Below are 70,940 nucleotides of genomic sequence, written 5' to 3'. Positions count from 1 at the left end.
GAAATTGTCCTGCTGTTGGGATTGTATGCAATTTGGCGGTCTCGCACGGATCACGTCCTTTGTTTGGAGGTAGCAAAGTCCGCGTGGACGCATTTTTGTGACGCGTTTGCCTACACCAGCTCTCTGTTAAAAAGTGCAGACGACGAGCTATCCAGCAAGTGGAAAGTAATAGAGGCGCAATTGCACAGACGCGTCCATCCGTGATTTCAAGATGAACCAGTGTATCTGTGTGTTGCACTTCGCTGAGTGTACTCTGTTATGGCAACGGTCTCTGATGTATAAAGGCAAAGACTGCCTTTTTACTATGTACATAGCACCCTATTTTAAATAAAGCTTAAAAAAAAAAAAAAAAAAAAAAGCGTCGGTGGTATAGTGGTTAGCATAGCTGCCTTCCAAGCAGTTGACCCGGGTTCGATTCCCGGCCGACGCATTTCTTTTTTTGAGTGTGACTGTTCTTCTAGTGTCGTGAGCCTTCGAGCTTTGATGCTGTGCCCACCATTGTTTCAGTTCACGGTCTTTCCTGCAGCAAAACGCTACTGCGCAGTCGTTTCTTTCAGTTTCGCTGTTCGTCTTATGATTGTCTTGTCTACCCTCCATGTATATTTTTATATGCTGCTGGTCTCATATGTGAACAATACTACGCACTTGTTCGAGGCGTTTGATGAAGAAAACGCGAATTCGGAGACGTCTAGGCCGCACATTTGAATTAAATAAGTTAAACTGTTTCTACTAAAGATGTCTAGTTGCAGTAGGTCTTTTTCGTTAGTCCAAAGCAAGGAGGCGACCAAGTGGCTTCCAGAACAAGTCTCCAAGTTTCGTTTTGAACACGTCCGAGCTTGCCAACTCGGTCTCGTTCGTGTCGAACCATTTGCGTGCAGGGCTTTCGTCTTTAGGGTAAAAGATGACATTCGCCAGCATGACGGTGGGATCCCACCTGTTGTGAGCGCTGACATGCTCGAAGAGACTGAGCCAGTCGCCCACATCAACGTCGTCTGTCCCGGTGAAGAGGCCAGGTTCCCGGGGATGAGACAGGATGACGAGGGGTGTCGTCGACGTGGTCACTCCATCACCACACATCATTGCACAAGGAAGGGTGCGTCCACTACGAAGCTCCGTAATGAGAGGTACGGGATAAGGTTTTGACACCAAGCCAGCAACCTCCACCAAGAATGTTACAAGGCGACGCAGCGACGTCGTGTGACGAAGTAGATGTATTTCCTAAGGGTGAAGCGATGCGAGTTAGTGTCGCAGCAAAAGGCTGGCCCAACCGAGCACCCAGTGTTCTCTCTGTTGTCGTTTACGAGCGAACACCGCACGCGCTCCCAGGTTTTTTGTTCTCGTAGTCTGCGATTCTTCCTCCAAACGCGTATCCTACAGTATGAAGTGTTGATTATGCGTCGTCATAGCAGCCTGTACGTTGTGGAACGCCATAGACGACACAGTTGCTTTTTAATTAATAAAATTCATGGGCGGCACTCAAAGCTCAAAAATAGGTAGGCTTTTTTGTAAGGAAACTGAACGATGCGATGGCCGTGCAGAAGGTTTTTGACGCCATGTTGTCTGTTCGGCCTGTGTACAATACTGTCTCCCAAACTGCCGAAGTTTATGCATAATAAAAGCGTTTTAGATGCGTTTTATTTAGTGTAGTTTACCTTAGAATATTTCAAATATGTTTAATGTGTTCTTCTTGTTTGCAATTTCTGTTTTAGGTCAGATTTTGAAGTACAACATTAACTCCAGGAATCCCCACACAAACCAATCATATAACAAGCTGCTACTGGGACGAGGCGAAAATTGAGGAGGAACATCTGCTCGCGAAAGGATTGTTTCGTTGCTTGCACTTAAGGCCAAGTGTAGTTATGTAGGACTGAACTGATGTGAGCTAAGGTTCTGGCGCGGCGTTTTTGCTTGTTGCGAGCATCGCGGAAACGCAACGGCGGTTGCATGGGTCGGTGAACTGCAAAGTAGAATTCTTCAATCAAGGTATTGTATCAGCGCAACCGCAACGTCCCATCTGAAACTTTTCAGAATGCTAGGTGTTAAGAACTCTAACTCGAGAATCGTATGTCCTTGAATGGAATCATTGTTTTCTGCATGACCTCTAGAAAAAGACTGCACTTCGTCTTGAAATCGAATTGGTTTATGTCAGTCGTTATGCCGATCAGTAGAGTTAGCAAATCAGTACCAATGTGCATTAGAAAATGCGCGTTCATACAGAATGAGATTTCCAAATGGCTTACAACTGGAGATGTGACCACAAATTTGTGATGAGAACACTGTCATTTGTATATAGAACTTCAAATTGCGCCTAAAAGCGGTAAGTAGTTTTGTACTGTCGATGTAATCAGAAATGTGAGTTCCAATAGTTCGGCAGAGTTAGAATGTGGAGTTTCAATTGGGCGCAAATGGCTTTCCATCAATATAAAAAAAAAAACAAGATAAAAACTCGCGTGTCTTTTACTGCAAAAATCTATGGTCCTAACCAAATATGCTCTAACTACTAGTGTTTCGTATCGAGAACTCAGATCAGGCACATGCTTTCTCCAGATAATATGAAAGCTTTCTGTTTTCCCGCCCCTCTCTTTCAACAAATATTACCACTATGGTTTCCAGGCGTCGTTTGTGAAGCTCCGTTCGGGCTATGTATGGTACCTAAGCACTATAAAGCTTTGTGCCCGTGGAACGATCAGTTCAATTAGGCAAAATTGTACAAAATTTATGGTCATCATTCGGCTGTCAGTGTTATTTCTAGGATAAACCGGGCGCATGGGTAAAAAAAGGAATACCATTTTTTAACACACACACACACACGCACGTGTACTGCCTATGAGCGACGTGGCGGCGCCACTGATCGTTGGGCCTAATTAATGTTACCGCATACACAAGTACTCAGAAAAGAAAAAGGGAGAGGTATTAATATGAAGTTTTTGCAAAAATGGAATGTTCCAGTATCGTGTGAAAGAGAGAGAGAATGATGTTTACTGAAAAAGCAAAGTTTTGTCGTAATTTAGAACAACCTACATGCTTCTCACTATGTAAGAATACTAGAGGATATTTGCAATGGGTCCAGGGCTACCATCATTCTCCGTAAGGAGAAAAGTAAAATACCTATAAGGAAGGGCGTCAGACAAGAAGACACAATCTCCCCAATGTTATTCACAGCATGTTTACAAGAAGTATTGGAACGTTGGATTGCCAACAGGTGGGAGTAAGGTTAATGGAGAATACCTCAGTAACCTCAGATTTGCTGATGACGTTGCCTTGCTAAGTAGCTCCTCGGACGAATTTCAAAGCATACTTTCGAGATTGGACAAACAGAGTAGGACCGTGGGCCTGAACATTATTATGCAGAAAACAAAACTAATAATCAATAACCTCAGGACAGCACAGCGGTTTGATATAAGTGGCGAGGCAGTGGAAGTGGTAAGCGAATATATCTACTTAGGCCAAGTTGTGACCCCAGATCCCCACAATGAGGCAGAGATAATTAGAAGGATAAGAATGGGGTGGAGTGCACATGGAAGACATTCTCAGATAATGAATGGCAGCCTACCATTGTCCCTGAAGAAGAAAGTGTATGACAGCGGCATCTTACCGGTACTCACCTACGGGGCAGAAACTTGGAGGCTCACTAAGAGGGTTCAACGTAAATTGAGAACGAATCAGCGGGCAATGGAGCGTAATATGATAGGTGTAACATTAAGCGACAAGAAGAGAGAGGAGTGGGTCAGGGAACAAACCCGTGCAAAGGACATATTAGTAAAAATTAAAAAAAAAGAAATGGACGTGGGCAGGGCATGTAATGCGAAGGCAAGATAACCGTTGGTAATTAAGGGTAATAGAGTGGATCACTAGAGAAGGCAAGCGTTGCAGGGGGCGGCATAAAGTCAGATGGGCAGATGATATCAAGAAGTTTACGGGGATAAATTGGTCGCAGTTAGCGCAGGACCGGGGTATGTAGAGATTAATTAGAGAGTCCTTTGCCCTGCAGTGGGCGTATATAGGCTGATGATGGTGATGCTGATGATGATGATTATGGTGATATGCTTCTCTCGGAATTAGTCATGCAGAAAAAAAAGGCCCTGGAAGGAGGGGGCACGAAAGCAAAAAACTGACTTGAGCTTGCCGTGGAATGGCGGACTAACATGTTTAATTTTAAGCTTGATGGAGGCGAAAAGCAAAAACGCCCGTGTGTACGAGATTTCGGCGCACGTTAAAGATCCACAGGTGGTCAAAATTAATCCGGAGCCCTCCACTAAGGCGCGCCTCATCGCCTGCTTTGCGTCGGCGCGTTAAACCCTACAGTCAATTTTAAGCTTGGGCCACAGAATTATGAGTTTATAAATCGGGAAAAAAGCATCGAAAGACGGGTAGAAATACTTGTTTGCTAGGTTCTGCTTCGTGAGTGAAGTCCACGGTCTTAGAATAACCTTGAGAGTCCCTGTTTTGCTTTGGACTAACGAAATGGACCTACTGCAACTAGACAGCTTTAGTAGAAACAGTTTAACTAATTTAATTAAAATGTGCGGCCTAGACGACTCCGAATTCGCGTTTTCTTCATCAAACGCCTCGAACAAGTGCGTAGTATTGTTCACATATGAGACCAGCAGCATATAAAAATATACATGGAGGGTAGACAACACAATCATAAGACGAACAGCGAAACTGGAAGAACCGACTGCGCAGTAGCGTTTTGCTGCAGAAAAGACCGTGAACTGGAACAATGGCGGGCACAACATCAAGGCTCGAAGGCTCACGACACTAGAAGAACACTCACACTCAAAAAAAGAAATGCGTCGGCCGGGAATCGAACCCGGGTCAACTGCTTGGAAGGCAGCTATGCTAACCACTATACCACCGACGCCGACAAGAACGAGGAAGGCTACCTCGCATCTTGAAACGTTTATTTAGGGCAAGGAATCTGTTTTCGGCGGTGGCGGAGAAGAGAAGAAGAGAATATAGGTCACTGGACTTCGGCCGGTCCGGAGAGCGCGAAATTTAAACCGTGCCTTACCACCGTAGGCAGTTGGGTTGCGAATTAATACAGGCTGCATTCGCTGCATGGAGTAAATGACGTATTTGTCTATTGACGCTGTTTCCATTACAAATAATACAACTTTACGTACGATATTCACGAGAATATGTTGAGGCCAGTGAATCTGATCGCCCTGAATATCCATCTAGGCAGGCAGAAGCGGAGCAGAGACACCCCCCAAAAAAACAAGTGCAACACCGGAAATAAAAAAATAAATAAAAAAATAAAAAAAAATAAATAAAAAAATAGCCATGTATTAGGCATAGTGGACACATCGGTCTATTAGGAGATAGGAAGAAAAGGGGGGATTAAGCGAATGAAAGAAACTCTTCCTACGGAATACACAATCCGATGGTCTTTACAGCTTAATTCGCAATATTTGCTAGTTTATAATTACCACATCTTCGTGATGCTCTGTAAACACGTGTTGAAACGTGGAGAGTTTTTAACATATCTGAATGGGTTGTAGCGAGTAGTAAGTTTCGCTACTTGTCTGCTTTGCCGGCGGAGCATATTGAGACTTCCACAATTTCGGGCAAATATTTTTACCGTTGTATTCGCCCGTACTGTTAGAGTTTCCTTTGTCTTTGTCTATACTTTTAACTTATTACACAAGGTGTCGTTCTTCGCCAGCTATACTTCTGAAGAATGGGCTGATAGCGTTAGAACAAATTCAAAGCCGCTACAGCCACAGCATGTACGGTTCTGGCAAAGTAGTGCTTCAGTGGTTCTTAGCCTCACAGCAAAACGAAAAAAACACATGTGACACTGAATATTTCGAAGGTTGTTTTCGTTTTCAGTCAAGGTTGATTTTAATTGAAAACTGGCCATAAGGTTGACTGGCAATAAGCTTTAAATGACGTCCCAAAGTCGTTGTGGGAAGCACGCAATAATTGACGTCCCATCACCATTTCAGAAACGAGGCGGTGTAGGAACGCAGATGGGCTAAAAAACGCCTGCGCCATCTCCAGTGAAGTGGAACGTGAGAATAGGTAGGTGAGTGATTTATTGAAATAGAAACTAGTTAAGAAGTGGACTCCGGATATTTTAAACTCATTTGTGAGTTAACCAGCATACAACCCAGTCTGTGGGAAGGGGATAGGTTAGAATAAATGGGCACAGAGAAAGAGGGAGCGGACGAAAGAGATAAGGAATGCATTATGCGCGCAATATCCTGCAATATCCTGGATGGATATCCCGGATATTGATATTGGATGTGGCATGGATATCCTGGAGTGCAATATCCTGGATGGATATTCAAGGCGATCAGATTCACTGCCCGCAACATATTCCCGTAAATATCGTACGTAAAGTTGTATTATTTGAAATGGAAAATGCGTCAATAGACAAATACGTCATTTACTCCAAGCAGCGAATGCAGCCTGTATTATTTCGCAAGCCTACTGCCTACGGTGGTAAGGCACGGTTTTAATTTCGCGCCATCCGGACCGGCCGAAGTCCAGTGACCTATATGCTCTTCTTTTCTTCTCCACCACCACCGAAAACAGTTTCCTTGCCCTGAATAAACGCTTCAAGATGCGAGTTAGCCTTCCTCGTTCTTGTAGGCGTCGGTGGTATAGTGGTTAGCATAGCTGCTTCCAAGCAGTTGACCCGGGTTCGATTCCCGGCCGACGCATTTCTTTTTTTGAGTGTGACTGTTCTTCTAGTGTCGTGAGCCTTCAACCTTTGATGTTGTGCCCACCATTGTTCCAGTTCACGGTCTTTTCTGCAGCAAAACGCTACTGCGCAGTCGGTTCTTCCAGTTTCGCTGTTCGTCTTATGATTGTCTTGTCTACCCTCCATGTATATTTTTATATGCTGCTGGTCTCATATGTGAACAATACTACGCACTTGTTCGAGGCGTTTGATGAAGAAAACGCGAATTCGGAGTCGTCTAGGCCGCACATTTTAATTAAATAAGTTAAACTGTTTCTAATAAAGATGTCTAGTTGCAGTAGGTCCTTTTCGTTAGTCCAAAGCAAAACAGAGACTGCCAAGGTTATTTTAAGACCATGGAATTCACTCACGAAGCAGAACCAAGCAAACAAGTATTTCTACCCGTCTTTCGATGCTTCTTTCCTGATTTATAAACTGTTAATTCTGTGACCCAAGCTTAAAATTAAACATGTTAGTCCGCCATTCCACGGCAAGCTCAAGTCAGTTTTTTGCTTTCGTGCCCCCTCCTTCCAGGGCCTTTTTTTTCTGCATGACTGATTCCGGGAGAAGCATGTCACCATAATCATCATCATCAGCATCACCATCATCAGCCTATCTACGCCCACTGCAGGGCAAAGGACTCTCCCATTAATCTCTAAATACCCCGGTCCTGCGCTAACTGCGACCAATTTATCCCCGCAAACTTCTTGATATCATCTGCCCATCTAACTTTATGCCGCCCCCTGCAACGCTTGCCTTCTCTAGTGATCCACTCTATTACCCTTAATTACCAACGGTTATCTTGCCTTCGCATTACATGCCCTGCCCACGTCCATTTCTTTTTTTTAATTTTTAATAATATGTCCTTTGCACGGGTTTGTTCCCTGACCCACTCCTCTCTCTTCTTGTCGCTTAATGTTACACCTATCATATTACGCTCCATTGCCCGCTGATTCGTTCTCAATTTAAGTTGAACCCTCTTAGTGGGCCTCCAGGTTTCTGCCCCGTAGGTGAGTACCCGTAAGATGCAGCTGTCATACACTTTCTTCTTCAGGGACAATGGTAGGCTGCCATTCATTATCTGAGAATGTCTTCCATGTGCACTCCACCCCATTCTTATCCTTCTAATTATCTTTGCCTCATGGTGGGGATCCGTGGTCACAACTTGGCCTAAGTAGATATATTCGCTTACCACCTCCCCTGCCTCACCACTTATATCAAACCGCTGTGCTGTCCTGAGGTTATTGATTATTAGTTTTGTTTTCTGCATAATAATGTTCAGGCCCACGGTCCTACTCTGTTTGTCCAGTCTCGAAAGTATGCTTTGAAATTCGTCCGAGGAGCTACTTAGCAAGGCAACGTCATCAGCAAATCTGAGGTTACTGAGGTATTCTCCATTAACCTTACTCCCACCTGTTGGCAATCCAACGTTCTAATACTTCTTGTAAACATGCTTTGAATAACATTGGGGAGATTGTGTCTCCTTGTCTGACGCCCTTCCTTATAGGTATTTTACTGTTCTCCTTACGGAGAATGATGGTAGCTGTGGACCCATTGCAAATATCCTCCAGTATTCTTACATAGTGAGAAGCATGTAGGTTGTTCTAAATTACGACAAAACTTTGCTTTTTCAGTAAACATCATTCTCTCTCTCTTTCACACGATACTGGAACATTCCATTTTTGCAAAAACTTCATATTAATACCTCTCCCTTTTTCTTTTCTGAGTACTTGTGTATGCGGTAACATTAATTAGGCCCAACGATCAGTGGCGCCGCCACGTCGCTCATAGGCAGTACACGTGCGTGTGTGTGTGTTAAAAAATGGTATTCCTTTTTTTACCCATGCGCCCGGTTTATCCTAGAAATAACACTGACAGCCGAATGATGACCATAAATTTTGTACAATTTTGCCTATTTTAATTGATCGTTCCACGGGCACAAAGCTTTATTGTGCTTAGGTACCATACATAGCCCGAACGAAGCTTCACAAACGACGCCTGGAAACCATATTGGTAATATTTGTTGAAAGAGAGGGGCGGGAAAACAGGAAGCTTTCATATTATCTGGAGAAAGGATGTGCCTGATCTGAGTTCTCGATACGAAACACCAGTAGTTAGAGCATATTTGGTTAGGACCATAGATTTTTGCAGTAAAAGACACGCGAGTTTTTATCTTGTTTTTTTTTATATTGATGGAAAACCATTTGCTCCCAATTGAAACTCCACATTCCAACTCTGCCGAACTATTGGAACTCACATTACTGATTACATCGACAGTACAAAACTACTTACCGCTATTAGGCGCAATTTGAAGTTCTATATACAAATGACAGTGTTCTCATCACAAATTTGTGGTCACATCTCCAGTTGTAAGTTATTTGGAAATCTCACTCCGTATGAACGCGCATTTTCTAATGCACATTGGTACTGATTTGCTAACTCTACTGATCGGCATTACGACTGACATAAACCAATTCGATTTCAAGACGAAGTGGAGTCTTTTTGTATAGGTCATGTAGGAAACAATGATTCCATTCAAGGACATACGATTCTCGAGTTCTAGTACTTAGCACCTAGCATTCTGAAAAGTTTCAGATGGGACGTTGCGGTTGCGCTGATACAATACCTTGATTGAAGAATTCTATTTCGCAGTTCACCGGCCCATCCAACCGCCGTTGCATTTCCGCGATGCTCGCAACAAGCAAAAACGCCGCGCCAGAACCTTAGCTCACATCAGTTCAGTACTACATAACTACACATGGCCTTAGGTGCAAGCAACGAAACAATCCTTTCGCGAGCAGATGTTCCTCCTCAATTTTCGCGTCGTTCCAGTAGCGGCTTGTTATATGATTGGTTTGTGTGCCGATTTCTAGAGTTAATGTCGTACTTCAAAATCTGCTAGTTTCGAAGCTTCCCGACCTAAAACAAAAATTATAAACAAGAATAACACATTAAACATATTTGAAATATTCTAAGGTGAACTACACTAAATAAAACGCATTTCAAACGCTTTTATTATGCATAAACTTCGGCAGTTTGGGAGACAGTATTGTACACAGGCAGAAAAGACAACATGGCGTCAAAAACCTTGCGCACGGCCATCGCATCGCTCAGTTTCCTTACAGAAAAGCCTACCTGTTTTTGAGCTTTGAGTGCCACTCCTGAAGTTTATTAATTAAAAAGCAAGTGTGTCATCTATGGCGTTCCACAACGTACAGGCTGCTATGACGGCGCATAATCAAGACTTCATATTGTAGGATACGAGTTAGAGGAAGAATCGCAGACTACGAGAACAGGAAACCTGGGAGCGCGTGCGGTGTTCGCTCGTAAACGACGACAAAGAGAACACTGGGTGCTCGGTTGGGCCAGCCGCTTGCTGCGACACTAGCTCGCATCGCTTCACCATTAGGAAACACATCTACATCGTCACACAACGTCTCTGCGTCACCTTGTAACATTCTTGGTGGAGGTTGCTGGCTTGGTGTCAAAACCTTATTCCCTACCACTCACCACGGAGCTTCGTAGTGGGCGCACCCTTCTTTGTCATCCTGTCTCATTCCCACGAAACTGGCCTCTTTACCGGGACATACGACGTTGATGTGGGCGACTGGCTCAGTCTCTTCGAGCATGTCAGCGCTCACAACAGGTGGGATCCCACCTTCATGCTGGCGGATGTCATCTTTTACCCTAAAGGGGAAAGCCCTGCACGCAAATGGTTCGAGACGAACGAGACCGCGTTGACAAGCTGGGACGTGTTCAAAACGAAACTGGGAGACTTGTTCGGGAAGCCACTTGGTCGCCTCCTTGCTTTGGACTAACGAAAAGGGCCTACTGCAACTAGGCATCTTTAGTAGAAACAATTTAACTTATTCAATTAAAACGTGCAGCCTAGACGACTCCGAATTCGCGTTTTCGTCATCGAACGCCTCGAACTAGTGCGTAGTAGTGTTCACATATGAGACCAGCAGCATATAAAAATATACATGGAGGGTAGACAAGACAATTATAAGACGACCAGCGAAACAAGAAGAACCGACTGCGCAGTAGCGTTTTGCTGCAGGAAAGACCGTGAACTGAAACAATGGCGGGCACAACACCAAAGCTTGAAGGCTCACGACACTATAAGAACAATCACACTCAAAAAAAGAAGTGCGTCGGCCGGGAATCGAACCCGGGTCAACTGCTTGGAAGGCAGCTATGCTAACCACTATACCACCGACGCCGACAGGAACGAGGAAGGCTACCTCGCATGTTGAAGCGTTTATTCAGGGCAAGGAATCTGTTTTCGGCGGTGGCGGAGAAGAGAAGAAGAGAATATAGGTCACTGGACTTAGGCCTGTCCGGAGGGCGCAAAATTTAAACCGTGCCTTAGTCCCGAGGACAGTTGGCTTGGGAATTAATACAGGCTGCTTTCGCAGCATGGAGTAAATGACGTATTTGTCTATTGAGGTTGTTGCCATTACAAAGAAGACAACTTTACTTAGTATATTTACGGGAAAATGTTGCGGGCAATGAATTTGATCGTCTTGAATATTCATCCAGGCAGACAGAAGCGGAGAAGAGACACCCCACAGCAACAAGTGCAACACCGGAAATAAATAAATAAATAAATAAATAAATAAATAAATAAATAAATAAATAAATAAATAAATAAATAAATAAATAAATAAATAAATAAATAATATAATAATATAATAAATAAATAATAATATTTGCTAGATTAATATTAGCTGTCTTTATGTTGCTTTGAACACGCGCATTTAAACGTGGAGAGCGTTTAAGATATTTTAAGGTGATGTAGCGAGTAGAAAGTTTCACTGCTTGTTTGCTTTGCTGCGAAAGAAGTAGAGACTTCAGCAATTTCCAGGAAATGTTTTTAATGTTTGTATTCGCTCGCACTTTTAGATTTCCGTATAACTTCGGCGTCCGACTGGTTCTTTGTCTTTGCATGTAGAACTGTTTCATATCAATTACAGAAAGCTTCGCGCTTTCCCCGGTATACTCCTCAAGAATGTGCTGATAACGTTACCAGTAATTCAGCGCGGCTACAGGCACAGCATGTGCCGTTACGGCACTAGGATGTTCTTGGAATATTCTTAGCCTTAAGCTAACACGGAACCAAACAGACGATTCAGAATTTTTAGAACCATGTTTCTGCGTAGTTACAAGGTTAATTTTTATTGAAAGCTGACCGTGCTATGGCTCAAAAGTGACAATTCGGCTAATTCCCCCAGAAGATTAGTCGCTGTATATAGTGTCTGAGCCCAAAATCTTTGAGTGACGTACCACATCTTTTGTGTGAAGCATGCCACTATTGAAGCCAAACCATTTCACCAACTAGCCAGTGTGGCAGTGCCGTGGGCTGAGAAAAAACATATCCCAATTAAAAAGGTGGTAATAAGGGCAAGTTGGTGCGCTGGCGCAAGGCAATAGGAAAAAAGAAATTGACGAAGCGAGTACGACGGACGCTGACACTCAGCCAGTTTGCTTTAAGGTTGGCTTTAACAGAAACAAGAAAAGTAACACATAAACAACCCTAGCCAACGCACTCTTGTCCGTTTTAGGAACAGGAGGTTTTTAAAAAATGGGGGACTAGAGTGTCTTGGCTAGGGTAGTTGTGAACCTCATAAAACTGTCGTAAAATCTTGAAATGACTCAACATAGCAATTATATGCGGGTGATGGACACCGCACGTAGGTCACGTGTGTTTATTGTCTTATAATGTTTCTTGGTTCTACGTTAACAGCACTAGAAAACGAAACAGTTTACATTGATTACCTTACGCGAGGCCACGATAGAGCTAGCCTAAGGCGCAGGGTAATATACGCAAAAAGACATCAGAATGCACACGATGTATACAAGGACGCGTTGGATCCCACCTTACGCATATTGGCGCAGAATTAATTTCAAAACGACAAAAGGCTAGGAAAAGTTAATGGGCTTACCTCAAAATGTCGCCACAGTAAATACCCGTTCTTTGTTTGTCTGATTCACAGAAGCTATTGAGCCCTGAAGTGGTGAGCTTAATCATTATTCTTATATCCCTGCAGTGTTCATCCCGTGCCTGGGCGTGGGTACAGACTTGACGAATTTTGTAAATGCATTTTCTGAGATGTGCGTACAGGTCTTGATGGAAAAAGATTTGTAAAACTATTGTGCCTAGCTGGTACAAGTTTGTTACCCTGTGTACTTGAGAGCATGTCAAGTAATGAAGATAGTTTCAAATCACCATCGCCAATGCCGAAATCAGAAGGACGCACACACCTCTACAAAACACTACATATCCAGAGTACTCGGACGCGCGCAGCAGACGATTCCACTAAATGCTACATTGGCGGTAGTAGTCACTGGTACAAACAACTCGGAGAATTATGGTTCTACACCTCACACATTAGTGGAATAGGCAGTGAGTGTCCTCGTAATGCTCAGCACCTAGTTGATCTTCAATTAGGCGCTCGCTCATTGGTAACAACACAATGAGAACTATTCTTCCATCGTCGTTCGCCAAAGGCATATTTTTATCTGTACCAGCAGAGTTTATTTCTGTTTTCAACTCGAATTTTCGGGTGCAATCGGTAAATGAGCATTAATTTTAATACAACTATAAATCTTATTGTCAACAACTCCAGCCACAGCGAATCGCGGTTGCCCTTGTAAGGCTTTTAATGAATCAGTGTTGAGAAAGTCATTCCAGCCGGCATTGTGTTGGCGATGCAAACGAGCTCATGGAACACACTTAGACATCAATACCCACGTGCCCTGAAGGCCCATTTTTTATGCCATCATCGACCGTATTGTCGCCACTCATTTCGCCCCATTACAGGTCGTCACACAATTTGTCACTAGCACACATTCTGAGGTGTGAAAGGCCGCGAGAAAAACGAAAGTGTAAATGCGGGAGTGTGCCTTTGGACCTACGCGAGATGTTAAAGCAATTGACTTTCTTTTCTGCGGGTGCAGTACCGGTCTTTAGGAAAAGGTGTTGGCACTGGTGGTATTGTGGTGAGCATAGCTGTAAAGTCTAATAAGGCACGTTGTTGGCCTAGTTGGTCGATCATATTCAAGAGGTGTACAGAGCAAAAAAATACGAAAGACAAAGAATACACGAGGGCAAAGCGCTATGTCCTCGCGCATTCTTTGTCCTTCATCTTTTTCTGCGATATACATCTCTTAAATATGAGCATAGCTGCCTTTCACGCAGTTCACCCGGGTTCGATTCCCGGCCGACGCACATTCTTCTGTTTTGAAATCTGCAGTTTCATGCTTACATGACACCATAATCGCTGGTCCCTGAAGCTCAATACCCTGAGGTCTGAATGCCACATCATTGGTTTGAAGAAGCGGAGGCTCGAAAATATAAACTAGGTTGATAAAACTAAGCTGAACTTCTTGAAGGCGATGCCGCCCATAACTTTGCAGTTTAGTATGGGGTATTATCCATGCATAATGCTCGTGGCATTGGCTAGCTGCGTAAGCAAGGTAATGGAACGTGTGATCCTCGCTCGTCTGGAATGGCGTCTCGAAAAGCATCCTTTCTAGATACGCTGACCTCTGTCGCATCGTTTGCCAAGTTTCTGACGTAACATACGAAGTTTTCCCTGTTGCCAACCTTCACATGTGCACCTGCTGGCTGACATCATCCATGTCGTACGACTAAAACCCTACTACTCTGGGGAGCTACAACAACCGCTCTTCCTCCCCGAAGCTTGCACCGAAACGGTGCTTCCACTGCCGGAGGGGTCATGTAACATACCCTTTTGGAGGAAACATCGCAGACGACGAGGACAAGAAAACTGGGAGCGCGTGCGGTGTGCGCTCATAAACGACGACAAAGAAAACGCTGGGGCTTCTGTTGGGCCAGCCGTTTGCTGCGACACTAGCTCTCATTGATTTACCATTCGGAAATACGTCTACATCGTCACACGACGTCTCTGCGTCGCCTTGTAACAATATCTTCACAGAGGCGACGTAACAGACGTGGGCACTACGCTGCTTGGGTTTCCAATCTTGCGGTTAGGTAACGTTTCGTCCGCCATCGAACTGGCGCAGTTTTTTTCTGTGTCATCATTTTTGGTTCTAAAAGACGCGGGAAAGGTCTACCAGAAAGAGAGAGAGAGAGAGCGGTCTTTATGAAACTGACAAAGTTAACTTGGCAGAGACACCTGGATTAATAAGCCAGAACAAGGACATCGACCTGCGCTTTCGTTTATTGAAAAGGCAGCTCAATGCCGGCCGCATGTGAAACGGCGTTGTACACGTCCCCCTGAAGCGCGAGCAAAAATCAGTTCCTCGTTTCTCCACAGTCTCGAAACTAATTCAGGTTATATGTCTGTTTACTACGACATAAAGTGGCGTGTTACAATTAAAAGATTGCAGCTTGTTGTTATATTGACGCTAAATTTGCCCTTTAAATGTCAAGTCATATGTTCGGATAATCCGCCGGCAAAATACGCTCAGCAATTTAAAGTACTCACATAGAACTGCGTACATTATTTATGAATTCGAACCCCGGCGGCTGCAGAATATGTGGAGGTAAATTGACCTGGGCTCCGATTATTGTATGTTGTTTACAATTCGTAGAAACGTTGCTAACCTATTTTTTATGGGACCAACGATTGTACTGCAAAATTATGTATAACTGCAACTTTAGTGCTCGTCTATTGCAAGTGCTGCACAGGTGGCACTTTCCACGTCGGTCTTGAAATGACACAGTCAGAATACTGTATGTTTAACGTGCCAATACACATTGACTGACATGTACCCATATAATCGAATCCTTTGCACAGGAAACGGCTTTGACAAAAACCGAATGCGGCCATTTAATAAATTGTGACTCAACAGGCATTACAGTATGTATACAAAATAAAATTCAGAATATAGACATTCCTAGAAGCACGTTCCACGGAATGGAGGCAAAATTGTGCAGCATGTAGAAAGAGAGACACCTTAACCACACGTCGCTTTTTGTCATAGCTTCATGTCATAATTCCTTGGCATCAAAAACAATAAATCCCCGCAATAGGACGTTAACGAAAGGAACATAGTTTCCTCTGCCATTCCGACATAAACCAAACGATTTACCTATGCTGTTCAAACAACCCTGAACTCAACGATGATGCTTCTTTCATCCTCCCAATAGGAACTTATTCCACGAACGCTGTTTCGTCTAACACTGGCGTGAACCGCGTTTATAAGTAGGGCATATTCATGGAGGCGGTACTCGTTGCCGTGTGCATTTTATTCTTTTACTTTCTACTAATTACAGAAATTCCGAATGTCTGCGCGAGATTACAAATTATCGCCATACTGTAGAGTAGGCTTCGATTTTAAATTTTGATTTGATTTGATTTGATTTGATATGTCATACTCTGCTGGTCGCAGCGCTCTGATTGGGGGAATTTACTGGAAACGTGACAGCCGCAGCGGGACGTCGGCTTGTATGATAAAGCCGATCAACCTGAAATCATGGTTCTGTAGTGCTTGAACGCTAGCGGAGCCACATATTTCTGGGAAACTGGGAATGTATGCTGTTGGCCTATTTATCCAACTGTTTATGTTGCAGTTGGTGAACCACTGGGCTTTCCCCATTGCAACGAATTGATTTTGATGGTTTCCAGTATCCTCTTATTTTTTCTAATTAACTCAGTTAAGTACCGAAACACTAGGTATCTTCCATTATTTCCAAGTGCGAAACATTAATTTAAACTCCATTTGTTCAGCTTTTTATAATTGGTTTGGGTGCATTCACGAACCATTGACATCTGCATTAGGAAACTTCGAGATTTGTAAGCTGGGTTCTCTTTCGGCGGTCCTTTTACTTTATTTATTTATTTATTTATTTATTTATTTATTTATTTATTTATTTATTTATTTATTTATTCATTTATTTATTTATTTATTTATTCTGCTGCAGTTGTGTCTAAAGTGTGTCGCGGCTCTGCTACTATCCGCTAACAGAATTTAAAGGTCAGTCAAGACACATTTTTCCTTAAGTATCCTGGGTGAACTTGTAATTTAGATCCCGAAAATAACGTATATTGTTCATTACTCAATTCAGGCGGTATATGAAATGGAGTATTACTTGAGACGTCAACTGTCAGTTCCGACTCAGTAGTGATTTGATTTTCGCGCCGTCGGGGCCGGCGTGGGTCCAGTGACCCATATTGTCCTCCTTACTTACAATTCCCCATCAGAAAACTAGCTCTCCTCTCCCCCCACCCTTCCCCCCACCTCAAGCGCGCGCTAAGAATAATCCCTACAAGACGATACGAGGGCCGACTTGGGGACATCGGCGTCGGTGGTATAGTGGTTAGCATAGCTGCCTTCCAAGCAGTTGACCCGGGTTCGATTCCCGGCCGACGCATGTTTTTTTTTCTCCCTTACACAGTTTACCTTGATCACAAGGCCCCCGTAAAAAGAGGAATTAGAAGAGAGAAGTTTCCGGCTCCTTAGTGGGGCTGGTGAATGCGATGTCGAAGTCGGACGACGAGTAATCAGTTTGGTTTGACGTCATTTGGGAGCGTAAGGGGGGGGGGGGGCGCGACGTCTTAACACTTGTAGAATTTAGGCCTTGGAATGACAGTTGCGTGAGGTCTGCTGGGGGGATAGTTTGGGCGAATGTACATTTAGGGGGGAAGCAGCGGGATGAGATTTACTCGTTAAAACGCGCAGAGCGTATGCTGCGTGTCTGATTAGTTTGTTAACCGAGATCGCATCATTGCAGGCAGTGGGTGAACGTTAGTGGGTATTCCTCGTGGAAGTGGCATCTTCATATCTCTCCATCTTGGGCGTTTTGGGACAGAGGAGTGGTGTGAAAAGTGGATCTGCAGGACTAGGCGTCGTGGGGACATCCAGTAAACCTCCAAGATGGTTTGGGGTTCCCATCGACCTTCCTGTGCGCAATTTCAGGTGTGAAACTTCAACTATATCTATTGTACAATCTGAAAAAGAACTGCAGTTGCATTTGCGCATATAGCCACATTAAGCGAAAATTTCTGTGAATAAATCGTCATGGACGCCTTTATCGACCTAGCTGCCATTGTTTCATCGCAAAAAAAAAAAAAATCTGTGTAGCGCGGACATTTTTTGCGAACGCTGCGTGAATGGAAACAGACAAAAGGGTGACTGCATCCTCAACACGCCAGAGACCCGATAAAAATCCGCCTGAATAATTGAGTCCTGCAACCCACAACCCCTGGCTGTCCTCAAGAAGGCTCGAGTACAGAAGGAAACGAAGGAAGCATTGTACTGGAACAATGCAAGTGACAATATATCCCGCAACACGAATGCAGCTCAAGGGTCTCTGTAGAGCGACTGATAAGAAATGACGCTTTCGCCTGTTTTCTTTTTTCTTTTACGTTTGTACCGTGAAAGCGACGGTGTCGCCTGCATAAAGGGTACCAACATACCTAAAAAATACGGGCAGCGGAGTATTAATTTATTTTCCTGCATTATTCTTCACTGGGGCTGTCGAAAGTTGTAGTTTGTGTTTTTAATGTGCATGCTTTTAATTTTTGTAGTCGTTCACATTTTTTTTAGCCCATTCAACTCCATTGTATTTTCAACTATTAAAATAGATACGAGTCCTATTGGTCCTATTCTCCACTTCGTAAATTTTCACTTAGTCGCTATCTTGACCGCGAGCATTTTCTGATGGGCTCTCAGTTGTGCCACGTGCTTCGGGTTGTCAAAACAGCTGTGTGTGCAGCCGAAATTTTGACGCTCTATGGTGGCACCAGCTCTAATGTATACTTATTTTTTGGCTCCCCATCTTATCATACTCATGGATGGAGCTGAAAAACCAGACCGTGGGTACAGAAGAGTCAGAAAGGTGCCCAAGAGAAAAATACCGCGGGGTTAACGCCTAAAACACCTACGCTCTTTGCGGTTCGGCGCGGCGTATACACACACACACACACATATGTATATATATATATATATATATATATATATATATATATATATATATATATATATATATATATATATATATATAGTCGTGTATTTATACGGTTGGCAGGAACGATTCGGGCACGTGTTAACAACGGTTCTTCGCGCAAAATTCACTTTGTTTTATTTAGTAGCAAGCCATTTTTAGTCCCCATTGCCCACACCTACCACAAGCATTTCATGAGCCTTCGGCCATATACCTTCATTCTAATGTATATATTAGTGTGAAACTATGTGCCTTAGGCGCTGTGAATTCCACAATTTGCAGCAGCCGCTAATTTGCTCGGGGTACTGTTTAAAACTCTTTACTAGCTGAAGAAATCACAGCTTTGATTGCTTCTTATTCAGAATTAGATGAGGATAGAAATAACAGTTATGTTTGTTTATGCTAGTAGCAATAACATCGTCGTTATTGATTTGGTGCCACAGCATCCGAATCGGGCAGTGGTGATCCTCGCCTAGGAAGGAAAACAGAAATCGGCTCGATACCCTAGGTTTTCATGAGCCAAATATGCTTTTTTTCATCTGGGCTCGACAGCGCATGCGCTGTGAATCAGGCGACGGACGCACAGTCGCGTGCAGACGTGGAACGACACCCGCCGAGAAAAAGTACATCAAATTAGCATATCTAACTCTCTATTGACATCGTTCACTGTCCAATTTTGCCTCACTTGATTAGTTAGCCTGCACGACCGCATGTTTACCACCACAAAATTAAGAGCTGAGCTTTTCTTTCGAAGCACAGTTGAGGGAAGATCTCCTGCACGTATCCAGAGGTTTGACATACCCATGTTTACCACCACAAAATTAAGAGCTGAGCTTTTCTTTCGAAGCACAGTTGAGGGAAGATCTCCTGCACGTATCCAGAGGTTTGACATACCCATGTTTACCACCACAAAATTAAGAGCTGAGCTTTTCTTTCGAAGCACAGTTGAGGGAAGATCTCCTGCACGTATCCAGAGGTTTGACATACCCATGTTTACCACCACAAAATTAAGAGCTGAGCTTTTCTTTCGAAGCACAGTTGAGGGAAGATCTCCTGCACGTATCCAGGGGTTTGACATACCCGTATTTCCACCACTGGAGAGGTTGATTAAAAACATCATAAGTTTGCAATTTATGGGAAGTGTTGTCGGAATGATTTTTGTGTGCACATTAGACGAATATTTAGCCACATTCTCGTAATTTCAGGCGGTTATGTCAAGTGACATCCCAGTGAAAGCTGCCCTAGCAGCGTTTTCACCCCACAGTTGCCTCATGATGAGCAATACTTTTTCAGAGTTCGCTTCTTGACCTCAAAGTGCACTCAAATAGGACCGCATTGCAGGCATATTATTGGGGCCATGAAGACAAAATACAAATTAAATTCGTTATATGAAGCGCTTTGTCTCGGTAACAACGACACCAATTCAATTTCATCGAAAACTTTAAACAAATAACTTAGGTATAAAAGAAATCAGATGAAGCAGAGCTGACTCCGCCTACTCTATGAGGTCTCTATGAGGTAGCAGGATATTGTTTCTGCGGTTGGCGACCGCCGACATAGGTCATGGCCAAGAACCATGACTGGTCGATTGCAGTTGAGCCTCTATATTCGGTGACAACTTAATTAAGAACGGCACCGGAAGTTGTCGCTGTGCCTTATCACCGTAGCCGGATGTTTCTCCGCGCGGTGCAAGTAGGGCGTTACTGGGGATATTTTGAACGTGGCGTGAGCCGTTCCCGTGATTTTTTGGACTTAATATGCTTACAAACGACTCCAGTGACGACAAACAAACTGCGTGTGACAAGGCAGACGATATCACGCATTCATAGCCAACCCCTTTCAAAACGCGCGCGCACTGACGTCACGGGTCCGGCGCTTTCGCGGAGTGATACATTACATGACGTGGTGCCGTTCTTGAGTTGTAGCCGAGTATAGTGCAGTGTTATTGTATCACTTGCATGGTTAACTGCAGTTAACACCCTCATCACTGTGGATTTATTGCTTCTCTCTACTGCGTCGCAGCTGACGGCGTGTAGCGCAAAATTTGAGTCTTTCCAGGTATCTTGCATTTTTTCCGTTAAGGTTACATGTTCCGTGGCTGGCACAGAGCTGAATGAGATATTGAAGGCTACTTCTTAATAGTAAAGAGCTTTTATTCTGTCTTCACAGTGCCGTCAAATAGTATATAATCTTGTTTGTCCGATTAAGCGTTCAGCGGGAGACTGATGCAGGCAGTTTATCCTACTCGGCGCCCAATGCCCTCTTCAAAGCAGGCAGCACGTGAGTCTCGGGAAGCTTGACGAACACCGGCACGAAGCTTCGATCCGCGGCCTGCATGATCTCGAAGTAGGGCACTCCCGCGCGCTGCGGGTTTTGCGGGCCCGTCTGTATTCCCGTGAATGACGGAAACTCCTGCATCGTCAGCCGCAGACGCCACGCAGCTTCCGGCGTCGTCGAGGAAGAGGCGGCGTCACTTCCGCTTCCGGTGGCGTTGTCGTCCCGCAGCAGCTGGCTAAGCTTGCCGTCGAAGGACACCTCGGAGAACGTGACGCCTACCCGGCCCCGGTCTTCTAGGGTCGTCACGTTGTTGCCGGCGTAGTGGTACTCGTACACTCCCATCAGCTTAGCCTCCTGAGAAAGAGAACGCGTCACGGTGTTTCAAAAAAAAGAAAAAAAAAGAGGCAGGACAATTATGTTAGGGACCGGATGTACACAGGTCTCAAATTCTATGAGAGGTTCGACGTGAAGCAATATTAAAGCATTATTTCTTCCCACGTGGCCAAAGGTAATGCAACATAGTGTCGCCACCATCTTAATTTATCTCAGTGGCCGTTCCAGCGCGCGTTTGCTCGCACCATAGAGGTAACGTACTTCTAAATCTTCACAGGTAGTTTTTTGCTATAGGTTAATGACACAACTAGAGAGCTAAACAGATGAACAGGAGTAACGGAACAGAAAACACTCCCAATTGATTTGTTGCAGTGCGCCACGAGATCACATATAGGTACATAGGCTATGTCAGATGGCTATGGAAGGGATGATGCCTTTAGGCATCATCCCTTCCTCATACGCTCACTCCCGTCACCAGTCCACATGGGAGTTTTTGATGCATCGCTGCCGTTGCCCAGTCTCATAGGTATTCTTGCCTTCGTGTACGCTAGACTCGTTTGCGGATCTCCATACCTGCTTACGGCGCTGGAAAGCGGTTGAACAGATGTTTGTCAGCAGGGCTTATCCTGCCACCTCTGGCTCATCTGTCGTCCATGTTGTCATACCTCCAAATCTCGAAAGTGCGAATGTTAAGCTTCCGATCTCGATTTCCCATTTTTAAGTGCAATGCACTTCTTAAGCGACCCTGAACCTGCGTCCACCGGCGATGTCCGCGCACGTGGAGATGGGCGCGCGCAGCCTGGCCGCTGACATGGCACATACCCACGTGGGGGATTGGCCAGGAATCTTTTCGTCTTCCTTGGCAACGGGGGGAGATGGGCGCGCGCTGCCTGGCCGCTGACATGGCACATACCCACGTGGGGGATTGGCCAAGAATCGGGCGTGAGAAGGGCTAATGCACCTGCTTAAAGGAGTACTGACACGAAATTTCAAAGCTGAGATCCTCTCTAGCAATCAAGTACAACGACAACAGAAATAGGTGTCTGTGAATAAATGCATCTTTCTTTCTTTGTAGTTGTGTGTGTGTGTGTGATCTCTCTTTCGCGAACATTACCGAACCGCGCAAATTCAACTCCTGCATTCGCACTTTCACATTCTTCCCCTCGGGAAAATGCGGGGAATTTTTTGCGGTGTACGAGACCATGTTTGTTCAAACCAGAGGGACACTGTTGTCATTGCTCTCGTTCCCTTCATAAATTACGCATGGTTTGGTACATGAATGCACACAATTAGGGCTGCCTGATGTCCCAAAGCATTCACGCCAACTGTCTTCGATTTTAGCCTCTCCATCAGACAAACTTGGATTTCTCGCCTTTAAGGGCGCTGGCTTCAACATGGACTATCAAGCAAGAGGTGTTTTAATGGTCGAAAACTTGCATAATTAATTGCAGGCGCTAAGAATCTGAGGCGTGCTTCCGCATGCACGCGTTGCCACCTTTCTGTCCCAAGGGACCAGCGGGTGGGAGGGTCCAAATGTGCAGTCTTTATCAAAATATTACAGGTCAGAACGAATTGAAAGAAAAAGCTTGACGTTCAATTGCAGCTGAATTACCTCAAGGAAGCAAGAAAGAAAGACGCTTTCGCCGTCTTTGCGGCATAGAACATTTCCATCTTACTCGTGACGTAAGTTAGAACTCTGAGGTTTTGGGGCCTCCTAACTGTTGGAATGGCCTAGAAACTTGTGACGATGGTTGTACGTGCAGTGCAACAGTCCGAACGGTGACCCCACCCACCGACACTAATCTCTATCACCTCGTGATGGAGATGGATGTCCGAAGACCTTTTGCATTTCAGGCAATGACATTCGTCTCACCGTGCCCACTGCGATGACGAAAGGAAAGTCCTTCTGCCGCTCCCTGCAGACGGACCTGTGGGCTGTTATGTTCACCGACGTCAGGCGCAGTGGCGACAGGGTGCCGTTGAACAGGGTGAATCCGTTGGCGGTCACGTTGCCGACGGTGACGACTTCGTCCAGGCTGGTGCGGACCCTGGCCAGGGCGTCGCGCAACAGATTACGCGCGAACTCCACGTCTCGCTCGGGGCACTGGTCGGCCGGCGGTGGCCTCGTTTCCGGGTCGTCCAACCAAGATGATGACGACGGCCGTACTGCGTTAGAGGTAGAGGGCGACCTAGAGCAACCGATTCGAATAATAACATTTTACTGTTGTCTCCGGTTGCCATCTGTAGGACCCGGAAGTAAAAAAAAAGTACTATGGATTTCACGTCTTCCGGGACAAATATTTTGACTGAACCTGTCGGAACCCAAAACATTGCTCGAAACCAAATCTGAAACAGAGCTTACCGCTGGCTGTACTGAGACAGCCTGTTTTACTGTCTTTTAATAGCTTCAGATTTTAACCATTTTGATAATCTGTAAAGATTGCGTAAAGCTTTTGAACGTCTTCTTTTATACCCTTTAAAAGCTTAAAAGTACGTGCCTATTGAAACACGCGTTCAGCCTAGGTTCTGGCATTCATTTTGCTTACATTGCTTTGCCCGTGCTTTACTGCTTCTGTTTCTCGAAAAGATGCTAACACGAACTTCGTCCACATATCTGTTTCGCCATTCACAACTTGTGACTTCACACGTCATGCAACGGGAAAATTCATGAGGTTTCAATCCCGGTTATCGACCTTCTGGCATTTTCTTCTTCAGCAAGCAAGTGCCGCTGCCGCAGGTGCTATGTTAGCAGCTACTGCAATGTAATCTACTCACAGACCAAGTATCTTCTTACAGTTTAGTGCCACATTTCGGGGGTACCGGGGCCGTTTAACGACATTCGTATTCATGTCATGGTCCTGCCGACGAGAACGTGTTTCTTGGGGACGTTTCGAGACACAACAGCGCTCCCCGTCATTCCTATTACTCGTATTACTGTAGTACTGGTATTACTCCTATTACGGTAGTACTCCTATTACTCCTGTTAGGGTAGTAATCCTATAACTTCTATTACCCCTATTACGGTTCTACTCCTATTACTCCTCTTATGGTATACTACAGAGCGGAATCAAACGTTGCAGTCCCATCGGGAGTTGAATCAGGATCCCACTCCGCACACCTATGGGACTAAACTTCTCCGTCGAATGAGGAGCACGATCTTGATCACACAACTCCTTATAAATGTGTCGGGTTACTAAAAAGTACTGCAAACGGCCATTTTTCCTACCTAAAATTGGGATCCAATTCTCGCTCATCGGCACCTTTCTTTAGCAGGATGGGAAGCAGCGACATCTTGGGCGAGTATACAGAAGTCAAGAACGACTGGTAACGCCACTGATGTTGTCCCATTCTGTATTAGTCCAAGCCGATGGAGCGCACCTTGAGCTGGAGTACTGGACTGCTGTTGTTCAAAAATAGCTGAGAATTAAAGCAGCCTCTAACGGAAGCGCGGCGACAATCATCCCTGCGTATGAATTACTGGCTCGCTAACACACCGACGCGCTGCCCACTTCCGTGAACTGACGTCAAGTCGACAAAAGGATTCAGTCTCTTTAGTTGGCACACTCGTATTCGGATACGCCCCTACCAGCAGTGTCTACTTTCTTGGATAGTTCTCCTCGCGAATGGAAACAGCTCTTTCCAAAAACGAAACAATGAGGCAGATGCAATCAGAACACGAAGACTCCTTCGAAGCTAAATGAGCATTCGCTGACCAACACAGTTGCTTTCGTGGGACCTTGCTATGGGTAAGATGCATTTTCTTCCTATGTAATTTATATGTTTATTTTGAGGTGAGGAATAGGTGCAACAGCTCTCCAGCAGGCCCAGCTGCAGGCGGGACAACCGGCCAACAATTATCATCACCCGCATTCGCGAATCGTCGACAGTGTTGGCTGCGATGAAAAAGTATACGTTCGGTCTGTCCGCCATAGCTGTGCCCGATCGGAACAATGACCTCGCTTGGCTAAGTGGCTGCCCTGGAAATAAACCTGGAAATAAAACCTTTCTCATTTCAATAAACGTTTACTCCCTCTCTTTCTGTCTCTGGAAATAAACTCCCTGGCAGTTTATTTATTAAAAAGTATATTTAAATTTATTTATTTATTTATTTATTTATTTATTTATTTATTTATTTATTTATTTATTTATTTATTTATTTATTTATTTATTTATTTATTTATTTGTTGTTGCTATTAATGATAAGGAACGTCGTTAGGTCGGTAAATTATCCTTCCCGCAACATTTTTTCCTAAATAATCCCGTGCAAATTTGTATAAAGGTGGAATTAAAGTCGGACAATAATTCTTTCATGCACTTCATGCATCAAATGGAGCGTATGTCATCTCACACGGCTGTGAATGGCAGTAAGTAGGGGCTTCAATTTGGCGCCGTCGAGGAACGTTTGAGCCCTGAGCCCAGTGACGTATATGTCGTCTCAGCCTCCGCCGAAAAGCGATCCCTCGCTCTAAATACTTCCTACAAGATGCTTTTCGCTGGGCCCTTGAATTGTCGGCGTCGGTGGTATAGTGGTTAGCATAGCTGCCTTCCGAGCAGTTGACCCTGGTTCGATTGCCGGCCGACGCATGTTTTTTTTTTGTCATATTTATTTCGTCTTCACCCTAAATGCAACCAGCATACGGATGATCTCTCGAACCCGAGTTAGCATTCCCTTTTCGGCAGAATATTCGACAACCCTAGTGGTATAGACCCCAACAACATATCTACGGACCGACGACGAAGCTCAGCGCCCTCAATTCTGGGCCTCGTAGCCTCATCAACGTTGGAGTCAGATCAACGGTACAGCAAGTGGTCCAAAGCATGTTTGGATCCGGCAAGGAACCGCAGGAGTTTCAATCTAGTAATGTTTAGCACTACGACTACGCCGTGTGATGACAGCTTTGCTGTGCCTACCAATCAGGGGATGTCCTAAGGCTCAGTGAGGTTAACAGAACATGTGTTAACAGAGCTTTGAATAGCGAGCACACCCTGTGGCTGCCGAACTTGTCGAGAAGAAAGGAACCCGTGAGTATAACTCTTCATGTTTAAATATACAGTAAATAACGGGAAAAGATACATGGTCTGCCCGGAGGGTCGCCTCCGTTGTGATTCACATAGATGAGGCATACATACAAGTTGACAGCGATTCAAGCCTTCTCGAACCTGTTCACCAGCGTTTAGCTGTTAGAATGGCACTGCTGACTGCTTCTACGGGGATGTCACACAAATAAGGTGAACCCTCAGTATTCTATTATTAAGGTAGGCTTTAATGAAGAGATAGAAAATAAAAAAGCAAGGAAACCGGGAATTGAAACTCTAGAATAAAACAGAGTAGTCGCACTCTAAGAAATCGCTGCAGGCGGGCTTCACGACAACGCCCCAGAACGACCATTCCGCGCGCTTAAATGTGCGAATTAGGCGAATGACGAGGCCCAGCATGCGATAAAACTAAAAACTAGGATCTGCGCCGGGACAACAGCGCACACGCACACCTTGCGCAGTTGTCCCAGCACTGATCCTAGTTTTTACTTTAATCGAATGCTTGGCCTTGTTATTCGCCAAATTCGCCCATTTTAGCAAGCTGAATGGTCGTTCTGGCGCGTTGTCGTGAAGCCCACCTGCACCGATTTTTTATAGTGCGGGGAAACACCCTCATGCATCATGCAAAGAGAAATAGCATGATGATAATTAACACCTTGTTCTGCGATCGCACGTTGTTGTTGAAAAACTTGATTCTGAGTCTGGTGATGTGAGAGAGTTCCCTCAGTCCAGCTGGGGTGGATTACCAATGGTTCAAAAAGTTCATATGAAGCGGGCACTCCAAGCTTAGGAACCTCCATCCCACCTCGCTCCCTCCACGGAGGGGTAGAACAAACTGGCATACTTCGTGCTTTGCTTTGAAAAAGTTTAAGCCTCCTGCTTATTTCCCCTGGTTGAAATAGAGATTACCTATTTCAACAATGAATGCTTCGAAAATGCTGTTGCTGCTTTATGTCCATATTTCTAAAGTCGGCTCACAGTTTTAAGTGCGAATGCACTTCTTAAGCGAGCCTGAATCGTCCGCCGCCGTAGTCCGCATAGCAACAGCTGCGGGTGCGCGCGCTCCTCGTCTTCCCTAGCAACGGGGGGAGATGGGCGCGCGCTGCCTGGCCGCTGACATGGCACATACCCACGTGGGGGATTGGCCAGGAATCGGGCGTGAGAAGGGCTAATGCACCCGCTTAAAGGAGTACTGACACGAAATTTCAAAGCTGAGATCCGCTCTAGCAATCAAGTACAACGACAACAGAAATAGGTGTCTGTGAATAAATGCATCTTTCTTTCTTTGTAGTTGTGTGTGTGTGTGTGATCTCTCTTTCGCGAACATTACCGAACCGCGCAAATTCAACTCGTGCATTCGCACTTTCACATTCTTCCCCTCGGGGAATTGCGGGGAAGTTTTTTTCAGTCTGAGGTAAATACGTTGCACTCGCACAGACCCATACATCCCGTACGGCGACGGAGCTGACCCTGCTAATGGACACAGAGAGCATCCGGGCGAGATGTGTTGAAGGGTTTTTAAGACCTCACCAAAAAACTGTCCCAACAAAAGGCAGGAAAACGCTTGTGGACGCGTACATAGCTTTCTTTAGTTTCGTAAAAGATGAATAAAAAGAGAAAACAAGGTCATACGCACACGCGCTACATTTCAAGGTTGAATTTCTGCGACACGCATAGCCAGTTTTCTCCACTGTGTTGAAGTAGAAAATGGTTGTAAATAATTAAATTTTTTCCGCAATAATGTAGCAGAAAACGCGTGGCCGGTATGAATGTGTTTCCTGCTTTTATAAAAGTGGATATTTCGTGCAAAAATATAAGTGTATTACCTGTTTGAAAGTCAACTATCTGTGCATAAATGGAAGTATGTATGACTGTTTATTCGAGAGTGGTATTAAAACATTTTCGTGAAAGTTGGGTATCGACCTCATTTTCTGAAGGCACCACTTTTAAAATATTTAGCTCCTTGCGTGATGAAAGCAGTTGAGGAACAAACTATTTAAATTATTTGCTGCGCTCAGTCGGCATACACAGTATACACAACATCACTGTTTGTATGGTAACGAACGTCGCCTTTGGGGAGCTTATAATTCTGTTGCTGGATAAAACCACAAAATGTCCGGACGACTAGTAGCATGCTTACTGTAAGAATGCGCGAAGAGGTTTTTAAAAATGCCCACCTATCTACTTCAGCAGTGCTCGCACGTAGGCAACCAAGCCTTGTGCTGCCAAATTAGTGAAGCATATATAAAAGCCACTTTTCACGAATGCACTTCCTGATTTTCTTGAGAAGATGTCTATTCCGGAGGTGGGCATCACGTGGGCAAGTTCAAAACCCGAAAAAAACATGCGGCAAGCATAAATAGGCTACATTACTGAAGAAGGAGAACAAAAAATTGGCCGCGTATCTGCTCCTTTCGTTGCAAATATCGTCAAAAGACGATAGTCTTTATCGACTTTTGCCAAGTAAATGCCTCCATTCGCTTTCCCGCCCACTTCTCATGTTGTTCCTCTTGCGTTGCGCTCCTCTTAATGTAAAGACGCCAGAGGTTTGCTTAAATCATTTTAAATTTCCCGCGTTCCACTGCTCCAAACCGGGTGTCTCGATGCCAACGCTGCCGTACGGCGAAGACGCGCGTAAATGGAGGCCGCCTACTTTACCGTTTATAGAACCGCGTTTCCCTACTCCACTTGCGTTGCCAGCAGAACGCGAAACCTATATAGTGGAACCTTTCGTAACTGTTGCCGCTAGATTTCTTAAAATGGCGGGAGAAACTATAATGGTGCGGGCGGCAGCAGCCGACGGCGGAGGGATTTTTTTTTTTTTCTGAAGTTGGATGAAGTATTTACTTTCGCAAAAGTCAAGCATGTAGGATTTTTTTATAAAGGAACACTGCAAATATCACTTCTGTAATAATTTGTTGTGTTTATTTGCGTAATGTCTTGTTCTTCTTCAACAATGTCGACAAGTATGAACATTACACCGGACTTAGACGGGTAGATTTAGCTGTGAGTATACAAGACTATTGCGCAGGCATTGTTTTATTTTGGCCGGGTGGCTGAATCGAGTCACAGACAGACAGACGGACAGACAGACATACAGGCAGACCAAAATTTCTGGGTTTAAGTAGCCCAAGAAAGACTATCGTCTTTAAAAAAAGACGAAGCCAACCAAAGAGAGGAAAATCTAGAGAAATAAGGTAACATAGAAAAACTACGCGTCAGTAAATGATGAGAATGAGGGCAGCGTTTACCACTAAGTCGCAACCTAATTGCAATATACTCAAAATAAAAAATAGCTCGAGGAGACACAAAACGTGAAAAGACTGGAAAACTCGCCTAAAAACCGAAAAACCTCGTTGACAAAAAGACAAAGTCTTTTGTCAACGAGGTTTTTGTCAAAAGACAAAGCAACGACAGCAAATCGATCAGTGCTGGATGGAAAGTGAGTGCCATTCGTGTCCTGAATATGACAAAAGCGGAGGAAACTTTAGGGAAATGATGAAGCTTTGGAAACACAAAAACGCAGCTTACCATTGTCATATGTAAACCGTAGGCATTTAAAGAAACGGTAGTGGAAATGTTGTGAACGACGTGAATGAAATGGTAATACAACGAACATTTTCTCTGCGGATATGTACGCTGGGCCAGAGGACAGCTCGGCCAGCGCGAACTTGCTAGCCCGAACGAACGTAATCTGAATTGGCGGTCGCTTTTCTGATGGAGGCGAAAAGCAAAAACGCCCGTGTGTACGAGATTTCGGCGCACGTTAAAGATCCCCAGGTGGTCAAAATTAATCCGGAGCCCTCCACTACGGCGCGCCTCATCGCCTGCGTTGCGTCACCCTACAATCAATCAAATCAACGTAATCTGAATTTCACTCCATTACTGTTCCAAAGTCGGTAGTTAATGATATGAATTCGTCCTTTAGTCAATATGCGTCAAGAGTGGAATGTGTCACAGTTACCAGAATGGGCAAACGATATCTCACGGCGCTTGGTCGACATCACTGTACCAAAAATCTGAGCCTTACGATTTCAACGTTTTTTTTCCAAATATTTGCTGCAAGGTCCAATAGGGATGCGTTTGTTTAAGAAGCACCGGCACTCACCCAAGCTGAAAATACAGTTACAGTCGACTCGCGGTAATTCAAACTCGAAGGTAACCCAGGATTTTGTTTGAATTATCCGAATTTTGAATTATCACAAGTTCTCAGATATATGACTGCTTACATATGGGCCAGGTGACAGCACACATTATGAGTAGGCTTTGATTTTAACCTTATTTTTTAAGCGTTTTTAAACCTTAACTGCACAAATTAAGCAGAAAGCAGAGGCGTAAGGTCGGCAAACCGAATGCCGTTCGCTTTTTTTCCGTAACCGCCGCGTCGTTTTTCCTTATTTTTTTTTTTTTTCTTTTTTGCTGACACGAGACACGCGATTGCGTGATTGCGCGTTTTTCTTTTTTTGTTTTTGCGACAGCAGGCCGCATGGTTTTGACAGCTTCGACAAGTGTAGGCAATCAATCACGTATAGACGTTTTTTAAAGCCTGTTCGTTTTTTTTTAATTCTAAATCGCATAGTAGAAACGGTAAATCAGGCCAGAAAGTTGAGAAACATCACGGTCTACCATACTTGTGCTTCGTTTCGAACGTGTGTTTACTAGCAACGCCTTTTTCCGTGAAGGCTTGAGGCGCTTATTTTTCATTTTTCGACTGTTATGATTATAAAAGCGCGCAAATTTTCAAATATTTGCGGGAAAGCAGTATATTTTTCTGGTATGCACACTCAAAAAGTATGAATTAACCGAATGACGGAGTTTTAATTAGGTGAGTTCTAACACATTGAAAGAATAGCAGCGGGTCAACCAGAAATTTGAATTTTGGTTGAATTAACCGAAAGTACAAATTATGAGTTTGAATTATCTCGAGTCTACTGCATATCGAGTAGTCGTGTAAAACTCATCCAAACAGCGACGCTCATCACTCAAACCTGCGATCGGCAGTCAATCCTCCATGTTCTATCCCCAACACTTACCGAAAGTAGTAGCCGCTAACAGCAGAAAACATAAGCCCGTTGTGGAGTGCATGGCGTCAGCGGAACTCAGTTACGCCACACAGTTACCATGGCTCGAGATGCCCACGCACTTCCCGCGGCCCCGCCGGGTGACCTCCGAGCTGTATATCGCGCTCGCCGCAAAGCCGAGTCGAGCGCGTGTGGGAAACCCAAGTCGGGTTTCACGCATCGTCTCTGCGGCATCTTTTGAACCTACTCCGTCCAACGCAAGAGCGCCAAAATGCAAGCTTAAAAAAGACCACGAATGGCCCTGGTGTTTGAAAAATAAATAAGGACGACAAAGCAGCCGCACGAATATAGCATCGTGGTGCCTTTCTTTGTGCTTGTGCTTTCTCGGTCTGGTCTCTTTACCAAATTTAATGAACCCAGAATTTTTGTAATGGCTCTTTTGACATTGTTCATCCCACCAGGGCAGTTATCCGAAGGTCATCTGCTTGGGTAGTACGTCACCACTTTCGTATGAGAGGGGGGGGGGGGCACAACCCGGCCCTAAAGTTTTGATCTTGAAGGGGACGGGGGTACCGGAGAGGCCATCAATTCTTTCTGTGATCATTACTGTTCGTTCGCAGGCTACATACTAATGTTACGGAGGTGCGATGACCCTGTTTCCCGAAAAAAGAAACAAAAATGGACAAAAACAATCGAAAGGTCACGGGAACGTGCGCTCACGATGCCTTTACCTTTATATATATATAATTTGAACTCACTGCTCGTATTTACGGCGTTGTTTTGTTTCATTGCTTCTTGCTTAGTTTTTCCTCATCCTTCTTTTGTTTTCTTTGTGCAATATGTTTGGGGTCCCGCCCTCAGGGAACTGAAATTCTGTCTGGGAACGCTACTGGACGTCATTATCGTTATGCCCCTGAGCGCCAATGCGCGGGCCGACAAAAAACTAGAAGGATCCAACGCTGCCGTTTTATCGCGAGACTGCCCGACATCTACGCCGGTTGTGGCCCGATCAGGCGGTGCTCTCGAGAGGGAAGATACAGCGCGGGAAAATATAAAACCACAAAACTCGGCGGCGGGGCATCCACGCGCTGGCGGCTCCGACAGTGGAAGCACTCCACGCTCGACACGGAGCCATGCCGACGATCAAAAAATCGCCCATCGCGTCCACGAGTGCACTCGCCCTTCCGAAACAAACAACAAAAAAACACACGAGTGAAATCTTTGGTCACCATTATCAGGCTGACAAAGACCCTGAAGTCTATATAATGTGATAATAAATCATAACCATTGCGGGCAGATACATACATACATACATACATAGAAATTTATTTCCCGATAAATTTCACTGTACATTTCGTGCCCGCAGAAGCGCAAATCGCTTGTGGGCGGGTCACGGCAGACTCGGGATCCTCGCTCAGGGGTAACAATAGATGAGGCAACTCTTTTGCCAAAGGCAAAACAAAAACGAAAACACCATTTACACATCACTATAACAAGATGCACATTCGCACTCCTTAAAGTTCACAAAATCTCCAATTTTTTGAAGTTCACACACATGTTGATAAGATGTACAGAATATAAACGAATGAGGCAGTAAAAACTAATGAAACAAAATAAAACTACTGAATGGACAGAAGGAGCTGTTCGAAATAGATCCCATTGCTTCTACCGGCTAACACACTGTTGACGACACTCCATTACTTTACATAATTTAACCAATGTTTAATTTGAGATTTCGCCTTATCAATTGAGCATAGCCTTTCTGTGTCCTCGGGCAACTGATTGAAATGTACTCATCATAGGCGGGATAAACAAAAAATACGCCCTCAAATTTAGGCGCGCTCAACCTATGATGCCTTACGTGTGCGAAGGATATATAGACGAGATGCGCCCAAATCCTAAGATATTGAACAATTCATGTTTCGTTAATTTTAATCCAGTATATGTACAATATGGAGCGTGCATTGTACCTCACACGCTGCCAATGCTAAAAAGATGAGTTTTGATTTTGACGCCACCGGGGCCGACGTGAGTCCAGTGGCCCATTTTATCCTCTCCGCGGCCTCCGCCCAAAAACGAGATCTGCGCTACATACACACGCTACGAAACATTACGTGGTCAGTTACTGCAACGTCGGCGTCGGTGGTAGAGTGGTTAGCATAGCTGCCTTCCAAGCAGTTGACCCGGGTTTGATCCTCGGCGGACGCAGGTGCTCTTTTTGATGTTCATGTTATTGTTTTCCTGATACAGTAGACCCGCGATAATTCAAACTGGAATGGGCACCGAAATTTCGTTTCAACTATCAGAAGTTGTCATAAAAATTACTCTAGGCAACTGATGTTGTGATGAAACATTCACATATACTTAATAATACAACACTCACGCACAATACTGAAGTGCTATTCACATTGAAAACAAAATCACGAACGGATCACCCACCTGCCGCACCTGCCGTCTTTTTTTTTTTTCTTTCGTCCACAGTCCATACGTGGTTATTGGCGCGCGCAGTTTCGCTTTGACACGTGTATGCAGATAATTCGCTTTTTTGTGATTTTTAGTGATATAAGAAACATAACGTGCAGGTAGAAGCGGAAAATGCAGGAGATATTTTCCGGCAAGGACAAGCGAAAAGTAAAAATTAACCGAATTTACGCAATGGAGCAGTTCGAATTCAGCAAATTTGTTTGAATTAACCGAAAGTTTGAATTATCCGAGTTTGAATTATTGCAATTTTAATGTATATTATAGTTGTAGTGTTAAGACAAGGAGGAGCAGAACCTTTAGTTTTGTACGTTGTCGTAAGAGGCGACCATATACTGCCCAAGCTCAAAATGGTCTCAAGAGAGTGAAATGCTGGGCTTGTTGGTTCATACTGTTGCAAAAAAGAAACCAGCGGCAAGCACACGCAGGACAAGAGAAGGAGGGACACAAACACAACGCTGGACTCCCAACTGATTTAATCGGGAAACTACGATACACTTATATGCAAAACCACGCGCACGCGCACACCTTGACAGCATGAAGAGACAACTTTATACATCTAGGAAGTGAAATTCTTTATCTGTTAGAACCACCGAAGGAACGCTGACACATGTCTTGTTTTTTCTTATAAAAAACGCCTCAAGTAACTCACGCTCACGTCTTGATTTGCCCCTCCCCACAGTTACGGCATGGTTAAATTTTGGAACACAATCCTGGCAGCTTTTTGTATGTAAAGCTAGATTGCTACCCGCGCCCGAACTCAAAGTTGCTCGGTGCTGCGTCAAACGTTCATTAATGCACCCGCCCGTTTGTCCAATATAAATTTTCCCACAGGACAGTGGGACTGAGTAAACAACACCCACCGCGCACGACGTAAACTTTGTTTGGTGGTTAGTCTTGCAGGGGTCGCCTTTCCGATGGCCCCCAGTAATTTGGGAACACAGCCCAGAAAATTTTCGTGGTGCTGAAAATACCATGGTGACACCAAATCTTTGCGCAACTTTTTTCAGTCCATGCGATGTCCTGTGGAAGTAGGGAATCACTTCCACCTTTTTTCTCGCATTCTTCTCTGGGCAGCAAGACTTTCCAGGAGGCTTGTTTAATTTCCTACTCAAAGATTCCCCAACCGCCAGCAACATATGAGAGGGAAAACCGGACGCTTTCAGGCGTTCTACTTGTTCTGCAAGGCTCACCTGCATGACGTGCGCACAACTTTTGTTCAGGGCATTCAGAAAACACAGGTTTGCAATCCCTCGCTTTACCAACTTTGAGTGTGCCGAGCTGTACGGCAAAATCGCCTTCTTAGACCTTGGGCAATACTTCCAACACACGTGCTGGTCGGGCATGAAGTTAATTTCTAAATCTAGAAACCTGATGGTTTTGTCAGAAGGAACTTCATGCGTAAAAACCAAGTTCTGGGAACAGGCAGTAAACAGGTTTAAAATCTGGTCCGCTACACAAGTGAGCTCGTCCGTATCTGTTAGCTGCAAGAAGACTAAAAAATCATCAACATATCTAAAAACCCTGACAATGCGGGAGTCTTGTATTGAGCTGTGTAGCACTGTGTCAAACTGGGCTAGAAATATGTCACACAGCACGGGCGCGACGCAGGATCCAATACATATTCCACGCCGTTGAACAAAGAACCCATCATTATGTTGAACGATCGTGGAATTCAGGTACACTTTCAAAAGTTCAAGGAAAGAATCCACCGCGATTCCAGACTTATTCTGAAAGGAAATCGCACCCGTTTCTTCAATTAGATCCCGCACAGCCTTAAAAAGTTCATCATGAGGGACTGAGTAAAACAAGTCCGTAATGTCTACCGAGAAGGCACCATTCGCACTGGGAAAGTCCCCCCGAAGACACTCAACCAAAGTCAAACAACTACGCACAAGAAACGGATCTGTAGGCACAAGACCCTCTAGCGATTTCTTCAAATAGTTGGACACCACTTTTTGCCAAGATCCTTCTTCTGTAACAATCGTTCTGAACGGAAACCCAGGCTTGTGTGTCTTTGCTGTAAAGAACACACGCAGAACGTCCTGTTGGCTCTTGCGCACTTCCTTTTCTAGCCGCTCCAAACCCAACCGGTTAAGGAGACTCAAGGCCAAAGCCCTTGCCTTTCGCGGTTTCAATTCACACTTTCTGAAATTCTTATCAATGGCTTCAGACGCTTTTCTCTTGAAAGTGGAAGAAGGGAGAACCACAAACCCACCTTCCTTGTCGGCCTGTGCAAGGGAAAGGTGCTCCTGTTGGAAGTGATTAACCAAGGGGCGCAGATCCTTGTTAGTCCCATGACGGGCAGTCCAGGTCCGACTTAGGCACTCCACTCCCTCAGAAACACAGTGGGTCTTCTCTTCAGCAACGACCTTATCCGCAACTCTGTGCACCGCAGCCAGAAGTTCATGCTTGCGAGCCCGAGGTTCCAAGGAGAACTTGGGACCCTTTTGCAAAAGGTTGTCAAATTCTGAGGGGAGATAGGCTCCTTCCAAGTACGTCACGGCAGAGGCCTCCACCTTTCCTTTGGCTTTCTTTGGCAGGGACCGTCTACAGTCATTCCAGTAAGTCCCAGTGAGAAGTGCAGCAAGACGAAGATGCTCCCGAAGCTTGTTTGAAGCCGCCCATGGATGCTCGATCTGGAAGCAGAAGTGGCGTAGCCAATCCTTCAGGTGTCTGATCTGGCGGTGGAGTTCCGACTTCAGGATCGCGCAAATACGCTTCCAGTGTCCCGAAGATGGCTGAAGATGGCCAAAGAGCAAGCGGACCTCCGTGGGCGGAATCCCACATTTCTGATGATAAGAAAGCGAGCGAATCTTGCAGCTTGTCAAAGCGATGGCGCACATGCAGTTCGAGAGCACATCTGAGTACGCATGAGGACGAAGAAAAGAGCGCAATGTACAAGAATAATAGTTCAAGAGAGTGAAATGCTGGGCTTGTTGGTTCATACTGTTGCAAAAAAGAAACCAGCGGCAAGCACACGCAGGACAAGAGAAGGAGGGACACACACACAACGCTGGACTACCAACTGATTTAATCGGGAAACTACGATACACTTATATGCAAAACCACGCGCACGCGCACACCTTGACAGCATGAAGAGACAACTTTATACATCTAGGAAGTGAAATTCTTTATCTGTTAGAACCACCGAAGGAACGCTGACACATGTCTTCTTGTTTTTTCTTATAAAAAACGCCTCAAGTAACTCACGCTCACGTCTTGATTTGCCCCTCCCCACAGTTACGGCATGGTTAAATTTTGGAACACAATCCTGGCAGCTTTTTGTATGTAAAGCTAGATTGCTACCCGTGCCCGAACTCAAAGTTGCTCGGTGCTGCCTCAAACGTTCATTAATGCACCCGCCCGTTCGTCCAATATAAATTTTCCCACAGGACAGTGGGACTGAGTAAACAACACCCACCGCGCACGACGTAAACTTTGTTTGGTGGTTAGTCTTGCAGGGGTCGCCTTTCCGATGGCCCCCAGTAATTTGGGAACACAGCCCAGAAAATTTTCGTGGTGCTGAAAATACCATGGTGACACCAAATCTTTGCGCAACTTTTTTCAGTCCATGCGATGTCCTGTGGAAGTAGGGAATCACTTCCACCTTTTTTCTCGCATTCTTCTCTGGGCAGCAAGACTTTCCAGGAGGCTTGTTTAATTTCCTACTCAAAGATTCCCCAACCGCCAGCAACATATGAGAGGGAAAACCGGACGCTTTCAGGCGTTCTACTTGTTCTGCAAGGCTCACCTGCATGACGTGCGCACAACTTTTGTTCAGGGCATTCAGAAAACACAGGTTTGCAATCCCTCGCTTTACCAACTTTGAGTGTGCCGAGCTGTACGGCAAAATCGCCTTCTTAGACCTTGGGCAATACTTCCAACACACGTGCTGGTCGGGCATGAAGTTAATTTCTAAATCTAGAAACCTGATGGTTTTGTCAGAAGGAACTTCATGCGTAAAAACCAAGTTCTGGGAACAGGCAGTAAACAGGTTTAAAATCTGGTCCGCTACACAAGTGAGCTCGTCCGTATCTGTTAGCTGCAAGAAGACTAAAAAATCATCAACATATCTAAAAACCCTGACAATGCGGGAGTCTTGTATTGAGCTGTGTAGCACTGTGTCAAACTGGGCTAGAAATATGTCACACAGCACGGGCGCGACGCAGGATCCAAAACATATTCCACGCCGTTGAACAAAGAACCCATCATTATGTTGAACGATCGTGGAAATCAGGTACACTTTCAAAAGTTCAAGGAAAGAATCCACCGCGATTCCAGACTTATTCTGAACTTCTGGCTGCGGTGCACAGAGTTGCGGATAAGGTCGTTGCTGAAGAGAAGACCCACTGTGTTTCTGAGGGAGTGGAGTGCCTAAGTCGGACCTGGACTGCCCGTCATGGGACTAACAAGGATCTGCGCCCCTTGGTTAATCACTTCCAACAGGAGCACCTTTCCCTTGCACAGGCCGACAAGGAAGGTGGGTTTGTGGTTCTCCCTTCTTCCACTTTCAAGAGAAAAGCGTCTGAAGCCATTGATAAGAATTTCAGAAAGTGTGAATTGAAACCGCGAAAGGCAAGGGCTTTGGCCTTGAGTCTCCTTAACCGGTTGGGTTTGGAGCGGCTAGAAAAGGAAGTGCGCAAGAGCCAACAGGACGTTCTGCGTGTGTTCTTTACAGCAAAGACACACAAGCCTGGGTTTCCGTCCAGAACGATTGTTACAGAAGAAGGATCTTGGCAAAAAGTGGTGTCCAACTATTTGAAGAAATCGCTAGAGGGTCTTGTGCCTACAGATCCGTTTCTTGTGCGTAGTTCTTTGACTTTGGTTGAGTGTCTTCGGGGGGACTTTCCCAGTGCGAATGCTGCCTTCTCGGTAGACATTACGGACTTGTTTTACTCAGTCCCTCATGATGAACTTTTTAAGGCTGTGCGGGATCTAATTGAAGAAACGGGTGCAATTTCCTTTCAGAATAAGTCTGGAATCGCGGTGGATTCTTTCCTTGAACTTTTGAAAGTGTACCTGAATTCCACGATCGTTCAACATAATGATGGGTTCTTTGTTCAACGGCGTGGAATATGTATTGGATCCTGCGTCGCGCCCGTGCTGTGTGACATATTTCTAGCCCAGTTTAACACAGTGCAACACAGCTCAATACAAGACTCCCGCATTGTCAGGGTTTTTAGGTATGTTGATGATTTTTTAGTCTTCTTGCAGCTAACAGATACGGACGAGCTCACTTGTGTAGCGGACCAGATTTTAAACCTGTTTACTGCCTGTTCCCAGAACTTGGTTTTTACGCATGAAGTTCCTTCTGACAAAACCATCAGGTTTCTAGATTTAGAAATTAACTTCATGCCCGACCAGCACGTGTGTTGGAAGTATTGCCCAAGGTCTAAGAAGGCGATTTTGCCGTACAGCTCGGCACACTCAAAGTTGGTAAAGCGAGGGATTGCAAACCTGTGTTTTCTGAATGCCCTGAACAAAAGTTGTCCGCACGTCATGCAGGTGAGCCTTGCAGAACAAGTAGAACGCCTGAAAGCGTCCGGTTTTCCCTCTCATATGTTGCTGGCGGTTGGGGAATCTTTGAGTAGGAAATTAAACAAGCCTCCTGGAAAGTCTTGCTGCCCAGAGAAAAATGCGAGAAAAAAGGTGGAAGTGATTCCCTACTTCCACAGGACATCGCATGGACTGAAAAAAGTTGCGCAAAGATTTGGTGTCACCATGGTATTTTCAGCACCACGAAAACTTTCTGGGCTGTGTTCCCAAATTACTTGGGGCCATCGGAAAGGCGACCCCTGCAAGACTAACCACCAAACAAAGTTTACGTCGTGCGCGGTGGGTGTTGTTTACTCAGTCCCACTGTCCTGTGGGAAAATTTATATTGGACAAACGGGCGGGTGCATTAATGAACGTTTGAGGCAGCACCGAGCAACTTTGAGTTCGGGCACGGGTAGCAATCTAGCTTTACATACAAAAAGCTGCCAGGATTGTGTTCCAAAATTTAACCATGCCGTAACTGTGGGGAGGGGCAAATCAAGACGTGAGCGTGAGTTACTTGAGGCGTTTTTTATAAGAAAAAACAAGAAGACATGTGTCAGCGTTTCTTCGGTGGTTCTAACAGATAAAGAATTTCACTTCCTAGATGTATAAAGTTGTCTCTTCATGCTGTCAAGGTGTGCGCGTGCGCGTGGTTTTGCATATAAGTGTATCGTAGTTTCCCGAATAAATCAGTTGGTAGTCCAGCGTTGTGTTTGTGTCCCTCCTTCTCTTGTCCTGCGTGTGCTTGCCGCTGGTTTCTTTTTTGCATCAAAATGGTCTGCTCTTCAATTACACTCGCTAAGCTTATCATGGCTTTAAAACGTTCTTTAGCTCCGCGAACAGTTCATTGTTATCAAAATTAGTTCGTCACTTGTCTGTTATGTAACTTTCGGGGTACCGCAAGAGAGCGTCCTTGCCCCAGTGCTCTTTCTTTATCTATAATAATTACTACACACAGAGTCTAACATCCTGCTTACGAGTATTTGCCGATTACTGCATAATCTACGAATCTATTAAGAAGGCTAACAGTCACCGTGCACTCCAGAAAAGGCTAGACATAATTATGTAATGGTGAAAAATATGCAAATCCTACTAAACGCATCTTTAAATGTAGAGCGATCTCGTTTAGTCGTAAGCCTGGCCCCTCCATTTTATTTTCTTTCCTTACAAATAACGAAGCACTCCCGCAAGTCTCCTCATACAAACACCTCAACGTATATCTCACACGCAAGCTTCCATCATCCTCTCACTACCTCCGACAGTGTCTCAACACCACTGGGATACGTACGCCTTTAAAGTCTTGTCCTCCTGAGGTCCGCAACCCGGGCTACGAAACATTTGTTCGCCGAAAACTCGAATTTACCGGCCCAGTCCGGTCTTCATACGCCAACTACTTAACCAACATGATCGAAACAGTTCAAAACAGAGCTGTCCGATTCATTTCCATCACTATGATTACAGCTCCATCGTAACACATATTAAAATTGGCAGCTTCTTCACTACGTGGATGATGACGAGGGTGCGGAGTACGGGGACTCGAAATGACGTCCAAGTTGCGCCCCGAGTAACATCCGATTTGCGCCCCCACCGTCATTCGATTTGAGCCGTGAGTTGCACCTTGATTATTCCCCAAATGAAACTGAAACTCACGGCTCAAATCGAATTTCGCTTGATTTTCGCTCGATGGTGGTGTGCGCACGGATGGACGCGGATGGACATTGGGAGGTCCTATAAGGTACTCCGCACCTAAAACGAGTATTCACTTGAATCACCACTCACTCGCCAAAATATGTTGTAGAGCGTATGCCACAGAGGCGTTGAAGGAGAGGACCAGACCATGTAGCAAAGCCGGTTTTATTCCGAACGCAGTGCGGTCTCCATCAAGTGATGCCAGTGGCGCGCCAGCCCTCCGGAGGGTGGGCGCGCTTGTTGGCCTACGTCACGCTGCTGCCGCTGCCACAGCGGCTTACCGCTACAATTTCTTTTATGCCTATTTAATACGTAAGCAGCTTTAAAATAGCCAGACTGTCTCTTGAAGGGCCCTCCTAGTTGCTCTATATTGCACAACTGGCTTAGTGTTTTACGCATGTAACACAACTTCCATTAACACATTAACATCGCCTCGTGCCAGCAGGTTACAGAGCGATCTTGCAGGTAGTTTGGAATCCGTCACTGACCTAGATTCATTCTGCGGCAATTTACTCTTGTATTTCACACGATGATGATGATGATGATGATGATTTCTATTGGTTTCCCCTTTGTATCGGGGTGATGACATGTCATCTGACCAAAAAGGACTAATATACCTATGTTTTACACTTTTGGTTCAATACTAGCGCTGCTTAGGGCAGGCACAAAAAGCTTATTAGGCACAAAATACTTTTTTTTCCTGTTACAGGTGGTAACTGTCCTAGGCAATATTCCCCTCTCTGCTTTTCGTCCACCAGCATTCTAATCTTCTTTTCGTCCCCTCGACAGCCTTGAAGTTAACTTCCTCTGTGATACCCTTAAATCCTAGGGCTTCTGAAAGCCCAATATTCCCTTCATGTAGATTTGGATGGATACCCTCACATTCTAACACGATGTGCCGCATAGTTTCTGTTTCTTTTCCGCAGACCACGCATACCCCATCATTTTGTGAATACTTCCCCACAAAACTCTTAGTTCGCAGGCAACCTGCTCTAGCCTCAAAAAGCAAGCACTGCCCTGGGAATTATCGTAGAAATTTTCCTTTCTGATGTTTACCTTCTCAGCCCTGTACCTCTCTAACGACGTTTTAGCTGCCATTTTTTTCCTCCATTTATTCGTTTCAATCTGCCTTGCCTCTTTTTTGGTTACCTTGGCTGTTTTGGATTCTCCACTGTTCTTTCCGTATTTCATCGTTAGCCTTCTGGTCTTTCTTAACCACTGCGTGTCCACGCTTTTCAAGTATAGGTACCTAAATACCTTAGCTGCCCACCTTCGTTGATCCATTGCCCTCAACCTCATCTCAAAGCATATTTTACTCTGAGCTTCTCTAACTTCAAACGACGCCCAGCCCATATCCCCCTGAACTGCTTCGTTAGTTGTTTTTCCATGCGCGCCTAAGGCCAAACGTCCTACCGTTCTCTGGTTTACTTCAAGGCCTGATAGAACGTCCGATAATTTCAATTTTCCATGTTTGTTTTCTTTTATGAGCTACATACAAAATGTGACGTAAACATCTTGAAAACAATTTTGTGCACTCGATTCTTCTTTGTGCTTTATTTTTATCTTCACTTATCTAGTCCTTCGTTCTGATTTTATGTTACGACTGTTACGAAATCTTCAGCCCATTACACCACGTTCCATTGTCCATTGAAGCCAGTCATCCATTTAGTTTTTAAACTTCTCTCTTCTACGAATGGTGTATTTACAACTAATGATTTTCAACTATCTGCAGTCTAGTAGAACCACCCTGCCCGAAAAACAAGCTTTTACCTGTAGTGCTAATCCGCATGGGACCAGTTCATGGAACACCAACTGATTTTCTAGCATTCAAACACCAAGGTTATATAATGTTACTTGATGCTAGACATGCTATACACTATTATCTTACAAGCGTGCTCGTAATTTGCAACAGTCAGTTCTCTGCCATTTAAACTTCACATCGGCATAGGCCTTGGTGCACATGCGTCGTTACAACAGTCGAAAGCAACTCGAATTCCTCATTGTTGTTCCAAATTGCCCTATAGCAAATAAAACTTCAGAAAGGTTTTAAGCCATGTAATCACTTCTATTATTGGAGAATTTGAGAAAATATATTTGCATTTACACTGAACCCCTTTGGCGTTTACAGTGAACACCATAAGTACGTACTGAAGAAAGCGAAACATTGACTCAGACGTTCTCAAAGGCTCGTCGCCTTCCTAGTTAAACGGAGAGAAAATATATATTGGCACCTCGGGCAATATTATTCAGACCGGAATAAATAGTAGTAGACTGGATGGTATGAACTGGCATTCGATTTAAAAACCGGCTCTTCCACGATTTTAAATTGTCTAATTCAGATATTTATTCTTCCAAAAAAATTTCCCTCGCTGTTTTATTGATATGATGGCCAGATAGCTTAATTCAATCGACTGCAGTTAGAAAAGGCAGTTCTTAAGTAAGGAAGTACTCGGTAATTAAAGGTCGTTTTCCAATATTTTTTTCTGTTGACCACTACACCCTTTGCCTTGACTAATGCGGGAACAAGTCTCTGTGGCAATGCAGTCAAGGCTACAGAGCCGAACCACGCTGTTTTGCTGCCCCTGAAAGTAACTAAACAAAAAGAATTTTCTGGGTGTAACCTAAGTTATACAAAAATATATATGTCTTATTTTTAGGCCTTGAATTGATAATGTTACTAAATTATTAGTGAGAATGTGTGATGTAGAGAGCATTATTGTTTATATTTCCGTGTTTATTTGGTTGGGGCGCTCATCAGTGGCGTCGCATAGGTTGTCTTCAGAAAAAAAACATGGCGTAATCGTCGATAGCAGCTTAACTCGCCACTTTTATTTGCCTGTAGTTCGCCATTTCATTCCCCGCAAAAAACTTTCAAGAATCTTTAGAACTAAACTGCGAAAACAAACAAAGCAAGTGGTCTGCAACGTGTACGCCCATGCGAGACTGACGCGACCGGGTCTCTCCGTCGTTTCCGCATTTCGTTCGGTTAGCCAGCGTGCCGGCGTACGCGAGCGAACTGTCGCGCGGCTCAAGTCGACGGTTCTAAGTGGTAACCTGGAGTGCTCAAAGTTTAAAAGGTCCGTTTGACGACTGAAAGACCACATAAACTTACTGGAGAGACAAGAGTTCAGCGGTACGATAGTTTCACCCTTGCTGACCTTCGACGGAAAGTACAGGTGCCTTCAAAAGTTATTGGGGCCATAGAGTTTCATACTAATATACACTAGAGGGAAATCTGGCGCCACTGTCTAAGGGGAGCCCACGCTTCAGCAAGCGTTCCGTCATGTACAGGGCAGGTACGCTCCACTTGTCCTTAGCATGGCTCATGAACAGGCTGAAACGTTGGCTCTGGCTGCGAAAAACTGACGCTATTACTGTAGAACGTTTATCAAAATTGCTTTCTTATTATAAAAATTGAACCTCCAAAAAGATTAATTTGTCAGTGATTATACAGAAGCTTCATGCACGATGAACAAGAAAAAATGTCACCCTTTTTGGTTGATTTTGGCTTCGATCGAGACAAAAAAAAAAAGCCATATGGATAGCTAAGCCAAGTAGGCGAGGAGCGTCGCTAGCGGCAATGGCACCACCCACGGTGGCCCGCAACTGCAGCGACAGATTTTCCTCTAGTATATATTAGTATGAAACTCTGTGATTGGAGTACGGGAGCTGTGGCCGAACCGCATAAGAGCGTCGTGGAGCTGCACCGGCGGTAAATGAAAGGAGGAGAACACGCATGCGCGCCACCCGACGGTGGTAGCTCATCTATACTTCTCAACCAAATTATTTTAACTCGGCTTCTAGCATTATTCGCAGCATACTGGTCTCAGCGATGGCGCTGATAGCAGAGGCGGTATCTGGCAGCGTCGCTCACACACTTTAAGCGCACGCGAGCTGCTAGAGAATTGTCGCAATCGCCGGATCTGAAGTGACAATTTTTCTTTTCTAATATTTTTAGGTGCGTCTGCTATCAGCGGCGACGCTAAGACTAGTATGCTGCGAACAACGCTCGAAGTCGCGTTAAGGGCACAGGGTAAGGCGAAATTTTGAAAAAATGACTTTTTGTTTTTCTTCGCAATTAGGGGGGTTCAATTCCTTGTGCACATTTTCCATATTCACAGTTGCCTTAAAAAGTCTTATTTCTAGCTATAAAGCAGTTTTCCCGTAAGGAAGTACTAAGTTCCCCCATCCTCTTAAGAATGTTCTCAGGGTTTATTGTAATTTTTTTTCATCAAAAAACTTCCAGTTAGATATCAAAACGCTTTTCTGGAACCAGCTGCATTAAGAAATTGCTTATCAACCATTGCATAGCTGATTTTTCAGCGAGGGCAATGCAAAGACCCTGTTGCACATTTTTTCCACATTTTCCCTTCGAAGCTGCGCACAAAAAAACATCTTTTTTGGGCTTCACACTCTAATGATTGCAACATTGGATGCTGTTTTTTCATTAAATGATGATAGCAACGCATGAGCCAGCATTTTTAAATCATTCAGACCAAAACCTGGGCACAAAACCACCATAAAGTGGGTTAAAGAGGTTGACCACAAGCAAAATACTTTGTGAACAGATCTGTACGATGGTGCACAAAATAGTCAAGGAAGGACAGACGACCGGGTGAAAAGCAACCAAATGACTTTGACAGTGATTATGAAGCTGGTGCATTTTAAATAAGTGACTCCAGTGGTGTTTTTGGCAAAAAAGTATTGTTTTTCACCTCTTTTTTTTACTTTAAACTCAATTATCTCAAAACTGTGTTTTTTCTTACATAGGTACCATTATTTCCTGTATCTTCCAGGCCAACGAGCTGATTTTTTCCCCCTGTGATCTACATAACTTGTCACACCTGCTGTACTAGAATTGAAAATATGCACGCAACCGTTTTTTTGGTACACAACTTTTAATACTAAATTAATGCTAAAATTTAGGTACCAACGGACAAAAAATTATAAAAAACTGAATTTTTTAAGGATGTTCATATTTCTAGTACAGTTAAAAGCGCACACAATTTGAAAGAAAATGATATATACTATATGTAGATACCTTTAACAGATGCCGAGAAAAATGTACCTCGAAATGGCCAAAAATGCATGGGAAGCATAGGGCTTACCCAGTGCCCTAGTGGGTTGAGATTCATAGCATAGAGTTTTTTAGTAAGTATACTAGAGAGAAAACTGTGCCTGGTAATCCATGTCGTCGTGGGGGTTTATGGGAAGACCCCCCCTTTTTGGCTTGGGCTTAGCATGACAATTGAATTCTTGAGCGGTTTGGGGGATTTGCTTTCTTCACTATGCATTGACACGTCTACGAGCTACGAGGAAGCCGAAATCCTCCCTGTTCTGTGGTAGCCGTGTTTGGTGAAACAGCAGGTAGTGCGTGATCGCACCTGACGTTGGTCATGCCGCAGTCGAAGGACGTATGACTGAGCGGGTAATATGCCGGCGCGAAATTTGTAGCTGACGAAAAAAAAAAAAAAAAAACGTACATCGACGAAGACAAGATACGACAGATCCGGGCGCCTGTATCCGTACTATCTTACCATCGTCCACAATTTTTGAACGCCACGTTTTCTTTTTTCATCAAGTATAAACCAACGCACTCAAGCAAGTTTTGTTCAACTGTTGTTGACGGCCGGTGCACCGGTTCACCACGAAGTTGGCGTTTTCATAGGCACGCTGCAAAAATTTTCCGAACTCTTCAAACAACTTATTATTTGAAATAATGGCAAAGTTAATAAAATAAGAGTCTATAATGAGTTTCCTCCCCAAACATTAACATTGTTCGTAACTACCACCTTGGCCTGCAAAATAGCAGGAACAAACGCTCCGGCAAAAATACGCCTTACCTCCTTCTTTCTTAGTTTTAAAACAGCCTGTTTTATTTTCCACTTACATAATTGCACACTATTTTTCGCGCTTTTGTGGAACTTTGTTTAAGTTTGCGGTCACTAAAACGTTTCAATCCAAGCTAATGATGATATTTAGGCGGTCGCATGACCTAATGGCGGTCCATGACGACACAGACGGCCTTGATGTGAGCCGCATAGACGCTAGCGCCAGATTCGTCTCTTGTGTATATTGTAAGAAACTCTGATTCATAGAGGGGCTATCTGCGTCGGCAGGCACGCATGAATGTTCTCCTCCTGTAGTTTACCGCCGGTGCGGCTACGCGGCGCTCCTATGCGGTTCGGCCACAGCTCCCGTGCTCCAATTACTTCTGACGGCACCTGTACGTCGGTACTTCATTTGCAACGATGCGGCATCGTCCACGGTATAACTTGTTAAAACAAAGCGTTCGCTTGTGCTTGGAAACAAGTGAAGCGTAGGGGTGGAGACACCAATATGCCTGCACGCTCGGTGATCGTGGTTCAGCGCACTCAACCACGGAGCTAACGCGAAGAAATGAACTGTAGCAACTGCGTATCTGTAACGCCGCAACAAACCAAAACCAGGTTATCGGGAACTACTTTGGCGCAGTAACACCAAGTTAGCTGCCCCCTCTCCGCCACAGAAAGTTGTTCCGAGTATAGAGCAACATTACGGGTAGTGAAAACATTCGGTGAATTCAGAAGAATAGGTCCATGCTATGTCCTCTTCATAAATATGAGTTAGAAAGCTACTATGCTTGATATTCGCGCCATAATCACATTCTCTTCCAAGGAATAAACACTGAAACTTAACCGCAGACACAGTTCGACGCCAACCATAGAACCCTGAGTATTGTGCCAAAATTTTAAATAAAAGCTCCGCAAATACTTTGTTCGAACAAGAGCTACCGCGTCGCGCAAGCAGATGATGCACCCGTCTTGTGTTCGTAGTACCACTACGTACGGTGAATACCTACAAAATTCCAGAAAATAGCGGGCTACATATCAAATCCGGCATCGCGAACTAACGGCCAGTGAAGCCCAGATGCTACGTAAGATTCAAACGAATACCTTCATACATAAATCTCTTTGGGCGAAGATTTTCCAACAACGGCACCCCGACTACACGGAAGACTGCAGGCTATGCGGAGAGTCTGCTACCCTCTTCCATGCCACGCGGGCCTGCCCACACCTTTGGGCAGAGGCCGAACACCAAAAGAACCCGCCACTGACTTCCCGTAAATCACGGGAGGCCGCCCTCGTCAGCCTCGACTTAGAGATCCAAAAGGACCTGATCAGCCGGGCGAAGACGGGAGAAGAAGCCACTGGAGCCCTGGACAAAGGCTACCACATGTGATTCTCCCATCTTTTTCCCCTTTCCCTTTCCTCCACCTCTACTTCAATAAAGTTTATTCAGTCAGTCGTCAGTCCGTGATCATTTGGCCTCCCCATGGGCCAGGGGGGGGGGGGAAGAGGGGGGGCATGAGAGGTCGTTGGCCATTCGTGCTCTGGGTGAGTGTTCGCATAACGCAGACGATGTAGCGGTAGTACACACACTCGACGGTCAGCGTGAACCTCCCAAACTGTCCATCAGGCCCCAGAAGTCGCGGTGCGGTGGCTACAGTTCTGCTAGTCTATTTTGTAGCGTAAGCTACACTGGCCGAGGTTGAGCAGTTTCGCGTGGACCTTGAAGGGCCGTGCTGCGCAAGCGCGAGGAGCATTGGATTGGATTTGTATTGGATTGGATTAAATTCGATTGGATTGGAAATTTAGTCCAATTGAAAGACGGGTGTGCACAGAATTGGGTCTGGACATTCGCCGGTCTACGCATTTTAGAGGAGTGACGTCATAGCCGCGGCAGACGCAGTGGCGCCGGGGCATGCCCAGCTGTGCGCCTCCATTGCGCAGTAGCCCAGTATGACGCTGCGCCGGAGCCGCTTGATAGCCGTTTCGCGTGGCTCCTGGAGAGCCATGCTGCGCATGCTCGAGGAGCAGTGACTGGACTGGACCGGACTGGACTGGAATGGACTGGACTGGAGTGGATTGAATTGGATTGTATTGGACTGGAATGGATTGGAAATCGTTTTAGCAGCAGTAAGCATGATAATCAGCTAATCCTAGACAACCAGGAAACCTAAGAATAACCAGCTGTACCTTAGCTCACGCTACCTATATCCTGTCACAGCCGAGCTACGCCACTGCTAATTTTTTTGAACTCAGCGCTTGGCTGCGACAGCCAGGAAGCTTTTCTACCTCCTATAGTCGAGTGCGTGTAATCGTACACTTAATCTTTGTCGCCTCGAAGTGAGAGCCACTGCACTCAGTGCAACACGACCTCCGATGGCCCCTCGTGCACGATAAGCGAGACGGCCTTCCCTTATCTTTTCCTGTCCTTCGAGTGTCGAGCTAATGAACGCAAGCACTCGCGATCCAAAACAGCTGAGCTACACTCACTGGCAGCCACAGGTTTCGCTGCATACAGAGAGGGCGATTTAGGCTTCGCCTGTACTCTGTGCGGACGCGTTAATTACAAACTGAAACATGCGGCACCTTTGGGGTCTGTATGCGCGCGTGATGCGCGACCATCCGGTGAAGACGCAGCTGATCACTGCGGGTACCCTGATGCTTTCCGGGGACCTGATTGCCCAGAAAGTTCTCGAAAGGCAACCCAAGATCGACGTACCGCGAGCGGCAAGGTAAGTGTTTATTGACCAGTTTACAGAAAATCCCCAAGTTGGAATGAGAGTCTGCGAAGGGAAACGTGACATCAACCGGAAATTCAGTCGTATGCCTACAAAGAAAATCTGAAAGATTTCTCGGGAACATCGAAGTTGGCGAAGAAACATTCCTGACCAGAGCGAACTTTCCTTCAGCTTCGAAGTTTCCGATAAAGCTGTGTAGGTTTTATTAGCAGCCGTACGGCTCCATTGCCGGTGGAGGTCAATTTTTCCTCAGCTGAAGGAAACTGTTTATGTGAGCCTGCACACAACGTGGAGCGCATGTAAAAAAAAATTGTGTGTTAACTTCACGTTGGAACCCTTGGCAAAGTTTGTCTTGCTAGTCGTCAAATTTGTACATGGCTTGCTTAACTGTTTTTTTTAATTACACATGAAGCATTACACTTGAATAATGTGGGGGGACTGAAGCATGACACCAACAGATAGAACCATGGCACATGATATGGCACCCATAAAAAGCCCTCGAAGTTTCTGCAACGTTTCTCTTTTATACGTGGGCGTATTTTTGTTTCAACCCTGTCGGCCCAAGTAGGCAACTGGGAAAAAGGCATTGTAACATGCCAGTGCCATTCAGTTCAGTGAAGCCGGATGACGAATCGAGCTATTTGTGGGTTATTGTTTGGCCACAAACTCCCCCTCAAACCGCGTCGTCGAGCCGGGGAAGCGTTGACCCACGCCGACGTCTTGTATTTTCCGTGTCGCGGTATTGGGGTTCCCGGCGGGCACCGCGCTTGCGCTCAGTGGCGGAACGGCCCGATCGTCGTCGGTGGTTTCTTTCCGGCGCCTTTGCGCCCACTGCTGCCTGTTTTCTTTGTGAACAGGCTTCAGTCTGTAACCCACAATGCCGGAAAGCCAGCTTAAAAGGACCAAGCTTAGACCAATCTTAAAGTCAGCCTCTCTTCTCAACATAAATGCGTGGCTGCGAAGACAATTTTACATGTGCAGCTTGGTCATTCGATATCAGAATATGAAGCATCGTCATGATCAGCCTGTATACGCCCATTGCAGGACAAAGGCCTCTCCTATTAATCTCCAATTATTCCGGTCCTGTGGTAACTGCAACCAATTTATCCCCGCAAACTTCTTGATCTCATCTGCCCATCTAACCTTCTGCCGCCCCCTGCCACGCTTGCCTTCTTTAGGGATCTATCTACTCTGTTACCCTCAATGACAAATGGTTATCTTGTCTTCGCATTACATGCCCTGCCTATGCCCATGTCTTCTTAATCTCTACTAATATGTCCTTAACATGCTCTCATTCCCTGACCCACTCTGCTCTCTTCTTGTCCCTTAATGTTACACCCACCATCTCCCGTTTCATTGCTCGCTGAGTCGTCCTCAGTTTGAGTTGTAGCCTCTTAGAGAGCCACCAAGTTTCTGCCCCGTAGGTGAGTACCGGTAAGGTGCAGCTGTCATACACTTTCCTCTTCAGGGGCAATGGTAGGCTGCCAATTGATATCAAAATACGAAGCAGCGGAAGCGAACAGGTGACCGATAGGAGAGGGTGCGCCCAAGTGAGAAGGAGGAGAGCGGTTTCTCTCTGTTTACGCACGCCACAAAACAGGGGAGCAATCATAGAAAAGCTCCGCTGTAATCTGCGGGGAAAACGAAATGAAATCAATTCGGCAACTCAAATGTGCCGAACATGTGGCACTGCAGTGGCACAGAGCCTACTCCTTCAATAGGAACGATCGGTCGTAAATTTCTTTGCTGTGGTTCGTTCCACTAGGGCTGCAATCACCTTCAGAAGCACTGACGCATAAAATTCGAGGCCAGAAAAGTTTTGCCGAAAAATCAACGCAAGAAGGCCTTATTTCTGGCTTCGCCAAGTATCATTCCAATTTAGAAATGAGCGCCCGAATGGTTTGTCAGTGGGTGGATATAAATTACCAGAAAGCGAAGTTTCTAACACTCAAATACTGTATATAAGCTCCGGTCTGATTGACCCAGTGCCTCATAAACGCCAAACTAACAGCGAGATCCTACAAACAGAAAACTTGAGGGATATACTGCACGACGCACACTTGCGATGGAAGCGAGTCATCCGAGTCACACCCACGGCCCTCCCTAATCGGACCCCTCTCACGGCGCCAAATCGACTGCATGGGCCAGTGCGGAATATGTGCAATCATAGCAGACGATGCGCAAACATGCCTGACGTTACGTGTCTTTGATTGATGTCAACACCGGCAATTTTGCGTCCACAAAACCATGACGTACCACCGTCCGGCATGCATGAGGATGGTCATTCGGGCTCCCGGCATTAGAAGCCGCAACTGGCTGAAATGACTGCGTTGTAATTAATTTTGTGTTGGTTTCTGGACCATTTTTGGTCATATTTTCATGATTACTGGACGAAGATGGCACTGTTTACAGCATAAAAACAAAATGCAAAAGTCTATAGTCCATACCACAAGCTGCATGCAGTAATGTGGAGGCTACGTTGTTGTCAATGGCGCGCCCACTCAGAGCGCAGAACTCACCCCGAAGGAAAGCGAGAATAGGCGGCCGTGGCCCTGCAGTTCCACCTGCCGAGAGGGGATACTTAAAGGTCCTTTCAAAACCTCTTTCACGGTGAGTTAGGCGCCCTCAGTGGGCGCGCTATTGACAACAATGTAACCTCCACAGTACTGCATGCAGCTTGTTGTATGAACTATAGCTTCAGTACTAGTGTTTTAAAAATTCCCCACGTAGGTTAGTTTCAGTTCTTCTGTGAGAAATTTTCTCATGTATCCGTAGGATTGTTTATGCTAATAAACCGTATAGGTGCCAGATAAGTATATTGAAATTGTATTTTCTGCTTTGTCATTCGATAAGCGTAGATTAAAGCCAGTTTTCGCGGTTGCCATGGCTGTTCCGTGCTACGTGACGCTGACGAAATAACAATTTCGCTTATACTTACGAGTCTTCCAGATGTCATCAAACCATCTACGTCATTTTTATTCATTGCAACTTCCAACACGCACTGCAGGTTCTTCGTCATGGGCATCGGCTTCGTGGGTCCAGCCTTTCGCGTCTGGTACATCACCCTGGAGCGAATTGTGGGCAGCGGGAGTGGCCGGGCAGTGGTCATCAAGAAGGTTCTGCTCGACCAGTGTGCGTTCACCCCGATTCTCATCCCCAGCTTCCTGACCACACTGGGGGCGCTCCAGGGGCGCTCCTGGGAGGGCATCAAGGACATGGTGCGAGAGGACTTCCTGCCCATCCTCAAGGCCAACTACATGCTCTGGCCCGCAGCGCAGATCATTAACTTTGGCTTCGTGCCGCTCACTTACCGAGTTCCCTTTGCCAGTGCTGTGGCCCTGGTGTGGAACACTTATTTGGCCTGGAAGGCTAACAGAATCGTGCTAAAGGACTGATCCGTTGGTTAGAGGTATTAATGTAGCTTTTGGATATCGGCGACACAACTGTAAGCTCAAGTTTTGCCTCGAGCTTTTGTTATGGTACATATTTCTTGTCAAGGCGTCACAGTTCGTCTATTTTGTTAAGTTGTTGAGAACCGCTCGTCTTCCTCATACATAAGTGTTAGAAAGACGAGCCAGGGCTGCCCCGGGTGATGGTGGAAACATTTATTGAGCTGTCTCTGTGAGAGTGGTCTCTCAGTCCCGGGAGCCATGAGACAACCGGCCTGCCTTCACTTTTGGCTGGACCTCCAGTTGACCACTGGTCGTGAGGTTCTCTCATAGGTTAGAAAGAGGGAGGGCAGAGAGGAGAGGGGGAAGGTTTGGAACAATCCGAGATTTGCACTCAGAATAAGCCAATTAGAAGTTACAATGCAATAAATTGTGCACGAAAATTCTTTACGACTGAAATAAACTTCAGCTGTTTGGACATTCTTGCGAATGCAACGGCATTTCTTACGAGTCCACAGCACGCTTAAAAACACTTTCGTGATAAAAACAAATATTCACCTCACGTTTATTTCAAAAGTCCACTAGAACGCAGATGAAAGCAAGTGATGGTGATACAAAGATTATTTAAAATGTCCTTAATTTTAGGTCATGATTACGACGATCGGGGATTTAAAGGCGCCATGAGACAGCATCCCACTTTTTGTTCTCTTAGAGTCTGTTTGCAGGTTGGCATTTATATCGCACTACCGCCTTATATCGCGTATATACCTATAAGATATTCTCAGGTGCAGAATATCAACAAGGGGCCTTTGAACGGTCGGTGAGAAGTGCTGCAAGGCCCCATTACCACATTTTGAAAAGGAATGCGGCCATGAATTGAACCCACTGATGCACCCGTAGTCCTTACTTTAGCTTCGTAACACTAAATTGCAGCCTTTCATTTTTGAACCCTTATCTCTGATCACCATTGTAATTGGCAGTAACTCTATGTCCCTGGGACCCCAATTCCTTCCAACTAAAGATTGACAATGCAATTTGTTAACGCAGTAACGAACGGACCTTTTGTTGTACATAAAGGGGTTGAAATTAACATAATCGGTATGATTTACTGTAGCTTACAGCAATCTTAAAGTCAGTCTCTAATGTAAACATAAATGCGTGGCTACGGAGACAATTTTATAAATGCAGTATAAGCCATTTGATGTCAAAATATGAAGCCTCATCGTCATCAGCCTGTCTACGCCCTCTGCACCAATAAATTAAACTTTTCTGGAATTGAATTTACTAATTTATTCTGCCGATGCGCAGCGAGCGGCTATCCCGTCACCAGGTCATAGCGCCCTCTTTTTTGGTGGCTGCGATAAACAAAGCGCGTGCGTTCAAGGGGTTTCAAATAAGCTACAGTATGGCTGAAATTATTCCTGACACTTCAACAATGACCGCCAAAACAACAACAAACCAGCAACAACAAGTATAAGTTAGTTGTGTCTAGCGCGTTCAGTCCCCAGCGCAAAAAACAAAACAAAAAATAATGGCCTCATTTTAATGGCCATCTCGTTCCTGAAAGCATGCTAAGAATCGTTCATGCGTAATGTCACCTTTAATGTATGGTTTCTCTGGAAGAAGCCGCCACTCCCAAGGTCAAGTGACATACCTTATATAAAACACTCATAAAAACTCCGCAAAAACCTGAGCACCATGTGAGAGTACCACATCTTTGTTCAAGTTGTCTTCACGGCTAATTTGTGCCATTGTGAACTTTACGCAACAACAAGGTTATCTTCCGAACTGAATGCTTGATTGATTGTAGGGTTTAACGCGCCGACGCAGCGCAGGCGATGAGGCGCGCCGTAGTGGAGGGCTCCGGATTAATTTTGGCCACCTGGGGATCTTTAACGTGCGCCGAAATCTCGTACACACGGGCGTTTTTGCTTTTCGCCTCCATCAGAAAAGCGGCCGCCGCGGCCGGGAATCGAACCCGCGACCTCGTGCTCAGCAGCGCAACGCCTTAGCCACTGAGCCACCGCGGCGGGTCGAACTGAATGCACTTCAGTTTTAGAGATACGAAGAGGCATTCAGTGATGTGAAGTTAACAACTCTCTCCACATAAACTACGAGCCTATCCGCCTGTGACCAATTCTCCAGAGACTGGGTTGCGACTCGTAGCGCGCTTCCCAATGATGTAAATTCAGTCGACCGAGAACATCTGAAAAACGGATGTGGGAGCAGGGCAAATGTGAACCGCCATATGTTCTGTAAGCGTGACGCACAGCTGGTGCTATTCTTGCATTTAGCCGACCGAGAGCTCAACCCCTCACGACTAAACATCAAAACGAGGAGAAGTGGGAACAAAAGCATATGAAGCCACACGTGGCTTAGCTTTCGTACTTTTTTTGCTAATGTTTCGTTTTTCGCTTGAAGGCGCCTTTAGCGCCTCATCGTCAATCGGTATCTCAAATGCACACTTTATCGTCGCTGTTTTCATCGAGTGCGTAATTTTGAGGGTGTTGAAGTAATGTGGGCTCAGAAAATAAGTCTGGAGTGGTGGCGAAAGCTCTAGTATACCACGAATTCTTTTGTATGACGCCAAAAATACACGTGGGACGCTTTTTCGTCGAACTGTACTCTTTTGCCATTGTCAAACCGAAGAAACGATGCCTGGAAGGAGTTCCTTCTCTTAAAACAACGAAGGTTGCATGTACAACCTGTAAGTAGTGCCACTAGTAAGCTTCCTAATGGTCTTAGGAAATGCCAAGTTTACGTAAATGAATACGCCGCTGTTGAAATTGTATAATTTTATGTCTCTGAAACGAACAATAAATACTCCTGCGATCACGGTGACGAGAGCTGAGGATTTGTTCAGGTCGGTTTTTTGGCGCCCATCGTCCCCAACTAACAGCCATGAGGCACACGGCACGTACGGATGAATCTAGACCACCTGGGGATATTTTACGTCCGCCGAAGAGGATCTGTTTGTAACAGCTGCGCTACGGAGCACTGCACCTGTGCGTTCTACTCTCAGTCACACTGAGAGCATACGCGCAAGTTCATTCTGAAATGTAGTCAACATGCGGCTGCATGCGAAAAAAGCTGCAAACACACCTACCCTGAAAAAGTAAGGACTAGCTTAGGTTGCCGGTGTCCGCTTACTATTGGGGTTTTATACCAGATGGGAGCAGACTCCTGTAAAGTTTATTCACTACAAACGTTTTTTCCTTGCCTGCATCGCGAAGTGCAGATATGCGGAAATTGTTGAATCTCTACGTGCGAATGATGCGCAATCACCCAGTGAAGACGCAGCTGATCACGACGGGAACCTCCATGCTGTCGGGTGATCTGATCGCTCAGAAACTGGTCGAGCGCCGGTCCACTGTGGACATCCCAAGGGCGGCGAGGTGAGTATCTTTGTGGGGTGGTGCACGATTCAACTTATAAGCTCCGTATTGCTATTCCCCCATCTTCACCAACCTTGCTTCCCTCCTTTTAAAGGGACCCTGCAATACGTTTTCAACTTTTTTTGAAATCCCAAATGTTTGCAGAACGTAGTCACCCAACACATTTAGTACTTAGATTAGTGGGTCGCAAAGTACCTCAGCCGAAAATTACTGCTCTATACCCATCACATAACTTGTAAACTCGTAAACTTGTAAACTCGCTCACATAACTTGTAAACTCGCTCACAAACTCGCAGCCCGAATAGCTGCGGTTTCGAGTCTGTTTTCGGGTCCGTTTACGCGGCGGTTGGAATGTTTGAGTTCAGATTAACGAAATTTTTTTTTGCATTGTGTTAATGCAAAACCGACCAATTGTGAAGCGTTTGCTCCGTTTAAACAGTAGTTCCATTTAACCGATTTCCGTTTATAGAGATCCCACTTATATGACTGGCACTAGGCATGGTTATTTTATACTAAAGTAGCTGTGCACCTGATATTTGCTATAGCATACAAAGAAATACGCGTTCAAAAGAATTTTGTTACACAAAAACTGCAAAAAAGAGCTTGCGCCCGGGCCTGGAGCTCGTAGCGGCAAAGTCCAACAGCAACGAACGGTTACAATTGATAGCGGGTGAGCAGTGGAGCGGGCGAAAATCGAATTAACTTGAGCAAAGTTCCACCGTGTTTATCGTACGTGAAGTAAATCTGGGTTTACTTCAACAGGAAAGGTAGTTCAGAGAAGAAATCTGGGCGCATGCATCATCTTACTTTGGGGGAGTAACCACCCAGACAGGTGACGCTGTGCTTTCCCCTGTTGGACACTCTTCCACTTTAATTTAATGAACTGAACTAAGTTTGAGGGCAGCTGCCCGAAGCACAGCATTTTATTTTTTAATTCTTGCTAATAAACATTCTTTTTAAAGGGTAATGCTGAGTTATACAGTTGTCTGTAAATACAGGTTCATCAAAGGAGGCGCGAAGCGAAAAAAACCCTTTACGAAAAGGCCAAAATGGGCGCCAAAAAGATTACCTTCACCATGGAAAAAAATTTAAAATAAAAGTGCGTACATTTGAACTCGTAAGGGGATACAACCCTTGAATTAAGAGCCGAGTGCGATGCCAAAGCGCTACCTCAGCTTGTTGCAAGTGGCGGAACAAGCTGAACAGCTTTACGGAGCAGCTTGTCATGGGATTGACGCCAGGGCCATCTGGTGGCAGCGGCTCTGATCCTGAAAGAGCTGTGGAACCAAGTGTCGCAAGTCTGGACGCAAAAGTAATTGGCGCTAAAAGTTGAAAATAGAAAAGCAAACGAAAAGAATCAAAAACAAAAAGCATTAGAAAGATCGTGATAAGTATCGCAAAGCTTTCACATTCGACGTACCGTATTTCATCGCGTATAACCCGCACCAAAAATGCGAAAATTTCAGTGGCCAAGTAGGGGTGCGAATAATACGCGGGGTTCTTCCTTTAGTGCAGTTTCACGGAAATGCGCGTTGTGCAGTGAAGATTGACCCTGTGTACAACAGTGAGGACTGCGGATCAAGTGATAGCTCTAGCGAGAAGAGTGATACCGAGTGTATTGTGACTTTCGCTTTGCGGTCAGTGCATTCAAATTGCTAAATATACGCTTATCTGTCTACATAGTATGTGATGTGTTGCTTGAGCAGTAGCTTTGGTGCAGCCTTTCCTGTATCATATGTGCGGGCAATACGTGAGGATTTTTTTCCGGCGGGCTAAACATGGGGGTGCGGATTATATGCAGGGGCGGATTATACGCGCGAAAATACGGCAAGTAAGCAGGCTTAGTTTTTTTTTAGAGAGAAAGAGGACATTTATTCTAGATAACAAGGGCGGGCGGTTTAACTGAGGACTATTTTATTCTATAGCCACGCTAGCAAACTTTTAGAGGTGACTAGCTGCCCCTGAAGGAAGACCCTGTCCAAACAAACGGCCGGTTACAAATCGGTCCATCACAAAGCATCATGTAGGTAACTTGCCTACACCCATATCCCGAGAGAAACAGTTTCGAGAGAGCAAAGAATGAAGTTTTGGTGGCGAAAGTTGTTGGAGTATGTTGGAACTGCATTCTTCAGAGTACAAAAAAAATTGGCTCCGATCCACGCTGTGACGGTAGTTGAAAATCAAAGCTTTAAACGACTGCGGACACAGCAATTGCCCATGCGACGTTACTTGAATTCACATACGTGGCTCTACAAAGAGTGGAACGAGAGATTCCGCCAGCCGTTACTTGGAATTCGCGGAGGCGGCGTGCCGAACGCAGGAGCAGCGTCAGCCATGGCCGGGCTACAGCGGTGGACGTCGCCACCGTAGCCCGGCCGTTGGTCGGCAGAAGGAAAACGGAAAGGCGCGTCTTTCGAAGTGTGAGACAACGGAACCTTTGTCACAAAACCGTTTGTCACAATGCTAGAACCTTTGGCATAGCGAGAGGCAGGCACCTTGTTTGGCTTTCTTTTAGAGGGAATTCACCAGGCAGCTGTTCACCATATTGTATTTAGCATACACTGCAGCTTTATCCTACGTATCCATGGGCAAATAATTTCATACCACTACGCAACTTCCGTGCGTATGTGCCATGGTTGTGTGGGCAGCCTATCTAGCCGTCGAGGAAGAAGAAGACGCGCTGGTGGTCTAGCGCGTGCACGAGCAGAACGACTTAGCTGCCTGCCTGAATCTTCCTTACAAATTATCTGTAAATAGATAATTCTACGTTTATTACTTGCAAATAGGTCTTTTCCCTGCTCCGCAACAATAAAAAAGTTTGGTTGTGCATGCTTATGGGGTTAAGGCTCTGTGAACTTGCATTTCACTGACCTACAGGTTTTTCGCCATGGGCATTGGATACAACGGCCCAGTATATCGTGCCTGGTACCTCACCTTGGATCGCCTCATCGGCACCGGTAGCGCAAGGGCAGCGGTGGTTAAGAAGGTGGTACTCGACCAAGCTGTGTTCTTTCCCTCGTTATTCCTTCCGGGCTTTCTGGTCACCCTTGGCGCCCTCCAGCGCCGTTCTTGGGAGGACATCCGAAGGAAGGTGCTGACCGACTATGCCCCCATCCTCAAGGCGAACTACGTGCTGTGGCCTGCGGTGCAGATGATCAACTTCACGTTCGTGCCGCTCAGCTACCGTCTTCCGTTTGGAAGCTGTGTTGCGCTCGTCTGGAACACCTACCTGGCCTGGAGAGCCAACCTAACCGTGCAGGAGCCATAGTTTAGGAATAGAATGCTTCAAGTGAAGACAGCGTATTAGTTGCGTTCATTAAAACGAGTGCTTTGTTTCGATAGCAACAATACCAATTCTAACTAAAGCTTCGAACAAATATCGCAGATATTAAACAAAACATAAACTTGGGGTGACTCCCAGTGACTTTCCGACTAATCTACTTCGATGCCACCGAATCTTGTTTCAGCGATTGGCGGCCACATACCTGAGCCACCGCCCAGAAACACAACTGGCCGATTTTGGTGAAGTCTCTAGTGTCATTTGATCATGCCACTTGAATGCTGATGCGGAGTTAAACATTGATAACTATGTTTCAATTCTGGCCCTTATTACGTCAATACTGCCCTTCACTTGCGAGCGAAATTAGATTTTTTTTTCAGTATTTGTTCTATTTTTTTTCTGTTACAAACGTCTTTTGCGGCTGAAGCGAGCCTCATGAATTAGCAAATGCTAGTTGTTTCAAATCGAGCAGAGTTCTATTTTGCCTCCATTGCCCCTTTGAAAGTTGAAGCTCTGAAACAAGCGCGTCGTGACGTACAGGTAGAACTACTCATCGCCAAACTTGCACCTCGTGGTTGTAATTTTCGCCTTACCGTGTTGACGGAGCCGCAAATGTTGTTTTTATGGCCGGCTTGGTACAGTGAACAAAAAAACGAAACAATGGCACATGCTTCAACAACACATGAACCCCCCCCCCTCGACAATGCGGGTGTTGCGTGTTTAAAACGTTTCAGGTTAAATCGCCTATGATGTTAACCCAGTCAGGTTGCTCATGCATCTTGTTAACATTCCTGATATAAGCGATGCTTTCAATAAAGTAATCCCTTGCCAGCCGTGCATCCGGACCTGAATGTCGCACGGCCATACGAGGTTTCCAGAGGCTGTGCAGGCTCAAGGCCATAAATATGTCAAGTGGCATGCTTTTCTCTCTCGTCGAGTGGAGATTGTACGCACGTGAGCCCCCTACATGCCACGTGTTCCGCGCGTGCTAACGACCGCATAGTGAGCGCGCAGCAAACACAGGGGAGGGGGGGCGGAATAGGCGGCAAGCTATTAAACCCATCACAGGCGCAAATGGACCTGGTAGCGCAGAAACAGTGTTGTACACGTTCCTCCAAAATAGGAACGAAAGCTCGTTCCTCGTTCCTTGCCAATTTTGAAACGAGTTCCCGTTACAAGTTCCTTTATTGCGAAAGGAACGCGTTCCAGTTCCACTTCGAAAATTGGAACGTGTCGTTACATTTACGTTACAATTAGGTTTTTAAATTAAAATACAGTGTCGGATAATCCTCGGTAGAAATTAAGTGAGACATTTAAAACTCACTTCGAACTACGTATATTTTAAGAATTTTAACACCACCGGCAGCAGATTATCTGGGGATAAAGATAATCAAAAGAAACGCTCCTAGGCGAATTTTTTCAGGGAGCACCGGACAAACTCCAAACGGCTAGCTGACATTTCGGTGCAGGATATTTCGGTGCGGAAATTTCGGTGTCCAAATTTCGGCGACCAAATTATCCGGTGCTTGCCTGTTTGCCACAGCCATTGTATTTTTATTTCCGCTTAACGTGGGTTATGGACAACAATCTGGAGCAGTGAATTTATTTTTTTGAATGATGCCATGTTCGATCTTTGCCAGGTATTGTTAGATATTCTGCATTTATATATTTTTGTTTAATACCTCTTCCTGGGGCACCTGTTATGCAGCCGATTGAATTCTTTAGCACAGGTTTTTTTTGTTTTTCATTTATGAGAGGTTGTTAATTTATATTCGCTCTTTTATAGCTAAGACAATTACCCGTGTTTACCATGGTCTACCGCTTCTTTTGTATTTTTTTAAATCACACCCTCAAATTACATAAATTACATTCACACTCTCAATATCCAAAAAGTAACAAACATTAGCTAGCCCATCAGAATGAAGAAAAACATTATAAAGAGTATTACGTAGGCTGGGCTGCCTTGCTAAAATGAATTCGCGAACACCGATCTAGGATATTGTCGGGGAGGAAAAACGGGTCTTTTGGAAAACAGCCGCAGGTTCTAATGTCCTAAATGCTGATTAAGCGCGTACCGGTTGTGAATACAAAATCCAGCCATTGTGATTGTGTTCGGGACAACCAACACTCGTTTAATGTTTACAAGCCTATATTTATCACATTTTAATTCTTTGTTCTAGCGCCCCCCCCCCCCCCCCCCCAACCTCCCACCTCCCGCCTGTATACGCTCGAATCTCGACCAGATTTCTTTTTCAGCCATATTATTTTCGGTTTCCCCTGAAAATCCTACTGGCGTGGTGGAGTTCATGGTCTCCGAAGCGTCACCGCAGTGATTTTTTATTTTTTTTTTATTTAGAACGTACTGCCTCTTAGTGGAGGCTTTTGCAGGAATTGAGTGATACATTCAGAGCAATTACATAGCACACTTCGCGTTTAAAACAGAGAAAAAGCTTTACATTCACCATGGGCGCACCAAACCTCTATTATGTGGCACAAAAAGCCACCCAAAAAGCCGCTGAGAACACAATGGCCACTATAGTTTGCTGGCTACGCCCTTCCCCGCGTCCCGGTCATAGCGATGGCGCCCCCACTCCAGGAATCGCTCTTTCTGCGCCTTCAGTCGCCCCCTTGTGAATTAACTCATCAAGTCGCTCATATCATGGACACCCCAGGTATACATTGCTTTCTCCCATTATAAGGAGCAAAAAAAAAATGAATTGGCTAGTGTGACGAGAGCGGCACCAGTCGCCTTCAAGTGTTCGAAGTCCAGTCGACGCAATGGTGAAGCACAAGTGACACCCCTCTCTCTCTCTACTTAGGGGGATGACTGCCGGCGGGGCTCAGCTTTTCTCTCCCCTAAGTAACGCCACCGTAAGTGCGATGGTTGGTTTGTTAGTTTTAAGTAGAACTGACACCGAATGCAACGAAGGCGATATTGATTGAGATAATAATTAAACCGAAATGCACACGCGCCTATTCGAACTCGTTTTTCTGTTGTTTTTTTGCGGAAGTTTTGCTGGGGTGGGGGAGGAATAGACTAAAAGCAGCAGCGTCTTGCACCGTTGGGTGAAGTGAAAGGAAAGCGCTTTGGCAACACTTAAAGTATTATGGTTGTTCACATGAATGTTAAAATAACAGAAAAATGGTTGAACGGATCCAAATTAACAACGCTAATTTTTACCATCTGCTACAGAAATTGGGTTTGACGTGGCAATACTCCGCCAGGGTTTAGCGTTCGCTTCCACGTACGGCGGCGCAAGCGCAAGTCTCGAACGTGAAATCATACCAAGTCACGAAATTACAATATTAAAGCTAAAATGTTCAAACAATGCCTGGGACATCCCCTCACTCAAAATGTCTGGGCCAAGACATCGTGCACCGAAATGTCCGTGCACAGAAATGTCCACACCGAAACGTGCTGGACCGAAATGTCCGACACCGAAATGTCCAGATCCCGTTTAGCAGTCCGTCCGTTTCGTTGGCTACGTTGTTACCGGGTTTACCGGGAGCGGTCTGCTCCTGAGCGCGCGGAAGGGCGAGTAGGAAGGGTGCGGAGGCACGGACATGGTGAAGGCAGGCCCGCGGAACTAATCTCCCTACCGCGACGAATGCCCAAGTGCCCAGCCGGGTCCCGGTCAACCCAGTAACAACGCATACGACAGAACGGACGGACTGCTAAAACTCTCTATTCTTTCCCCGCCAGGGAACAATTCTATCGGCCAGACGCGCATTCTGGCCTCCCCAAACAAACGATGAAGGGTGAAAAGCATTCTCGCGGCTACCCTATTCACTCGTCGAACGCCGCGCAAGCAACTAGCATGAAAGCAAACACAAGCTGCGGCCTGCTGCGTGATTATTCTTCTGCCTTTGACCTTCGAGGAAGCACGTATGGCTGAAGGGCGGGCAAATTGACCATCTTATAGGAAGAGATACGGAGTAGCGCTTTGTGGATTTTTGTACTCGAGCCTTGGCATCAAAAACAGCCAAATCCTAGCGATGTAACGGCAGGAACGCCGTTCCTGCCGTTCCTTCAAAAACGTAACGAGTTACCGTTACAATTCCACCGACCCTTAATGGAACGGTGGCGTTCCTCCGTTCCTCCAAAAAGGAACTAGTTCCAGGAACGCCGTTCCTTGTAACGCCGTTCCGTACAACACTGCGCAGAAAATCGCCCGCGACAGGAGGAGTGTGTTACGCGGCAACACGAAAGAGCAGCTGCGGCCGCGGAAGAGACGGGGGTGGAGGGGTCGGGGCGGGGACGGCGAAACACAACCACGACGCCCGGACAGCGAGCAGCAACCAGCGTACACGGTGGACGCTCATCAACCGACGTAGGCCCAAGGTATTAAAGGCACCGTCGTGAGGGAACATCACCATGCGTGACTTGCTGGGCAGGCAATACGATACCTGCCCAGATACCTTTAAGATGAGGCAATTCAAAGCACACTTGTGGGAGTTCGACTCCGCCAGTTGGTCACCCGTGTGCAGGAATATTTTAAAGCGCTTGCGTCTTTTTTTTTCTCAGGATGAAGCGAGTAATGTTGCCCTCGATTTTCAGGGTAACAGTGACACACAAGCCATATTGCAAATTGTTCAAACGTAAAGGGGGGATAATATAGATACTCCGCTTACTAATGATGTTTCACGAACTAGCCTACACAGGGTGTGACTTTTACTGGAAGCACCAAGTCCTTGCTAACTGTTTGGGCTTTTCTCATAAACTAATGTGTCCGTGTGTACTGTGAGAGCCCATTATTGCAGTCTGTTGTTCTTGCTTACACCATGTCGAATTTAAACGTTGACGCAGGACGAAGCCAGCTGCAAAAAATGACCATGCGCAAGAAGACATATTGGTATATGCAGTGACCAGATGTCCTGTCACTGCCATTTCACTGGCAATGCAAACAGGCATTTACGCTTCCCGTCTAGACTCAACGAAATTTCCGATTGTAGACGTGTAAAGCGCGGAATTTGAACCAGGGGCGACGGAAGACCACAGCGACATTCTTCGTCTACATTTTGCGCTTTACACGTCTACAATGGAAGGCCACTTGCCCAAAATTACGCCTTAGTCAGTAAGACTTCACAAACAAAAAGCAATTTCCCAGCTTCCCACACGCCATAGAAAGCCGTAAATCCGCGAATCCTCGTTGTGATAATGTATCGGCGCTCCCGCAATGTCGCGTCTGCAATGCATGTACAGCACCTCGTGAATCGGATACATTTAAACAGAAATATTGGGCTCTACTGCGGCGTGCCTCGAGCCCAGGCGTTGCTTTGGCACGTTGAACGCACATTTATTTTCCTTTTAAATAAAATCAAGGCATGGCATTAAGTCGTGTTAGTTGCTCAGTAGCTCATCCCAACTGCATGATTGCAATTCGTCACCCTATGTATTTTTTTTTATTTGGAAATGCCCCCAACAGTACCTTCTAGGGTGGCACACTAAAAGAGTACAAGACGACACAGACACCACAATGAAATGTGGTGACTAGTTGCGCAGTGGACTGAATCCCGAAATACAGTGTGGCAGCACCTTCAGATGCGCACACACACACACACACACGCACACACGCGCGCACGCACACACAAAGTGCACGTCAGATAATTCCGGTCAGGTACATCAGCACGCACAAGGACAGGGTCCATGACTAATTAGACGCGTCTGCATACATTTAAATGATCAATTAGTGATACTTAACAAGCCGTATCATAATAAGGGGACGGAATCCAGGAACCAACCCTTGTATTTGGTCTCCGAGACCCCTTTAAATCTCCGTGTACAGAGAGGAGGGACAAACGTCTTTTTTTATATATATTCCATACCAGCAGGAAGTAACCACTTCCTGACACCGAATGTGTCAGGAACCACCTATGGACACCAGCCGGGGGCTCAAAAAGGGCCCTTGCTCCTCCCCCCCCCCCCCCTAGTTGCACCAGCACTTGCCGCCTCCTCCCTACTCTTCGTGAGGCCCGCTGCTGCACGCGTGCTTGCTTATTTTTGACTTGTCATTGGTGGTCATGAAGCAGTCCAATGAAGCAGTCCACGTTGGAAAAAGGAATTAGGGGGGGGGGAGACGCTTTTGTTGGCTTATAATCAACGAAAATGTACTATATTGATCACTGTTAGGGCGAACACGGGAGCGCGTGTCATTCCGTGCGCGGCAGCCGCCTTTCGACGTTCTGGGTAACTTCACACGCATGCGCAGTTCGTTTGCAACGAGGCTATGTGATGCGCGTGCGAAGTTACCCGGAGCGCCGACAAGCGGCTCCCGCGCACGGAATGACACGCTCTCCCGTGTTCCCCAACTGTGATCAAGATAGTACATTGACACCAAAAATGTAATTAGAGAGCCACCCGCATTCTGCACACACCATGTTTCCTACGAAAAAAAGCTTTCATTTTAAAAACATTCGAGACCCACCTTGTTCATCCCAGAATACGCTTTCTCTGAGTTCTTTGTACGAACCCTTCGCCGCACTTCTGGTGCCGACTCACTGAGAGGCCACGTCAAATGCGTTCGAAAAGAGGGCTCCACGACCGTACCCAGCAATTTTTCTCGTGGGGGAGGAAGTTGTGGGCAGAACAGCAGTCATGTTTAAACTATTTCGCATAAGAACCATGCACATTGGTGACATCATAGGGGTAGAGTGTACTAGAAGGATCTGAGTGGGACGAACGGAGCGCTCCACCTGAAGCGGCGCTTGTAGATTGAGTAGAGGGCGCAGCGGGCGAAGTGGACTCTTGCCGACTGCGCTTTCCCAAGCGCGCGGCCTCGCGCGGGCCGCGCTTTTTCGCGTTTCGCCCAATTTTCATGTTAACAGGAACGCCAAAGCGACAGCAGAATAGAAAACAACATGGCAGAATAAATTAAAAGGGACTTTTAGAGACTTTGCGGGGAAAGTGTGCCCCCCCCCCACCCCCCGTTTTTTTTTTTTTTTTGCTTCAGCGAAGTGCTTACAACGCAGAAAAAGGCATGACAGACGAACGCAGGTGACAGGGATAAGCGTTGGAGTAACTGCTTCCACTATTTTTTTCCGTGCTCCCTCTTAACTCGCTAGGCGTAAAATGCAATGAATAGAAAAAACAAGGGAAGTGCTGCGTTAACTTTGCCTGCGTCTGTTTAATAACACCGGGCAATTTCACTGCAGTGTCAATGAAGCCAATCGAGAAATCTGGCTATATTTTCATTTCACGCTAAATTTCCAGCACGTTCTCTACGAAATAATTATTTTTAAAATGTTGTGGTCGTAACCCTTCGACCGAAGCCTATATATTGCTGAAGTGTGTGCGCTATTCAGAGGCGAATGCCGCATGTGCCACTTTCTATTAAACATATTCCCAGTTGCGGCATTCGATTTGACTGTATGCCGGTGCGCGTTGCATACTCCCCGAAATTTTAGTCAGATATTTATACTCTATTTGAACATGCATGCTCTACCCACAACATCGCGACTATAGACGCGCTATATTACAGATATATTGAGAATATGCCAGACGTATAAGTCCTGATATCTAATTAGAGCAACTAACGTTTTAATTCTGGCGTTGAATAAATATAAAGCTTCTGTCTAGCGTACCTAATTACAGTTGGGAGTGCAGATACAACGAATGATTGGGAAGCTGCTTCGGCGGAATTAAAGGTCGAAAGCACGAGATTGCTAGCAAATGTATCCGTCAGGATTTGAAAAACAAGCCATTTGCCGAAACACTGGCACTGGACCGAGCCTACAAACTTTTTGATCAATAATAGCAGCATCCCGTGATACAAAACAACCACCACGTCAGCAGAACAAGCTGTACCTGGTCAACATCTTCGTTCATAACAACTGAATGTTATGCCAGGTGGCAGGTAATGTGATGAGTCGTGACACCTGCGAGTGGTGCTTAAACACTTCTACGTCAGGCGTCATCCAGGGCACACCCCCGGCGATTCACCTCTTTACCATCGATAACGTGCGTGCAGTCACGCCGTATGTAGCGATACTTGAAGTGCAGCTCGCACAATGCGCAGTTTTCTCCCTCAGGTTGATCTTTGAGCTTCATCTCTCCGATCGCTAAGGTGTAATAGTCTTTACAGCATTGACGCCTGCGTAGCCAGCCCGGCATCCCGGCACGTAAAAGTGGCGAAGGCTCGCTCTATAGGCATGCCGCGGATGTTGAAATCAAACACTAAAGTTTCGATCATCACATCACAACACTCAATAGAGAGAGGAGCAGTAGCAGCGGTTGCGCTTAGTTTTAAAACAAATGAGTGAGTACAACTGCGCGAATTAACTCCGATCTGTGGCCACCCCATGGGCCGCCCAATGCCGGCGCTTGCAGTTCTCACCGGCACAACCTAGCGTCACTAAATAAAGGCTTTTCTAGTGACGCAAGCACAACCCAATCCGCTGCGACTGCAGGGCCGCCACGCCAACTTTCCACAAACTGCGCTTCGCGACGAAGCATGCGCAGAGTTGGCGGCTCGTCCCACTCAACAGTTCTGGTACACTCTAATAGAGGTATAGCAGAACAGAGAACCGGTCCCGGTGCGGCACCTGGTGACCAACCGGGGCCACGGCGCGTGCGCAGAGGGGGAGACGGGGAGACCGGGTGCGCGTATGCGCAGGTGCACCAACGGTATACCTGGCGCTGTACCGGATGCGGTTCTCTGGTGTTATAACTGCAATAAAAGTACGCTTTCATATTTCTTTCTACAAAAAGAACACAAAATTTAATTCCTCGTTAAGGAAGGGGATGTTATAACTTTTGCTACAGCAGCTACGGATGACCCTGCGGTGTACGAGCGGTGGATATATCTGCTGCCTTCGCCATGCCGCAACTACCGTCATAGGGGACCTACCCACGATTGCCAGCGAAATGTTTTCTCCAGCTCAAAGCAATCGGCCTCTTCAAGCTTTAAACCCCGGTTGCAATTTCTGTCCATTCTATTCATACTTCATTGAGACTACAAATATGAAATGTGTGCTTATGTAAAGTGCTTCACGGGGTCCGTACATCCATCCCAAGATATTGACCCCTGCCTACCGGTGGCTCCTAACATAACACTGGAAGTGTCGCCCCGATGCAAGTACTATCGGAATGGTTGAACCTCGAGGACTGTCGCTGGTAGTCGCTGGCTTCGGAGTGAGAGGGATGGCCCGGTGTGCTGGTTTGGACAAGGAGCAAGTGGAAGGATTCGGTCGCTGCGCTAACACCCTACGTGACACGCTGTTGGGAGGAGTGCAAGTGGTGTTCGGTTGCTCATTGGAAAAAGGAGGGGTTGAAACCAGTGCCGGATGTCGGTTATGCCGAAGGGTGGCACGAAAAGCAATCCACGCATGTGGTATCATTGCCTCAAATTGGAGTGCACGAACATTAAGAGGCAGGCTCACGTTCAAGTCACCGGAGAGGCAGTCGTTCACAGGAGCCTTTCCCACGTGTATTATTGGATCGCCGAAAATATTGTACACAGAAATTATTTCGGGGTAGGGGGCAGAACCCCATAACCTCGCCCTGGTTACGGCTCTGGCTGGTTCTCTTTTGCAATGCAGGAAAGGTGCATAGATCTGGGTGCGCTCAAAAGCATTTGGTGACTGCCCCAGTCGTAAAACATTTTGGTACTCCGTAAGTAAACTGTGTTACGAGGGAGCGCGCCGCTGCTCTGTGGGTGCGTGCTGCAAGTTTGGTGTAGTGCGGTGAAACTGTGTGCTGTTGTAAAGCCACCCTCCTCCTACATGTTTGGACAAGCCGCCGTGCGTCCGCTAAGTGGGACCATTCTGGCGGTAAATCAGGCCCATGGCAATTGCAAAATAAGCTCTTTTACAGGGGATCATATTGAGACTTGAATTTGCTAGCGGACGCCGCCAGCAGAGATCTCTCCTTTCCACTCTGACTCAACATGCGCCAGCCCTCATGAGACCGGAAGTGTTTTTTCTTGTGTCTGTACTTAGCTCGTGCCATGTGCAAATGCCTGGCAGGCGGCGAACTATTGCCGATTTTGCGTATAAATTCCACCTCTCAACGGGAGTAATTGGCCGCCTTTTCGTGCTCAACTAAGCGCACCACTCTGCCATCGACTCCATGCAGTTGCTATTTTGTGGCTGTTCACCTCTCGCTATGCAGTAAACCAGCTAAGTTTTGCTTGCAGCTCTTTGTTGTTACAGTAGAACCTCGTTGCAAGAGACTGTTACAAGAGACACTTTGATTATAAGGTATTTCAATGAAAACGGTTTGATTAGTTTTCCTATGTTTGCCACGTAAGCAACATTGCGTGCAAGAGACCCTGGTTACAAGAGATGTTTCCTGGGTCCCTGGAGTGTCTCTTGTAATCGGGTTTTACTGTAACAGGCGACGGGGCTCAGTACGCAGACGTCTTCGCCATTGTAACAACTGGCACAAGTTCGCTGCACCGCCTACAGTTGTAGCGGTAGCTTCGGTTTGAAAGATGATGAATTCATGCTCCCATCTCTTTTTCTCTCAATTCTAGGGTGACAGCAACAGCTGAAATCGGCAGCACCAACGTTCAGACGCTCAGCTGACGTAGCACCACAAACTTCAACTATATTACCTAAGCCAAGCATGGCCCCAATGTGTATTTCCTAGGGTAAACAGAACAGAAAACAGAGGTCTGGCTGGGAACTCCGCAGCCTCTCTCCTTGAAGGTGACCTGTCCGAGAGCATCGAGGAGCTGTTTTAGGAACGTGCGGGGCCACAGCATAAAGAAAGGAATGTCAAGCTTTTTCAGAAAATATCCCGAAGCTGATTTTAATGTTGCACCTTGTTTGATGAACAGGCGATAACGTTCTGGGATGGTTGACCACCTGGAAAATTTTTACCAAACTTACCGCACCACACCCCCAGCAATATCACATTGTTTGATCATCGTTCAATGTTTTCAATGGCGTTGTGGTTGGCTCCTGACAAATCGCACAAAACTGCTCAAAGGAATAATAGTTTTGTCCCAATCAGGCAGCTCACGAGCGAAATCTAGACATCCCAATCTTTTGTGCAAAGTGACAGAGGCCACACAATGAGATCAATGCCATGGCAGCTGGCCTCCCCACTTGACACCAGACCAGTTCATCTGTACATTGCCTGAACTCAGAAGCTTCTTCTCCACAAAAACTCTTTTCTTTCAAATTTGACAGCTCTGGTGAACATGACATTGCCTTTTGTAAAACCTTCTCCGCAAAAGCTCCCAAACAAGACGCTCTCGCGAACTATAATGCAACTGGTTAAATCAAATGGTCAAAGAGTGGTGCCTTTATCCCATACTGCACCTACGGTCACCCACACTGGTGCAGATCTGAAAAAAGAAAG

At 45.7% G+C, this 70,940-nt stretch overlaps 4 protein-coding genes and 4 non-coding genes across 9 annotated transcripts in view; 5 read left to right on the top strand and 3 right to left on the bottom strand.

Moving 5' to 3' along the window:
• Positions 1 to 163, top strand: part of LOC144142262 (uncharacterized) — a 4,685-nt gene extending 4,522 nt beyond the window's left edge. Inside the window, exon 1 of the mRNA XM_077673630.1 lies at positions 1 to 163. This exon is cut by the window's left edge and continues 4,522 nt beyond it. The gene's annotated coding sequence lies outside the window, so the exon portion shown is untranslated.
• A 195-nt stretch (positions 164 to 358) lies between these two features.
• Trnag-ucc (transfer RNA glycine (anticodon UCC)) lies at positions 359 to 430 on the top strand. The gene has a single exon. It is a non-coding gene; the product is annotated as a tRNA-Gly (tRNA).
• Positions 431 to 4,792: 4,362 nt separating this feature from the next.
• On the bottom strand, positions 4,793 to 4,864 carry Trnag-ucc (transfer RNA glycine (anticodon UCC)). The gene has a single exon. It is a non-coding gene; the product is annotated as a tRNA-Gly (tRNA).
• Positions 4,865 to 10,841: 5,977 nt separating this feature from the next.
• Trnag-ucc (transfer RNA glycine (anticodon UCC)) lies at positions 10,842 to 10,913 on the bottom strand. Its single transcript has one exon. It is a non-coding gene; the product is annotated as a tRNA-Gly (tRNA).
• A 6,069-nt stretch (positions 10,914 to 16,982) lies between these two features.
• Positions 16,983 to 17,054, top strand: Trnag-ucc (transfer RNA glycine (anticodon UCC)). Its single transcript has one exon. It is a non-coding gene; the product is annotated as a tRNA-Gly (tRNA).
• A 3,704-nt stretch (positions 17,055 to 20,758) lies between these two features.
• LOC144141406 (uncharacterized) lies at positions 20,759 to 31,501 on the bottom strand. The gene is made up of 3 exons (XM_077672977.1): positions 31,307 to 31,501; positions 23,110 to 23,402; positions 20,759 to 21,257 (listed from the first exon to the last, which is right to left on the bottom strand). Exons 1-3 carry the CDS (start codon positions 31,356 to 31,358, stop codon positions 20,868 to 20,870), a joined length of 735 nt encoding a protein of 244 aa, XP_077529103.1. The 5' UTR covers positions 31,359 to 31,501; the 3' UTR covers positions 20,759 to 20,867.
• Positions 31,502 to 49,316: 17,815 nt separating this feature from the next.
• LOC144141405 (mitochondrial inner membrane protein Mpv17-like) lies at positions 49,317 to 54,396 on the top strand. Its single transcript, XM_077672976.1, has 2 exons — positions 49,317 to 49,565; positions 52,579 to 54,396. The coding sequence occupies exons 1-2, from the start codon at positions 49,411 to 49,413 to the stop codon at positions 52,964 to 52,966; spliced, it is 543 nt and encodes a 180-aa protein (XP_077529102.1). The 5' UTR covers positions 49,317 to 49,410; the 3' UTR covers positions 52,967 to 54,396.
• A 1,607-nt stretch (positions 54,397 to 56,003) lies between these two features.
• On the top strand, positions 56,004 to 60,460 carry LOC144141404 (mitochondrial inner membrane protein Mpv17-like). 2 transcript variants are annotated; one of them, XM_077672974.1, is made up of 3 exons: positions 56,004 to 56,075; positions 56,194 to 56,355; positions 59,233 to 60,460. In XM_077672974.1, the coding sequence occupies exons 1-3, from the start codon at positions 56,029 to 56,031 to the stop codon at positions 59,621 to 59,623; spliced, it is 600 nt and encodes a 199-aa protein (XP_077529100.1). In that variant the 5' UTR covers positions 56,004 to 56,028; the 3' UTR covers positions 59,624 to 60,460. The 2 variants fall into 2 exon arrangements, with proteins under 2 accessions (XP_077529100.1, XP_077529101.1); XM_077672975.1 differs by having other exon boundaries at positions 56,023 to 56,075; positions 56,199 to 56,355.
• Positions 60,461 to 70,940: the final 10,480 nt, after the last annotated feature.

Source organism: Haemaphysalis longicornis, unplaced genomic scaffold (genome assembly GCF_048455015.1).
Source record: "Haemaphysalis longicornis isolate Haplotype H1 unplaced genomic scaffold, Haemaphysalis longicornis Haplotype H1 scaffold_6, whole genome shotgun sequence".
Classification (NCBI taxonomy): Eukaryota; Metazoa; Arthropoda; class Arachnida; order Ixodida; family Ixodidae; genus Haemaphysalis; species Haemaphysalis longicornis.
This window is presented reverse-complemented; position numbering and strand designations above follow the sequence as displayed.

Coding starts and splice junctions, on each gene's coding strand:
- LOC144141405 (XM_077672976.1), top strand. CDS start 49,411: ATGCGGCACCTTTGGGGTCTGTATGCGCGCGTGATGCGCGACCATCCG. Junction 49,566..52,578: donor GACGTACCGCGAGCGGCAAG/GTAAGTGTTTAT, acceptor CACGCACTGCAG/GTTCTTCGTCATGGGCATCG.
- LOC144141404 (XM_077672974.1), top strand. CDS start 56,029: ATGCGGCTGCATGCGAAAAAAGCTGCAAACACACCTACCCTGAAAAA. Junction 56,076..56,193: donor AACACACCTACCCTGAAAAA/GTAAGGACTAGC, acceptor TGCATCGCGAAG/TGCAGATATGCGGAAATTGT. Junction 56,356..59,232: donor GACATCCCAAGGGCGGCGAG/GTGAGTATCTTT, acceptor ACTGACCTACAG/GTTTTTCGCCATGGGCATTG.
- LOC144141406 (XM_077672977.1), bottom strand. CDS start 31,358: ATGCACTCCACAACGGGCTTATGTTTTCTGCTGTTAGCGGCTACTACT. Junction 23,403..31,306: donor GTTAGCGGCTACTACTTTCG/GTAAGTGTTGGG, acceptor CCTCTAACGCAG/TACGGCCGTCGTCATCATCT. Junction 21,258..23,109: donor TCGTCATCGCAGTGGGCACG/GTGAGACGAATG, acceptor TCTCTTTCTCAG/GAGGCTAAGCTGATGGGAGT.